A 61,896-nucleotide genomic window follows, 5' to 3' on the forward strand; every position below is an offset into this window, starting at 1 on the left:
GAACCAATTTCATTACTGACAAGTATACCGGATCCTATTTTTAAATACTGGTAAAGTTGGTGTTTACCAACAACAAAATCTTTGAGATAAACTAACCTGTAATGCCTCCCGAAACATTTCATAAACATTGCTGTAACCACGAGAGATTCATTGACGATATCTTTCCGAGATGGCGAGCTCTGATAAACATACAGCTGTGGTTTGTGGGGTTTTTTATGCTTTGGGGATATATTTCGTTGTTGGCTGGTTGAATTAAATGTTACATACATTGAACGTACATGTATTTCGGTATATAAGTGCACGTGTATTGCAATGGTCGGGGTTATTGCTATACATTATAAACTTTTATCTTTGGGGATTCTTAAGGTGACACCCTTATATTCCGAAGACATATTAGTCCGAAGGTCCAATAGTCCGAAGGCCCGATAGTCCGAAAATGGTTACGTATTTTTGTTTATTATTCAACTGTAAATGAAATAATAACGAAGTTGGAGAAAAAATAGTTAAGTTATAACAGAGATGTATATAACACATGTGTTATATACGTCTCTGGTTATAACAACAGAAATCTTTGTCAAAGGTTTTCGCACAAAAAAAAATCACGAGGAAAAAATGGCCCTATTCTTTTACTATAACAGTTAAGTGAAAGGCAACTTATATTTGCAAGCGACGGGAATGTTAACAGAAATGGTGCGAAAAAAATGTAGAAGAAATCATACACGGTGAACAGTACGGGGAATTCGACTTACATGAGCGGCGAAGATGGTGCGAAAATAAAAACTGAGAAAATTCTGCACGGTAAAAGTTTCATGGATTCCGACTTGCATGAGTGGCGCGAATAATGAGCAGAAAAGAAACAATTCAGTGCAAGTATTTGGATAGAAATTATGTAATATCATGTAAATATTTTAAGACAAATCGGACTAACGGGCCTTCAGACTATTGGGCCTTCGGAATAAAAGGCGGTCACCAGTTGAAGTGTTTTAGATCCCGTAGTGTAATTTATGCATGTATTTTCATCTTCCTCCTCATTTGCGACACTTCCAGAGAAAGTTATTGTTAACTATGCGTTCTCTTCTTTACATCGAAGAGTGTTTAAGGCAATCTTTTGTCTGCTTAGTTAGTGTTTCATTGTATGAAAAAGACGTACACTTGTATTTTTTTCCTAGCGTAATGGGTTTCCGTCATAACTGATGTGTACAAGTCATTGCATCTGCTCATAAGTTATAATCTGAAGCATGTTTTATTCTCGTTCTCGGTTTTATATAGCCTAAGGTGTGACTGTCCTATTAATAAAATCTATTTATGAATATCTAAATATAGAATATCTTACTTCTTTCCTTAAATAAATATGAGCTACTTTCATTTTTAAATTATGCGCATGCGTAGATTGCACATCCGTCTCATCTCATTATTTGCTAGTGAACAATATGTAGGCATCGAACTCTATATACGGGTCTAAAAAAATTAGTCAGAATGATTTGAATCAACTATGAAGAGAATTGCCGTTTTCCGCAACGGATCAGCTTCTGATGGAAAGGTTTGTTTATTGAAGTTAGAGCGTTGATTATTACATAGAAAAAATGTAAACATATTTTTGATTAGGCTTCATAACGTGTAGCACGGGTGTAACAGCGCATCACTGTAGTAGACATAGAAGCATGCACTAGACCCAAAAGACGTTTGAGGTTTACATCAAGACTCAAACTCATACTTGTCGTTCTCCTTTTGGTGGAACGATGTGAAAAATCATAATTCATAAGTATTGAGACATCCGAATGTTGCTGTTGGCACAATACAATCGGCCCACCAGTAACTGGCTATACTGTAATCAGTACTAGTACCAGGGACGTATAATACTGTATGCTAGTACATACGAGTATACTTTATATATATACTATTACAGTGTACTATAGCGTGTAATCTGTCCCAAGGATTATCTTGACTGCAAGCAGAATTTTGAAGTTAAATAATCAAGGAAATTTGGCAGATTTAATGCATGAATAGATTATACGAAAAATGTACATGTATCTTTCATGCTAGAATCCACGCACCTTAAGTTAAGCTCAACCAGTCTCCTTGAATTGAATATATGTTATGATATCATACTTATAACTGTACCACAAGAATTTTGGAGCTTTCCATGGGTTAAGAAAACGGAAGTCATTAATTCATTCCAGTTATTTTTTTGTTTCGATTGTTTGTCAAAAAGATTACTGATGATAAAAGGGTCACAAATAGCAGATGTGGAGGTGTGATGATGCACAAACCACAAATACACAAATATTTATGTACAATTAAGACTATGCCTTTACAAGTAGAACAAATTGTTTTGTATGTAGTAGACAACATTATATCTAAACATCTGGCATTGAGTACACCATGGAGATGCAAAATGAACAGAGTATCTTATCTATATATGTACATCTGGTAATGGATAGGGAAGTCAGAGGGTGCTGTATTCAGGATATGATGGATGTCTCCAGGTTACTCCCATAAGAAGATTTAACACTACTACCATCCAGGCAACAAGAATGATTTATTACATATGTTAATGAAAAACTTCTATACTTATCAGTTTGCTGTAAAATAAACAATAATTTGATGTTTCTTAACAACATCTTCCCGTTAAGCAAATGAGTTGAGTGTTGTAAGTGCCAGAATGGCGATTGTGTTGGATGATGGATTAATTCTCTCCCCTGACACTGACAAACAGTTGAAAGTGCAAGTCAAATAAAATATAAAACATTATAAGATAAGTATAACATACTACCATGTCCATTTCAGTGTGATGACACTACAAAACATCTTAGAGGCAGAGACTGGTTCCATTATTGTTGAATAGACTACAAATTGATTGTATTGCCTTTCATTGTCTTCATACCCTACATATAATAGACAGCAAACCGTTATACATGCCATACAAGTAAATGTAGTATAGACTGAACATAAAGTAATTGTTTTTTGTATTTTCAGCTCGTTGCTGTTACTGACAGTGCAACATTGCAGGACATTCTATTTGAAGCCAACAAAAAGCTTGGATCTGATGCCAAAGTGCTCTACACCCCACAGGGAGCAACCTTAGATGATGTTCTGTTGATAAGGTAAATTGATCTTTTAAAGTTTGACCTTGTAATTAGATTTAAAGAGTAAGTATGTCATCCTTGACAAATTCAGCTTGAAAAAGAGAAGCATTTCTGTGTGGTTTAGATGAAAACATTTTGTTTCAATTGGATTTTTAGAAATATTGAGCCCTTTGTGCCTTATATAATGTTATTAGGTAAGAACAGGTAAAATACTGAGTGTGTATATGGGCCCTTTGTGCCTTATATAATGTTATTAGGTACAAACAGGTAAAATACTGAGTGTGTATATGGGCCCTTTGTGCCTTATATAATGTTATTAGGTAAGAACAGGTAAAATACTGAGTGTGTATATGGGCCCTTTTTGCCTTATATAATGTTATTAGGTACAAACAGGTAAAAAGAAACAAAATCATATCATCTGTTATCAAATGTCACAAAATGTTGGTGTTTACAGAGATAGTGCATTACCATCAGGATGTTGCAAACATTTTGTGTAATAAAGTAAATTTTCACTTAATGTAAATTCACTCAAAGGATAAAAGACAAGGTTTGGAACATTTCTTGGAATAGATTATGATACTACTGTAATTTTGTAGGATTTCTTAGAGATCTATTGCATTTCCAAAATGTGGGGGAATACTGTCCCTTGTAAATATGTCTTTTGCTTTTGATTTGAGGTATAGAGACTTCCTTGCTGATGTATTGATGATTTTGATTGGAGGCATAGAGATTTCCTTGCTGATGTATTGATGATTTTGATTGGAGGCATAGAGATTTCCTTGCTGATGTATTGATGATTTTAATTGGAGGCATAGAGATTTCCTTGCTGATGTATTGATGATTTTAATTGGAGGAATAGAGATTTCCTTGCTGATGTATTGATGATTTTGATTGGAGGAATAGAGATTTCCTTGCTGATTTATTGATGATTTCTGTTTCAGAGATGATGATGTGTATTATATATCTGCTGGAGAACCGTTCAAGAGTAAGAGCTCATATCTTGGAATCTCATCAAGGCTGAGTGATCGGAATAAGACTTTTTTGATTAATTCTTTGTCAAAAGAAAACTTTGGGATTTATTAAACTTACATAAATAATGTTGCTTTAATAGCCCTATACTTAGCATATGTTTAACTGTAATAATTTACCATTATAACAATTTCCATACTAGATCAGATTGGGAATTTGCTTCTGTGAAAGTTCAGTCACATTTCAGTTTTGTAAGCAAAACATTTTGATAATCTTTTTTTTGATCATTCCAAGTATATACATAGAAGAATTATGTCAGGTATTAATTTTTAAAATTAAAATTATTTCCTGATGAATGTTTTTCTTACATTTGTTAGAACCAGGTTCAGTATCAGGATCTGAGCCTCATGTAGATGTTACCAAAAAATTTATCAAAGGCCATGAAAGGAAAATGTCTGGTACAACCTCTGCCTGCCATTCTTCAGAATGGGTGACACTAAATGTTGGTGGAAAAATCTTCACCACAACTCGGTAAGGTTATGGCGTTAAACTTATTTGGGTGTACTGGAATGTTACATCGGGTCAGTAGTGTAATTATGTAGTGAATTACAAAGGGTTATGTCCCTTGGGGTCTGCCATCAAACTTGAAAATTAATGAATATCTCCCCATATAATTGAAGTAAAGGATGCATGTTACCTTTATGTTACACATAACATAAATCATGTATGAGTTGTCTCCCTTTAAAACCTTGTTTCTTTCATTGCAGAAGTACTTTGACACAGCAAGACTCTGCGAGTATGTTAGCACGCATGTTTGGTGATGAAAAAAGTATGTCATGGTTCTTTGTCTCTTTTCATTAAACACAGTTTGCACACCAGATTGTATTTGATACCAGCACCATATTTCAATTCTAGCAACAAAGGATAGACCTTATGTAATTTTTCATCAAAGCCAGATTAGGGGTAACAGTGTTTTCTGATAAGATAAGATAATATTGATTATAAGGAAATGTACATTCGTAATTTGACTTGGTTTTGTATGTATTTGTGTATCAGTAATAGTATTTAACTATTATTTACAGCTGTCACCTGGCACAGCAGTGTTGATGAGAGTGGGGCCTACCTGATTGACCGCAGTCCACGATATTTTGAACCTATACTTAACTACCTCCGACACGGACAGCTAGTCCTTGATAAAGACATCAACCCACAAGGTAGTTAGGTTGATAGTGTAGCACATAAGTCCTTAGAATTTGATATTCAAGGGCACATAAGTCCTTAGAATTTTATACTTATGGGCACATAATTCCTTAGAATTTGATATTTAAGTGACATAAGTCCTTAGAATTTGATACTTAAGGGGACATAAGTTCTTAGAATTTGATATTCAAGGGCACGTAAGTCCTTAGAATTTGATACTTAAGGGCATTTATATCCAAAATTTGGGTTTTATGACATCAGCTAAGTTGATGTGGCAGTAAATTGTGTTACATGTAGACGTTCAATGTTATCTGACAACAATGTCCATTAGTATTTGCCTGGAATACTGCCTGATTATAGAATTGTTGATATTTGTCTAAAATCACCATTGCTCACCTACCCTGGTTTCTGTGCCCATGCCATTTTAAAGTAAGAGGCAAGGGCGGATATCTTATCCAGACCAGTCCGTGCCATTGCCATTGAGTGTCATATCTTGAGAACATCTCGATAGATTTGGTTCATAGTTACCTCAAAGTTACCTCATAGTAGCACATTATCAAGTTCTATGTCTGATCTTATTCTGGTTTACATAAGAGTGAGAACGTTCATTTCTGGAAACATTTCTAGCTACATAGATATTGAGGTAAAGTCACATTTTTCTGTCACAGGAGTTCTGGAGGAGGCACGTTTCTTTGGTTTAACATCGCTGATGGATACTCTTGAAGAAATCATTGAGGTGAGATATTCCCTGCTTTATGAATACAAAATTATTTACTCCTACATATATTTATTATTTCTTTAGTATGTATCAATGGTTGATACAAACTGTATACATATTACATATAACAAACTACAGCGTAAATTGAATTTTATTTGACAAATTATATCCTTAGGAGCTAGTGTTAATTAGAAGGGGTTATCTCTACAGCGAAAAACACACAGGACAAGACAGTTATCTATGAAAATGTGTTTTATGCATTTTTACATCAGTTTTCAATGAGATGGTTTTTCTTCAAACATATAAATTATCTGACAGAAACATCTGTGCAAGGAGAAATCAACAGATATGTTACATGTATCGTTACAATCTGAATACAAGATATTCAGTGTATTCAATATAACCCTGTAATGTTTTCGTTAATCTTCAGAAAAATCAGGTGCCAGATGACCGAACACCGATCACACGGAGAGAGTTGGTGCTTCGTCTCCTATCCACTCCCACCAACAAGGAACTCCGATGTCAGGTACAGTACAAACAAAATCACTTCTGAAATATATGGAAATTTCACACTGAGCCTTTTATGATGCTTTTATGATCAAGGATAAACGTAGTTGTACTATGCAGTAGTGTTACTTCTGGATTTGTAATATACCAGGTATGTCATGACGTGCAAGGTCATAGACATATGTATGTCAATTAAAACATTATAATGTAGGTTGAGAGTGAAGACAACACAAACAGCTCCTTCCCATTTCACGATTCATTCGTGCATCAAGTTGTTGACATGTTTCAGGTTCAAATGATCCGTTATCAGAACATCAATTAGAGATTAGTACGTCATCAATATGGGTTAAAACAACATAGATTGGTGAAGCCATGAACAGTGAATAGAAAGAATGACATAATCATTCGTCCTACAATAACAGAAATAGACCAAATTAATAGTGTATATAGAAAACAGAGTGGTTTATCCAGTGAATGATATTTCACTTTGATTGCTTTAAAGCATTAGGTATTTAGCATTTACTATAATTTTGGATACAGGTATGTATTATGTTTGCTTTTACAGTTTATATAAAAAAATTAAGTTCAATAGATTTTCTATGTAATGTAGCATTCTTGGTAAAATTATATTCTGGTAAATGTTATGTTCCTTGCTACTAGTCATGGATGATAGAGCAGATTTTGACAAAATTTGGTCAGAAATATTCTTGGATGAAGGAGAAACAGTTTTATATAAACGATGGGTTGGGGCTGAGGAATGGAGCCCATGGGAGATATAGAGCAAAGTCCTCAAAATTCTACTCCTCTTTCAGAAATAATTAGATTTGGTTAAAATTTGGTCTGCAGCATTCATTGGTGAAAGGGAATAAAGTTTGTAGAAATGTTTGGTCCTGACCTCCTGGGAAGGGAAGGGTGAGACCAAATAGAGAAAACAGAGCAAATTCTTTAAAAATCCTTTTTCTGTAGGAATGGCTGGATTCTATCCAAATTTTGCCTGAAGCATCCTCAGATAAAAAGAAATCAGTTTTGTATAAACAATGGTCTGGGCACCCTAGGATAGGAGGAACAGTGTCCAGCAGGAGTATTAGAGTGAATTATTTATAATCCATCTTTTGTAGGAATGCCTGGAATTTGTCTTAGCTTGGTCTGAGACATGTTTGTGTTCTGTAAACAGTGCATCATTTCTCCATAGGGCAAAGGGATGGGGCCTTATAGGGGAAATAGATACAAATCTTCTAAATGCTTTTTATTTCAGCGAACTAAACAAGGTGAACAATACAGGCCCTGTAGGCCTCTTGTTTACATAATGTCTCTGCTTATGTAATATTTCTGTTTAGGACTTGACTATGAAGCAATAAGTGGTTATTACAAAGAGAGTCCATTCTACAGTAAAACATGTCTAATTCGTCTTGTCTGTATATTACAGGGTATGAATTTCACCGGTGCCAACCTCTCCAAGTTAGATCTGCGATACATTAATTTTAAATATGCTATCCTAAAAGATGCCAACCTTGCTGGTGCGAACCTATCCTACTGTAACTTTGAGAGGGCAGACTTGAACAAGACAGTGCTGGATGTGAGTAGATTTAAATTTAGCTCTGTGGAAATGGCCAAATCACCTTCTTGCTTAGGGGTGATTTGGACAGGACATTCATTTTTCACCTAAACAGAACTTTATTTCCACAATCCTATGTGAAAACATTATTAATTACCAGGGCTAACACAGATTTAAAATTGTACAAAAAAATGTCCAAAGTGGTTTCAGTGAAATTTTGCAGTGCTTAACATTCTCTGGCCAAAGATGAATTGCAATAATGAGTTATATGGTCTCCACCAAGCCAGGATCTAGAGGGTTGGGGCCAAAAACAGTCAAATTGGCTTAAATTGTAAAAATCTTCTTAACGCCAAGATATGGTAGGTATAGGAAAATTGCATTTTTGAACATAAAGTTGTTTACTTTGGAAATAACTGTGTAAGAATTATTAGTAAAAATTGACAGTTTTGATGGTATGTATAGCTTGACAGTGGTTCAGAACTCGAAGGGCATATAACATTATGCCCCCGCCATTTATGGCCGGGGGCATATAGCGTTGCCCATGTCCGTCTGTCCCGTTCCGTCGCGTCTGAACGCAGAAATGCATCGATGGATATTTTTTTCACAGGCTTAATATTGCTTGGTGATTAAGTATCAAAAGTTTATGTTTGTATAATGGAAATTGGTACAAGCTACAAGCTCCACTAGTACAGTAGTAAGATCAACATGTCTGGACGGCTAAAAAACATTAAGTTTGAAAGTAATTTACTTGAGTTGGAATGGTTTATATTGATGTAGAAATATCAACTCTCTTCTCAAACTAATTAATGACTGTAAGAAAACAGACATGTCATGTCTCTAATTGTCAGTATTTTCACAGGCTCATACCAGAGGTAGTAATCAAACATCAATCCTGGATATTTCACAAGAATCCAAAACTCTTTGTACAACAAAAACGTCCTTGGACAAAGGATGGTGATTCTTTTAAATGACAATGTATTACGAATCAATAAAAAAATTGATTCATCCTGATAGGAAAAACAAAATGTTTTCAGTGATTATCAGGTGTTTGTATGTGACCTTTTGGTTTGTTTAATGTTATTTCCTTTTGGATCACTGTGTGTTTTACAGTATGATGGCCCTAATGACCTTTTATGTGTTGACGGGCCATTTAGAATGTAATAATAATAATTGTATTTGATCTCATGTTTGTTTTTTTTTTTACAAAATGACTGGTCCTATCATTGATTTTACATTGGTTATTTCCTTTGTGCAATATTACTTTCAGTCAGCAAATCTGTTGGGTGTGAAGATGTTATGTGCTAACCTGGAGGGAGCTTCTCTCAGGGGATGTAACTTTGAAGATCCTGCTGGTAGCCGAGCCAATCTAGAAGGTATATGATATTGTATTATTGATTTAAATGAAAATAGAAAAATGTCTCAATATGAAAAAAGGTATTTACACCTACGCTGAAAGGTGAAGTTTAAATCATCCTTTATAACAGTAGGGAGGATAAATAATTAAGTCAATGAGATTTTTCTTTGAATTTTTTTAGTTTTTCTATATTTGTTTTAAAATTAATAGATTAGGAAAGAGTTGTCAAACAAAACAGCATCAGAGTAGGTTGTTAAATTTAGCAATTTGTAGACTTGTTTTGCCTTTTAGCATATTTCTGTAGGATGAAAGATCAAAGTTTTTTATCAAATGAAGTACAAAATATTGAGGTGTAGCATTCTATGAAAAACAATATGAAATCCTGGTCTGGGCATTCATACAAGATCTCGTATACATGTACCGTTAATATGTGTGTATAGTGCACACATTTTTGTCTTGTCAACAAGGGGGTGTGTATTATATGCAGGACATGCCATTCTAAGGGTTATCATTTTCCAGTTCTCTGTCCAACATATTTGGTTACCTCCCTTCACATAAGTATATTTAGAGTTGTCGGTCATATATGATAGATTGAAGATGTAAACAACAAAGAATAAGATAAATTTTGAATGTTTTAATACAATTCATTATTTTCTATATAAATGTAAAACACCTTACGCCTGATAAATCTATAGAGCACTAAGTAGGAAGCAGTTCATAGCATTTTTATACAATCTGTCTCACCCTGAATTATATCTTATCTTCCATGTTATCTTTGATGGCTAGCGGTAATCAGTTAAATTTATAAACTGATACAAGATTTTATAAGATCCTCTTCGTCAGACTCAAATACATGACATAAAAATTAAAATGAAAGTGAATGCGATGTTACTTGTTCATGTTTCTGAGATACCTATCTACATACCAACTGATACATATAATAATACAGTATTGTCTGTATTTCTCTTACTGATGCTAACTCCTTTCAATAAATTGTCTCCATTGACTCAGACTTGTATTGTAGTTGTAATGTTTTGGTCTCTTATTACCTCCCTTTCTTCATGCTATGAGGTATTAGGTGTCGAAACCAATGACTCTGAGTTGTCATGAAGTTCCAGGTCTTCTTTAAATTTTGAAATTGCTTGGTCCAGGATTGGTCGAGGCTTCTCAGTCTGTCCTCCACTGAACTCTCTTCTTTCAATTTTGAAATAGCTTGGTCCAGGATTGGTCAAGGCTTCTCAATCTGCCCTCCACTGAACTCTCTTCTTTAAATTTTGAAATTGCTTGGTCCAGGATTGGTCAAGGCTTCTCAATCTGCCCTCCACTGAACTCTCTTCTTTAAATTTTGAAATTGCTTGGTCCAGGATTGGTCAAGGCTTGAAATTGCTTGGTCCAGGATTGGTCGAGGCTTGAAATTGCTTGGTCCAGGATTAGTCGAGGCTTGAAATTGCTTGGTCCAGGATTGGTCAAGGCTGGAAATTGCTTGGTTCAGGATTGGTCAAGGCTTGAAATTGCTTGGTCCAGGATTGGTTGAGGCTTCTCAGTCTGTCCTCAACCAATTACAATTAGTGTCCAGGAACAATCATGAACTTCACAAGGTCCAGCTGTTTCTTGGTTAAAGTTTCAAAAGGTTTTTCCCCCCAATAGGTTTCTGTAAAGGGTAAAGATTCTTGGATCTAAGTGAATACAAGCAAATGGTGTTGGCACTACTCAGTCATCTTTCAAAACTGATATATGAGAACAGGACAAATCCTATTGTTATACATTTACTAACTACAAAATCAAAATAAAAAGGATGATTATAATAATAATATTGATTTACCGTAAACACCTGCGTAATGTGCACAGTTTTTTTTTGAGAATATAAATGCCCAAATTTGGGGGTGCTCACATTACATAGCTATAGGATTTTCAAGGTTTTTTTCTTTGAGGACACCATCATTGATTGTCGGGAGTATCTGGTACTCAAAACGGACACAAAAAGGATTGGACAATTTATTTTTGAAATAATAAATAGTTACTGCATATATTAATGCATACAATTCGAGTCTATTTGAACTATTAAAAGTTAATATGTAAGATTAAATTATTATACCCCCCGCTACGAAGTTGGGGGGGTATACTGGAATCAGGTTGTCCGTCTGTCCAGGCGTCTAGGCGTCCGTCCGTCTGTCAGTAGACACATTTTGTCCGGCTAACTCCTCCTAAACCTGTGAACTGATTTTGATGAAACTTTACAGGAATATTAAGGATCATGTGTAGATATGCATGCCCCTTTCTTTTTTTGAAAATTTTGGTTGCCATGGTAACTTGTCACTATAAACAAGTTTTCTAATAAATGTCCATAACTCCTCAGTTATTTGACCGATTGTATTCAAACTTAGTAAAAAGATGTAATTCAGTAAGGCCAATAATTGGACATATTAGACGTTTCCCAAACTGTTACCGCGGAAACACAATCCTGGCCTCTGATTATCAACCGATTGCCAGATGAGTTTGAGATTGATGTAGTACCCACTTATTATAGTGACCATTTTTTTGTCTCTGTGGCCCTTCAGTGGAAAATATTACTTCAATAAAGATGTAAGTATTGCAAGACTCTCTTGATCATGAACAACATGTATTCCACCCCTTCTGACTTCCAGAAATGCAGGCACATGCAGAATATGTCAATTACTCTCAGAATAACACTTTAACTTATCCATTGACTCATTGCAGTGTGCAGGGGGTATTGGTCAGCCATCTAGGCGACAGTTCTAGTTCAAAATTGTGCTAGACTTCAGTCAGATATGTTTCATCATAATGTACCTGCCTGTGTTACTTTATTACTGACATCTACTGTGAACAGTTATGTATTGACCAGTGGCCAGAGGTATTCTGTCGTTGCTGATCTACTACACATGTTGATGTATTAGTTCGTTCCCTGATTATATAAGTCATTACCTGAAGTCTATCTAAGCAGTTTGTAGGAAGTTCAGTGTAACCTTACTGTTGTAAACAGCCGAATCTTATGTGATTTTATTTGTGCAAGACCATGTCAATAACTCGTGTATATTTCAATCCTTGTTTACCTGTTAGCTAATGTGTATTAGTACTTCATCAGTTAATTAACATGGCTAGTATAAATATGACCACCTTTCTAGCCAGTATGTATCGGTTCCTGAAGGCACGTGAGTGTTCCATCTCTCCATAGCCTACATCTCAATAAACCTTCAACACCCGAACAGTGTTGGGACTTCTTCATCTCCACTCATCACCACATGAAACAAACTATCATTTTAAATTTCATGTAAAATTAGAACGAAGTGTTTATAAATGTGATAGCAACTAGCAAGACAAAATGATTGGCAAGGACAGTGCTGTTTGGGACATTGAAAAATATGTTGATTATAATAAAATTATCTTTTTAAACACTTAAGTGTTCAACTGTGAAGAAATTGATAGGTTTCATTTTATTCTACTCAATATTCATTGCATAAATAGGGAGAGTTAATCACCACATGTGTCACTAGTAAGGATGATACTTAATTTGTATACTAAACTATTGATGTATAAGCATGATAAATTACAGTAGCAGTTTAATAGGCAGCCAATTTTATGTCTTGTTGAGATGAGAAAGTTAATAAGATAATTCTGTACTAGTCACAATATACCACTTGGCTAGGGAGAACTTCTCTTTAGCTCGATTGGTTGAGCATCAGACTAGTAAGCCAGGGGTCCTGGGTTCGATTCCTAGCGCAGGCATTGGAATAGATAATGACCTCTGTTACATTGGCGCCTATGTAGGGACCCGGGAATAGTACTTAGCCATGCCCCACCAGCGTTGCTGTGACTCCTGAAAACTTGAGGACAAGTTATCTCCTGGAGGGGGAGTATGTAACCCTGGTAAAATACTAGCTGCAAAATACCTCTCGGCTAGAGAGATCTTCTCTTTAACTTGATTGGTTGAGTGTCAGACTATTAAGCCAGGGGTCCCGGGTTCGATTCCTAGCAGAGGCATTGAAATAAATAATGACCTCTGTTACACTCAGTATTTGTATGGATACATATCTGTGTTTTTTTTTTTTGTTTTACTAGGAGCATTGATGAAGAATGTAAATTTAGAAGGTAGTCAGCTGGCTGGAGTAAACTTACGAGTAGCAACTTTAAAAAATGCTAACCTTCAGAACTGTGATCTTCGTGGGGCTGTGCTTGCAGGAGCTGACCTTGAAGTAAGGATAATATCTTATTTACTTAAATTACACAATTAATATCAACTAATTAATCTTAGCTGATAATATTTTATTTACTCATATTACACAAAGGGTAACTATTTAATCTGAACTACTAATTGTAAAAAGATATTTTCGTTTCTGTCATGTAGATGTGGAGAATCATTGTCAATAAGTGTTAGTAGGGACTGCAGAATTCCTTTTATATATCAGTTGTGCATGTTAATGTTTTGATCTTAAAAATATCCTGGTGTAGTTTATTGTGTTGCAGCCATATGACATAAAGACATTTTAAACATCTGTTTTTGCTGTCTTGTAGAATTAGGAGTTACTAATTTATGTTGTATGTCTTGTAGAACTGTGACCTTTCCGGCTGTGACTTACAGGAAGCTAATTTAAGGGGAGCTAACCTCAAGGGAGCTGCTTTTGAACTCATGTTAAATCCTCTACACATGGCACAAGCAGTTAGATAGGATATAATGGGTGGATTCTGTCTCAGTACAGTCGGGAGATATCACTGGATTCTTACTTGGTACAGTCAGAAGATATCACTGGATTCTTACTCAGTACAGTCAGAAGATATCACTGGATTCTTACTCAGTACAGTTAGGAGATATCACTGGATTCTTACTCAGTACAGTCAGGAGATATCACTTGATTCTTACTCAGTACAGTCAGGAGATATCACTGGATTCTTACTCAGTACAGTTAGGAGATATCACTGGATTCTTACTCAGTACAGTTAGGAGATATCACTGGATTCTTACTCAGTACAGTTAGGAGATATCACTGGATTCTTACTCAGTACAGTTAGGAGATGTCACTGGATTCTTACTCAGTACAGTTAGGAGATATCACTGGATTCTTACTCAGTACAGCCAGGAGATATCACTTGATTCTTACTCAGTACAGTCAGGAGATATCACTGGATTCTTACTCAGTACAGTTAGGAGATATCACTGGATTCTTACTCAGTACAGTCAGGAGATATCACTTGATTCTTACTCAGTACAGCCAGGAGATATCACTTGATTCTTACTCAATACAGTCAGGAGATATCACTGGATTCTTACTCGATACAGTCAGGAGATATCACTGGATTCTTACTCGATACAGTCAGGAGATATCACTGGATTCTTACTCAGTACAGACAGGAGATATCACTGGATTCTTAATCGGTACAGTCAGGAGATATCACTGGATTCTTACTCAGTACAGTTAGGAGATATCACTTGATTCTTACTCAGTACACAGTTAGGAGATATCACTGGATTCTTACTCAGTACAGTCAGGAGATATCACTGGATTCTTAATCGGTACAGTCAGGAGATATCACTGGATTCTTACTCAGTACAGTCAGGAGATATCACTGGATTCTTAATCGGTACAGTCAGGAGATATCACTGGATTCTTACTCAGTACAGTTAGGAGATATCACTGGATTCTTACTCAGTACAGTTAGGAGATATCACTTGATTCTTACTCAGTACAGCCAGGAGATATCACTGGATTCTTACTCAGTACAGTTAGGAGATATCACTGGATTCTTAATCGGTACAGTCAGGAGATATCACTGGATTCTTACAGTCAGGAGATATCAGTACAGGAGATATCATATCACTGGATTCTTAATCGGTACAGTCAGGAGATATCACTGGATTCTTACTCAGTACAGTTAGGAGATATCACTTGATTCTTACTCAGTACAGCCAGGAGATATCACTTGATTCTTACTCAGTACAGCCAGGAGATATCACTTGATTCTTACTCGATACAGTCAGGAGATATCACTGGATTCTTACTCAGTACAGTCAGGAGATATCACTGGATTCTTACTCAGTACAGTCAGGAGATATCACTGGATTCTTAATCGGTACAGTCAGGAGATATCACTGGATTCTTAATCGGTACAGTCAGGAGATATCACTGGATTCTTAATCGGTACAGTCAGGAGATATCACTGGATTCTTAATCAGTACAGTCAGGAGATATCACTGGATTCTTACTCAGTACAGTCAGGAGATATCACTTGATTCTTACTCAGTACAGCCAGGAGATATCACTTGATTCTTACTCGATACAGTCAGGAGATATCACTGGATTCTTACTCAGTACAGTCAGGAGATATCACTGGATTCTTAATCGGTACAGTCAGGAGATATCACTGGATTCTTACTCAGTACAGTCAGGAGATATCACTGGATTCTTACTCGATACAGTCAGGAGATATCACTGGATTCTTACTCAGTACAGTCAGGAGATATCACTGGATTCTTAATCGGTACAGTCAGGAGATATCACTGGATTCTTACTCGATACAGTCAGGAGATATCACTGGATTCTTACTCAGTACAGTCAGGAGATATCACTGGATTCTTAATCGGTACAGTCAGGAGATATCACTGGATTCTTAATCGGTACAGTCAGGAGATATCACTGGATTCTTACTCAGTACAGTCAGGAGATATCACTGGATTCTTAATCGGTACAGTCAGGAGATATCACTGGATTCTTAATCGGTTTTCAAATGGGAATCGGAATTAGGAATCGTTTCTGTCTCAATATGGATGTAGATATTGACTCCTTTACATTAGGAATCGTTTCTGTCTCAATATGGATGTAGATATTGACTCCTTTACATTAGGAATCGTTTCTGTCTAAATATGGATGTAGATATTGACTCCTTTACATATTATTCTAAATTATTGATGGAAGATTTTCTGATTAACTTTCTTTTGATTCAGAGAAAAAATATGTCAAAGCAAAACAACCCAAGCTGTTGGAAAAGGAGTGTGTCTCTGTTTGATAAAGGATGTGATCTCTGGGAACAACTGATCCGAGACAAACATATTTCCTCAGTTAGAACGGAAAAACCAATTCTGTACTAATGATGTTTGCAGGTCACCTTCAATAATTTTACAGTAAAACCTCTAGATAAAAGAACCTCTTCATACTGTCCTATATAAAGACCAACTGTTGTAGCATTTAAGGTACCTGCATTTAAATATGATTGATTCATATATGTAGTTTATTCCATTATTTTGATCTTAAATAGAATTATTTGAAAATTATGAAGAAATTTACAGACAATGAATGATGTATTCTGAAATATAGTAAGATATAGAGACCTAGTATCTGCCAGCTTTCATCATGTATTCTAAAATATAGTAAGATATAGAGACAAAGTATCTGCCAGCTTTCATCATGTATTCTAAAATATTGTGAGATTTGGATATAGAGACAAAGTATCTGCCAGCTTTCATCATGTATTCTAAAATATTGTGAGATTTGGATATAGAGACAAAGTATCTGCCAGCTTTCATCATGTATTCTAAAATATTGTGAGATTTGGATATAGAGACAAAGTATCTGCCAGCTTTCATCATGTATTCTAAAATATTGTGAGATTTGGATATAGAGACAAAGTATCTGTCAGCTTTCATCATGTATTCTAAAATATAGTGAGATATAGAGACAAAGTATCTGTCAGCTTTCATCATGTATTCTAAAATATTGTGAGATTTGGATATAGAGACAAAGTATCTGCCAGCTTTCATCATGTATTCTAAAATATAGTGAGATATAGAGACAAAGTATCTGTCAGCTTTCATCATGTATTCTAAAATATTGTGAGATTTGGATATAGAGACAAAGTATCTGCCAGCTTTCATCATGTATTCTAAAATATAGTGAGATATAGAGACAAAGTATCTGTCAGCTTTCATCATGTATTCTAAAATATTGTGAGATTTGGATATAGAGACAAAGTATCTGCCAGCTTTCATCATGTATTCTAAAATATAGTGAGATATAGAGACAAAGTATCTGTCAGCTTTCATCATGTATTCTAAAATATTGTGAGATTTGGATATAGAGACAAAGTATCTGCCAGCTTTCATCATGTATTCTAAAATATTGTGAGATTTGGATATAGAGACAAAGTATCTGCCAGCTTTCATCATGTATTCTAAAATATAGTGAGATTTGGATATAGAGACAAAGTATCTGCCAGCTTTCATCATGTATTCTAAAATATAGTGAGATATAGAGACAAAGTATCTGCCAGCTTTCATCATGTATTCTAAAATATAGTGATATTTGGATATAGAGACAAAGTATCTGCCAGCTTTCATCATGTATTCTAAAATATAGTGAGATTTGGATATAGAGACAAAGTATCTGTCAGCTTTCATCATGTATTCTAAAATATTGTGAGATTTGGATATAGAGACAAAGTATCTGCCAGCTTTCATCATGTATTCTAAAATATTGTGAGATTTGGATATAGAGACAAAGTATCTGCCAGCTTTCATCATGTATTCTAAAATATTGTGAGATTTGGATATAGAGACAAAGTATCTGCCAGCTTTCATCATGTATTCTAAAATATTGTGAGATTTGGATATAGAGACAAAGTATCTGCCAGCTTTCATCATGTATTCTAAAATATAGTGAGATATAGAGACAAAGTATCTGCCAGCTTTCATCATGTATTCTAAAATATAGTGAGATATAGAGACAAAGTATCTGCCAGCTTTCATCATGTATTCTAAAATATAGTGAGATATAGAGAACAAATATCTGCCAGCTTTCATCATGTATTCTAAAATATTGTGATATTTGGATATAGAGACAAAGTATCTGTCAGCTTTCATCATGTATTCTAAAATATTGTGATATTTGGATATAGAGACAAAGTATCTGCCAGCTTTCATCATGTATTCTGTTGTACTCCAGACAGTATTTTCATGCTCTCACAAACTGTTAGTAACTACAATTAATTCAATTTATTTATAAAAGATATTTGTTTATACATTTAGTTACTAGTATCTAAATTATACCTGGACAGAAACTCTCCATTAGAATATTCATTTGTCTATTTATTTTTTATTTAAAAAAAGTAGTGATTAACTGAAGCTTAAAATATTGTCTGTATGAAGTGTTAAATACATATTCTGTAAGTGAATTTTCAACATAGCTTCATACTTAGTGTTGAGATTTTAGAAAGGAAAAAAAACATAATTCCAGTTTTGCTAGTCCCACTACATTTCTCCATGTGTATAGTTGTTTTTACCAAATGATATTTTGTGAAGACAAAGTCATGCTCAAGTGTTTTTTTTATATGCGGAATAATGTGTATCGTTTATCTATCACAACAGCAAAATGTTGCAGTGATGTTGCAATAATACATTTCTCGTAAATACAATTTATTTATTACGTTTCATTTATTGAAGCAATATTCTTGGACATATGACAGTTGTGTTTTTGCTTAATTAGGGAAGCATGACTTGTTCAATCTCATCATAGATAAACAATGTGAAGGAGACACAAAAAAATAAAATTCTCAAAAAAAATATACAATTTGTAGTTGTTTTTGTGTCACCAGAATGCACAGCACGCATGGATCAGTTTGAAGTAATCACAGATATGTCAGTCACACAGATTTGTTTTTGTTTCATTCAGAGCTAACCAAATCTTTCCAGCTAACAAGGTTACTTTCACTTTTTCAACATAATTTCATATCTCCTTCACTAAGTGATGCTTTCTACCAAATTTGGTTGAAATCTGTCAAAGTTGAATTTTTGACCCTTTTGAGTGCCCCCTAGTGGGGCCGTTTTTGACCCGATTTTTTTTTCATTCGCAAACTTTGTAGACCTTGCCATAAGGACCCTAAATATCAAATATGAACTTAATCTGACTGTTAGTTCATGAGAAGAAGATTTTAAAAGATTTACCTAATTTTACCCCCTTTTCCCCCCTATTGGGGCCACGCCCTTTTTCTTCGCAAACTTGAAGCCGCTTCCCATGGGGATGCTTTGTGCCAAGTTTGGTCAAAATCCATTCAGTAGTTCTTGAGAAGAAGTCAAATATGTGAAAAGTTAACGACGCCTTCGGCTCGGGTGACCTAAAAAAACCATTACAGCAAACTATTTGTATATACCATCATACCTGATATAAAAAAAATTTCGAGTCAACAACATATCCTGACAGTCACACCTAATGACTTGTCTGGTTTTCAAACTAAACAAGAAATCTGAAATAACTGATTGTTTCTATACATTATACACAAAAAAATATTACTTGGATTTTATAAAAAAAAAAAAAAGGTAAGTAATAGCCAATTAAAGGTTACTGACCGACGGCACACATAAATGGAACAAACTGCCAAATATGGCCGCGATACTACTGTCATGGGGCTAAACACTTGATAAATAGTTTGTCTGTAGACATTTGGCTTTTTGATGGTCGGGGTTTCGTTTTGTTTTTCACTATCTTGAATAAATTGACAATTGTCAACTTTCAGTAGAGATATGAAGGTACGGTATGCATAATCTTGTCCTTGATTCAAAATGTAGACAATATTTCCCTGTACCATTAAAATATCTACAATAATCGTTATACTGATCAACACATTTTTCGCATGGGTCATGTTTACCTTTAATCATATCTATTTCAAAATAAGAAGACAATGTTTTGACTTCTTACAATAATCTTTGCATGGAGAGCAAACTTGTTATTCAAACAATCTGTTAAAATTTCAGTCCAGAGAACCAAATTTCAATAAAGTGAAATCCAGATTAAATAGGTTTAAATATAAACAAGAGGCCCATGGGCCTTAATGGTCATCTGACATAAAATACAAGATTTCAAATTTTGAACTTGAGAAGAAGTCAAAAATGTGTTTTCAAGATGGCAGCCATGTTGGATTTGGGACCAACCCAAAATTAACAAACTTTGGTCAGGATCATGTCACGATCATTTCAGGTAAGTGTCAGCATAACGAGACAGGTAGAACTTGAGAAGAAGTTGGAAATGTTTATGACGGACGATGCCAAACAAAAGGCGACCGCAATAGGTCATCAGACCCTTCAGTCAGATTACCTAATAAAAAAGGTGTTACCTTCAAGGCAATAACTAGTTATATTATATATGATTGCCTTTCATAGGAAGAAAGTACTAATGGTTGTACAATTTTACCAGGCTCATATTTCAAATTGTCATGATTTGGACTAGCTCACAGGAATTTCATTTCACACATGTCAATCAATTGGTATCCATGTACATAGAAAAAAAACCAGAAAACTGTTTAATGGGTACTTAATGTCACACTCTCTTTATTAAGCATAAACACAGCAAAATAATTCAGTATATGACACATTTTATTTTAAATTTAAAATGCAAATCATTCTTTATGTTAGTTTTAGTGTTGTTGTCAAGGCAGTAGTCCACTGTAACACCCTGTCATTGAAACATTTCAGTGCAGCTTGTTCTCATTAAGAATTTCATTTCATGAACAGAAAAACTATAACAAACATACATATATATACAGGTAGATAAAGTATATATCAAATACAGATGAGCTTCCATAGACTAGAATAATTATATCTTTACAAATATTAAATTAATTCTGACAATGAACTCCTGTAGTACAGGTTGTTAAATGTTGTAGCTGTATCAATGACCCCATGGAAGTAGAGGTGCTAAACAGGAACTTCTAGTATAACTCCTGTAGTACAGCTTGTTAAATGTTGTAGCTGTATCAATGACCCCATGGAAGTAGAGGTGCTAAACAGGAACTTCCAGTATAACTCCTGTAGTACAGCTTGTTAAATGTTGTAGCTGTATCAATGACCCCATGGAAGTAGAGGTGCTAAACAGGAACTTCCAGTATAACTCCTGTAGTACAGCTTGTTAAATGTTGTAGCTGTATCAATGACCCCATGGAAACAGAGGTGTTAGATAGGAACAACTTCCAGTATAACTCCTGTAGTACAGCTTGTTAAATGTTGTAGCTGTATCAATGACCCCATGGAAGAGTATAACTCCTGTAGTGTTGTAAACAGGAACTTCCAGTATAACTCCTGTAGTACAGCTTGTTAAATGTTGTAGCTGTATCAATGACCCCATGGAAGTAGAGGTGCTAAACAGGAACTTCTAGTATAACTCCTGTAGTACAGCTTGTTAAATGTTGTAGCTGTATCAATGACCCCATGGAAGTAGAGGTGCTAAACAGGAACTTCCAGTATAACTTGTATATACAGGTACTAAAAGTAATAAGTTTTATGTAAGACTCTTAATTTAAGTCTTTCGATTATATAAAATACATTTTTTTTGTTTTATTTCTAACTTGGACTATCATGGTATTTTCATATAAGCAAATATTACATTTGTACTATTACTACATGTAGGTAATGAAATCTGTTACCATGATCATCTGACAGAAGGAAAAATCAAAATGGTGTCTCCTTATCAAACATCTGCTGTTAAAATATCACACAGATACCAAGAGAGATAAATCATCCCGTTATAAAACACTAAATATGACATGCAACAGATCACACAGATACTGAGAGTTAGGATAAATCATCCCATTATAGAACACTAAATATGACATAGAAACACCTTTAATCTTTCATGAATCAGCTGCTCAGTCTTTTGACAAAAACCATGTATCTTATGACAGTGTACGACTCAGCTTAGTCTTTTGACAAAAACCATGTATCTTAAGACAGTGTAACATTGATAATGATATAGAAGTTTACAGAACATACACCAGTGTATGATAACAAGATGAGATCTTGGTGATGATTTGTCACTTCTTATCTCTGACTCAGCAACTGTAGAAATTCAACAACAGTCCTCGTAGGACGACCTACAACAAAGAAAAACATATTATCTAACTCACAGTCAAAGGATTCACACAAATCTAATTTCTTTGTATTCATTTTCTTTAATTAATGGTAAAATATACTAATATTCAATGCAAAATGTTAATGTCTTACAAAAATTGTATAATGTCATTTTTAATGAAATCTCATTAGAGTATTACCACATCAGAATAAGATATAGGTTTGGTGAATGCATGTAGTATCTTCTATCATACACACCTGGTATTATGTCTGGTAATACATCTATCCATATTTCTATTCAGTAAAACTAAATACTTTTCAATCATACTATAATAATCGCACCATATTACTTTTGGGTCAGAATTTGTATGTTTGTGCTTAGTAAAGGATAAATACAGTAACACAATAGTTTATCAAATAATATTGCCTTTAGATGTCTGTGTTTAATATCTACAATGATTCATAAGTCAATGTTACAAACCTGCCATGCCTTTACTAAGGTATGGTACATCAGACTTGTTCATCATAACACCGGCAATGTCTAAATGCATCCACTGTTTGTTAGTGACAAATTCCTGAAATAGATATGAAGGATTGTCATCATGTAACCTAGCTAGTTGATACACTTTAAAATTATGTTTTAAAATCAAACTTGGAATCACAATAATAACGGCAAACATAACATTTTTTCTAAAACTTTGTCCAAGATTAATTCAAATTAATTAAAACATATATACTTAGAAATACAAATCTCAATCTATATTAGTATGAAAAACAAAACCACACAGGTGACTTCAAAACTTCTTCCCTGGTCAATAGTCTACACTTTTCAATTCCAAAGCATTGGGGAGAAGTGACAAGCTCTTGATGAAAAGAAAACCTGAAACACTGCATTATGCTGTTGTTATAAACCAGAAGAAACAGGAAGACAAATAGGTAATAGTTCTTACTCTTAGAAAGGCTGCCGCTGTACAAGAGCCTCCAGATCGACCTCCCGACCCAATGTTGTTAATGTCAGCTAGATCTGATTTGGTCACTTGTTTTGTATAGTGGTTAAACAACGGCATTCTCCACATTCTGTCTCCTGTCGAACTTCCGGCCTAAAAATATTTACATAAACACAGCTATCTCACTACACAATGTAAACATAACATAATAATTATTTCATTCTAAATACTGGTATTATTAAAAAGCAACACAGTGGTGTATTTAAAGGATTACAGTTTTCAAATCAACATTTTTAATTTAACTATAACGTGTCTATAAATGAGCCAATTTCTAAGAAAACAAGAACCTTAACAATATGATATTATGGGGTAGTGTGAACCAAATGTGTTGTAATGTTCTGAAGGAAGGAAGGAAGGATGGACAGACAAATGGATGGATGGATGCTTCAATGGACGGACAGACAGACAGAGAGATCAACAGACACAGACCGACAGACAAATAGACAGACTATGGGTAAAACTACATGCTCTCCTCTTTCTCCCATCCACCTTCAAACACTTTAAAATGTTGACATGTAACATATAGACAGTGGCCTGATAAATTTCCTTTTGATCCACATAACTTCTATCCTAGCCAATAACGGTGACTATTACAGATTGGAATTTATTGTAAAATAGAAAAAAACACAATCATACAGTTTATAATATTATTTGGTGTAAAATATTTCACCATTATGGGTATGAAAGAATCTTCTGTCTTACCTTTTGCAGATACTCCCACATACTGAGAGAGTTTGTGTATACTCCTGTCGCACCAGCACCTAATGCAACATCTATTGCACCTATAAAATATACATGTAAACACTGTAAAGTTGCAAATGTCCGTTTTACAAGATCACACTATGATAATACTTCAAATGTCAGACAGGTCTTCAATAAACAGAGAAAAATCAGGAGTGCTCTTTTCCCTAAGTAACAGTTTTTTTCCCATTAGTGTACCCAACATACAGGTTCAGGTTAAGTTTGCTAGGAAAGTGAGTAATAAGGAGGAAAATTAGACTTTTGGTACTGAAATACAACATTCACTTTACGGGTTTATGAATGCCATAGCAACCTTACCTGTCAGGGTTGCCATGTCCAATATCAGCTCCGGGTTAAAAGTTTCAGCATAACACAAAGCATCGGCTAGAATAAGTCTCCCTTCAGCATCCGTATTATCTACCTGACAAGGAAAAATACATCAGAACATCTGTATTATCTATCTGCCAAGGAAAATACATCAGAACATCTGTATTATCTATCTGCCAAGGAAAATACATCAGAACATCTGTATTATCTATCTGCCAAGGAAAATACATCAGAACATCTGTATTATCTACCTGACAAGGAAAATACATCAGAACATCTGTATCATCTATCTGCCAAGGAAAATACATCAGAACATCTGTATTATCTACCTAACAAGGAAAAATACATCACAACATCTGTATTATCTACCTGACAAGGAAAAATACATCACAACATCTGTATTATCTACCTGACAAGGAAAAATACATCACAACATCTGTATTATCTACCTGACAAGGAAAATACATCAGAACATCTGTATTATCTACCTGACAAGGAAAAATACATCACAACATCTGTATTATCTACATGACAAGGAAAAATACATCACAACATCTGTATTATCTACCTGACAAGGAAAATACATCAGAACATCTGTATTATCTACCTGACAAGGAAAAATACATCACAACATCTGTATTATCTATCTGACAAGGAAAATACATCAGAACATCTGTATTATCTACCTGACAAGGAAAAATACATCACAACATCTGTATTATCTACCTGACAAGGAAAATACATCAGAACATCTGTATTATCTACCTGACAAGGAAAATACATCAGAACATCTGTATTATCTACCTGACAAGGAAAATACATCAGAACATCTGTATTATCTATCTGACAAGGAAAATACATCAGAACATCTGTATTATCTATCTGCCAAGGAAAATACATCAGAACATCTGTATTATCTACCTGACAAGGAAAATACATCAGAACATCTGTATTATCTATCTGCCAAGGAAAATACATCAGAACATCTGTATTATCTATCTGCCAAGGAAAATACATCAGAACATCTGTATTATCTATCTGCCAAGGAAAATACATCAGAACATCTGTATTATCTACCTGACAAGGAAAATACATCAGAACATCTGTATTATCTATCTGCCAAGGAAAATACATCAGAACATCTGTATTATCTACCTGACAAGGAAAATACATCAGAACATCTGTATTATCTACCTGACAAGGAAAATACATCAGGACATCTGTATTATCTACCTGACAAGTAAAAACACATCAGAACATCTGTATTATCTATCTGCCAAGGAAAATACATCAGAACATCTGTATTATCTACCTGACAAGGAAAATACATCAGAACATCTGTATTATCTACCTGACAAGGAAAATACATCAGGACATCTGTATTATCTACCTGACAAGTAAAAACACATCAGAACATCTGTATTATCTACCTGGCAAGGAAAAATACATCAGGACATCTGTATTATCTATCTGCCAAGGAAAATACATCAAAACTTTCATAATGACTATGACTTATCCTATATATCTCTCTCAAAATCTGTTCTGTCTCTGCTTTTGGGACAATGAAAACTGGCCTATGTATGTTTTAACCAGTTTATATAATTGACAGCAATTGAAACTTAAGAATATTTGAAATTATACAATGTTAAAGTAAAAACAAGTAAACCCCAAAGACATGTTGAAATATCTATTTTATAATAAGCAAACATGCTGTAAAAGCCCAACCATATCTATTACTGTTGAATGATATTTCTTTGTTATTAAGTCTTACAAAAACACTAATGTCTGACTTTGAGTCAGTCTGAGCTGTTTCCGAATAGTATCACAATCAAGTAAATCACATGGGTGAATTATAAATTAACACAAACAATATCAAGACTGTTTCCGATGGTGCACTTCACACATACTTGTATTGTTTTACCATTCATGGCTGTTACTACATCACCAGGTTTTGTTGAGCGGCCATCTACCATATTCTCACAGAGTGGAATAAACGCTGTAACCATAGAAACATAATGTACTATATAAATAGAGGTATACCACTCAAAGAGTGGGATAAATGCCGTAACCATAGAAACATAATGTACTGTATAGATACAGGTATACAACTCACAGAGTGGGATAAACACTGTAACCATAGATACATAATGTACTATATAGATACAGGTATACCAGTTTATCGCAGTTGTTAGTACCTACAAAAGACATTGTATTTTACTTAACAATAAATTTAGATGTGGAATACATTTAATTACCCACCATCCTTATTACCAACAAAGTACCTTGAATCGTTTATCTGAATTGAAGAAATTCCCTTTTAATACTTACTTGTAAATTTCAAACTGCAGGAAAAACACTGCTGCAGTTTTGCCAAAAACCATTTTGTTTGCAAAAAGATCACAAGTTATATATTACAACTGACTGGAATCATTTCAGATGTTGTGGTCAATTGTCGTAAGTCACTTTATAGTTTCAAATACTTTGTTGTAGTTTGCAGCAAAAGTGCAAGATTCTGTCATTTATCAGTTTATAACAAAACTTAACAAGAGATCATCACAAAATTTACCATACACAATTTCAGATCAGTTACTGACTAAGATGAAAGTTGTCTCACTCATAAGGAAATAAACTAGCTTTTTTTTCTGGCAATACACTTAAAATTTTTGTCACTGTCATTTGAAATTTAAAATATCCATTATGGAGTTAACATATCACTAAATGTTATATAGCAAACCATTCAAGAGATGATTTCTGATATGAAGAGGAATATCGAGGTTACCAAGAGTTAGAAGTCTTCCTGACATACATACTCACCTTTGACATGAAGAGGAATATCGAGGTTACCAAGAGTTAGAAGTCTTCCTGACATACATACTCACCTTTAACATGAAGAGGAATATTGAGGTTACCAAGAGCTAGTAGTGTTCCAGACACACATGCTGCCCCACCCATATCTGCTCTCATTTTGTCCATGTCTGCCGGTGGCTTCAGAGATATACCACCACTGAAAAAATAAGTGGTTACTGGGTAAATGAAATTGTCTTCTCTGACTCTTAAATTTTGCCTATGAATTTTCCAATGGACTCTTACAGGTTTTTTCACCGTATATTTCTCCAAAAAGCCCATGCCTTGATATAAGCCCCTCCCCCAGCCTTATATACATAAATTGTACATTTACTGTGTAGTTTCAGGAGAAATGCCAACTAATAATATCACTGTCCTGTAATAAGACTGAATCCTTTACTACTGTGTCGGCCTACATGGCTTATAGCAGAATTAATAAGATATATTCATTAATCAGTTGTTCTGTAGTAAATTTACATTTCATGAAAATGAAAATTGGAAATGCACCTTCATTTTATGTTGTTTCCAAGTCAGCAATCAACATAAGTTTTGTAGACCTTTCATTATAATGTTTCTAGGGGAACGAAATTAATGTTATTTTGGATGTTGGAGGAAAACCCAAAGAGGTAACCAATATACCACTGATGGGAAAACAACTCAACAGATGCAATCCTCCATCGCCAGTGTGTCTCAAATCCAGGATCTAGAGAAAATGGTCAAAAGCTCATGTTTGATTGCACACATCAGAATAGACTGTCTTTGCATTAGCGATCAGTTTTTGATGCATTAGTGATCACAGTTTTCGATGCATTAGCGATCACAGTTTTCGATGCATTAGCGAACACAGTTTTCGATGCATTAGCGATCACAGTTTTCGATGCATTAGCGATCGCAGTTTTCGATGCAATAGCGATCACAGTTTTCGATGCATTAGTGATCGCAGTTTTCGATGCAATAGCGATCACAGTTTATGATGCAATAGCGATCACAGTTTTAGATGCATTAGCGATCACAGTTTTAGATGCAATAGCGATCACAGTTTTAGATGCATTAGCGATCGAAGTTTTAGATGCAATAGCAACCACAGTTTACGATGCATTAGTGACCACAGTTTTCGATGAGACAAGCATCAAAAATGATATTACTACTCTCTTTTATTGAAACTGACTTTACTTTATGGTTTTCCTGTTCAATACATACGTGTCAAAAGTAATTCCTTTCCCCACCAAGGCCAGTGGATTCTGGTTGGAGGGATTGTCTCCCTTGTAATCCACCTCAAGGAGGAATGGCTCTTCTACTGATCCTTTGGCCACAGACAGAAATGATCCCATCTTTTGTGATTCAATCCACTTTCTGTCTCTGTAAAACAAAAGATGAGAAAATCTATAGTTACCATCCCAAAGTATGAGGATATCTGCAGGTTCTTAACTTCTGGACAAACACAGACCCTTAAGGATGTATGAGTGTCACATGAGCAGTGGCATAAAAGGAATAGACAACAGATTGTCCAAGGGCCTCTAGGTTACACAGATAAAATAGTGTTCTAGCAAGTACAAGTGGGGACTCAAGTTTACATAGGTAAAATAGTGTCCTACCAAGCACAGGTGGGGACTCAAGTTTACATAGGTAAAATAATGTCCTACCAAGTACAAGTGGGGACTCAACTTTACACAGGTAAAATAGTGTCCTACCAAGCACATGTAAGGACTCAAGTTTACACAGGTAAAATAGTGTCCTACCAAGTACAAGTAGGGACTCAAGTTTACACAGGTAAGTCCTAAAAAGTACAAAAAGGGACTCAAGGTTGTGGAAAACTTTCATCTGAAGCTCACCTGACAGTTACAGAACATCTGTTTGTATTGGTCAGTCTTGTATTGACAAGGTCCACAAAGTGACTTGGGGTCAGTTTATTTGCTGGCATCTCCATTAGGTGTCGAGCAAAGTTCTGGCCATCAGCCAGAATCTTACCTCTTTTCCATTGCTTGATGACTTTGTCTCTATCGTGTATAAAAAGTCATCATTTGTCAATGAAATGCCATATCATTTACTTTAAGTCAATAAATCATTTATTATGGTTTATGATAACAGAGATGTATGTGTTTATATCAAAAACATGAGATTGTATATCACAGTTTTGTTCTATCAAAACATACCTATTGGAGCTATAATCATTAAAGCATTCAAGATTGACATGGGCCTGATGTGATTTCTCAGCCTTTAGTTCCTGATAAACAAACAGTGCAAGATGGCCACCCTCTGCAGCAGCTGTTAAAAAAAAGAAACCATGATAGGTCAACATATAGAATCAGCAGAAAATTGGCTGTTATACTGGTATCTGCAATAATGTTCAATGTGTGATGGCATGTATTCTGAACACATGCATTGTTGTCTGCTGCTATTTAAGAAAGCATTGAGAAGTACATTATTCTATTTCTCTATGCACATCTGCAAAACTGAAGTACAGTTATAACGAGACCCAAACACCTCCTGATGTCTGACAGGTAACTTTTTAATGTGTCTTTTTGATTGCTTCACTCCTCGTATTATCATTTACTCACATTCATATTATAAGTAAAGAATTAATATTAGTGAAAAATTATAATGACCTAAAACCTTGATAAAATAACTCCTGATAAGTTTCTTACCTAAGACATGAATCTATGAAATATATATGAATGAAAAAAGTAGATACCTTCTGCATCCCCACATGGGTCCACTGACACCTCTGTTTCACCGATGTCTTGCAGCTGTCGAACACTTGCTGATCATAAATAAAAGGCAAATTCATGATGCATTCAAACTGTTTAACATCAGTTGATTTTATATCTGTAAATTTACTTGTTTTCCTGGCCAAAAATAAACCACTCAAATATTCTGTTTTAGTAATATGGAAAGCTTATTATAGGCAAAGAATTAGAGATATATCTAAAAGCATTAAACCTGTAATTTTCAAGTTTTGATCCAAGTCATAACCAAGATTTTATTTACTAATGTCTGTTTTCATTTTCTAAAAATATCAGCCACTGACATTCACACATGTTGGAGAAAACTTTTATGTTAAAAATGCAGTTAATCAAAGCAGAGGACAACTAAAAAAAAAATTACCAAGATTTTTGTAATGAAGATAAAGGTTATAACATGTACAAACACATAAAAGAAAATACCAAACATTTTAACCCGTCAATCTGATTTCTTGACATTTTATCAACATTTTTTGTTGGTCTGGAGTCAATGAACACTTCTGATATATAAACGTTGACAGAATGTTGGAATAGTTTGACACACCCCTTCTGCCCCTATAGATACACTACATGTATCAGACAGTTTCTTGCAATAAAACAACTTTCACTTACATGCAACAGCAGCTCGGATTTGGTCCCGTCCCATATCCATTCCCTCCACTTCATCATATGTTGCACTCTTTTTCCCCACACAAGTCACAGCCACACTCGAGTATTCAGGGTCAAGGTCATAAAATATTCTGGTCTGACCCTTCTTCAGGTTTTTTTTCAATCTGGAGATATTTGTTTAAATATAATGTTATTTCATTGTCAGCAGTATACTTAGAATGACGAATTGCCATTTTTATTGCAAGCTAATATTTTCTATTATATATGTAGTTCTGCTTATGAAGACTATCAATATAATATGAATTTTTTATGCAACATTTTTCAAACTGACAGATACAATCAAACATAAATGAAGGCCTAACATACAAATTACAGTCAGGAAACCAACAGTTCTGACTCGCCTTAGAAACTAAACATCATTAACATGTATAGCATAACAAGTACATACAGCTGAAGGTGATGTGTGACTTTCTGTTTCGTTTTATCATCAAAGTTCTGTGTCGCCCTTGTGAAAGATGGTGAGGCATTGTCATTTTCTTCTTCAGGCTCAAACAAACCTAAAACCAGGCCTTTATTCTGGAAAAAAAATTATTCACATATTTTTTTTTATTGATATAATTATATATTGACATGTGTATATGTATAGAATTGTAAGAATGTAGAATTCAATGAAATTGTGGATTCTGGAGCTTGAGGTCATTTCGTCAGTCTGTAAGAAGCTAAAGTCTATCTCATTTTCATAAAGTAATACTAATAAATTCAAGTGGATATCACAAAACGTACACAAGTCAATCAGAAAATTATTCTGAGTTTGAATGCCTTAAAGATAATTTCATTCATATTTTTGGCAGAAAGTGGTAAACAAGATAGTATTACAGATGTAAACAGATGAAACAAGAATTTTGTTTTACAAATAACAAAAGTTAACAGAATTAAAATGTCAAAAAAATCAAGTGCAATCAAATTGAAAACTATTACACTTTCTACTTATGTTTATTTTCAAAAGATTAACTACCTACTTAAAGAGAAAATAGCTTTTTAAAGACAGCAAGGATAGTAACTCAAATTCGATTGCTATGTAACATTACAAAGTGATATATCTGTTGGGCAGTTTCTTATCCCTCCGTATTATATAGCTCTAATTTGTCATATCAAATTTATTTTTTGATAAAATTCTATGCAATCAATACAAATATTTCCTGGAAAATGTCAACATTGATATTCTTGCTTATTTTGCTAGGTCTTGCTCAAGTCAATTTCAAATGAGAAGAGAATGTGTATGGAATAATTATCTCCCTTCCCAGCAAAAGAACCATAACTTCGCCATCAAAAACGGATAACTTTGTTCAATCTCTAGCTACTTTCTTATTCAAACACGGTAAGTGGAATGTGATAAGTAACTTCATATGAAGCAAACACAAATAAAGCAAAACTTTAACAGTAAAACACGTCTGCCTGACAGCCACAACCAGACAACTGTCAGTGATGTAAATACGAAAGTAGAAAGTCTCGACTATTGTGTGATGACAACCATAACGATGCGAGATGTGAAAAGTCTTAGATAGTTTACCCTTGTTGCACTGGTAGTAAAACATGCAGCATTGCAATCTCTTAACCCTCTCCATAACCGCGAAAGCCTATGCTTAGTCCCACGCATGTGTCGCAAAGACGCCGCCATGTTTTTGTCCTTGCATGTACAACTAAAACACGGACCATGAAACCGAACGGAAGGGTACGGAAACTTTAAAAATAACACTTCTACAGCATTCTGAAAACAAAGATTAATCGATGTACAACGCGGTTGAATTTGATGAAACATAATCTGATTAGAAAACTGTATAGTTTTTTTCTTTGTACGATTGAAATAATCGATACAATAATATGTTAGATGATCGAAAGATTTATACATGTAAGCATAATGTACACATATGTTACAAAATAGAGGTAGATTTAATTAATAACTAAAGAAATTTGCCCTACTCCAATTATTATTTTACTATCTATTGGAAACAGGTTAATGCATTCCAAATAAATTTACTCAAACATGTGAACTCTACAGAACTGAGTACTATAAATAGAAATGATAAATTCTCAATACCCCTTGATATGAAGTTATTGCTTGTGACACTGTGGTCCTAGACAACAGGTGGGGTAAGGCGAAGATATCGTCAACCGGATATTTTCAAAATTTCTTTCCCAGTGCGTTGTCTCAGAGACACCACATGTACCGAGGATGGTCGCGGAGAAGGTTTATCCGATTATGAACATATATATATATATCTTCATCACGTGGTCCTCCTCTGAATTCGTGGAAAATTCAAAGCATATCGAATTACTGTGCATATTTTCAAATTTGTACTGAAAAGGTGCGCTATTTATTCACTTGTGTGTCTTTTGTACAAATCTTCGAGATTGCTGGCAGTAGACACTGCTGGTGTACTTTTAATCTCCGAGGTTTGCTGTGACGTGCTGCGTCCCATATTTTAATTTATTCGAACAGTGACAAGGTTAAGAAAATACACATGTACTTTACATATATCTATATATTATGTTTATATTAATAATACATTGTATTGATGTGAATACAGAGGCAGAAATGCCTGCGTTCAATATTATCCTATTAAATCCTATTAAAAATTAAACTGATCTGCTATATGAAAATTACGACGTTCATTTCAATCACTTTGGATTTTCCTCAGTCGATTCCTAGGATTCAAAATGTAGGCCCCTAGCATCACTGATGGTTCCTAGAAGGACGAAACAGCTGCATGATGTAACATTACGGATGGGTCCTAGAAGGACGACATAGGTGTATGATGTAACATTACTGATGGGTCCTAGAAGGACGAAATAGGTGTATGATGTAACATTACTGATGGATGTAACATTCCTGAGAGTAGGACGACATAGGTGTATGATGTAACATTACTGATGGGTCCTAGAAGGACGACATAGGTGTATGATGTAACATTACTGATGGGTCCTAGTAGGACGACATAGGTGTATGATGTAACATTACTGATGGGTCCTAGAAGGACGAAATAGGTGTATGATGTAACATTACTGATGGGTCCTAGAAGGACGACATAGGTGTATGATGTAACATTACTGATGGGTCCTAGTAGGACGACATAGGTGTATGATGTAACATTACTGATGGGTCCTAGAAGGACGACATAGGTGTATGATGTAACATTACTGATGGGTCCTAGAAGGACGAAACAGCTGCATGATGTAACATTACTGATGGGTCCTAGAAGGACGAAATAGGTGTATGATGTAACATTACTGATGGGTCCTAGAAGGACGAAATAGGTGTATGATGCAGTTTAATTCATTGTTTGGTTCTACTGTATCTCATTGTACGTTTGTATTGAAAGGTGCCATTCACTTGTGTGGATTTTGTACAGTCTTTCATATGGTTCAGAAATGAATAAATTTGAATAATAACGACAAATAAGACTGCCAATTGTGTAGGTTGTACTTGCCCAATATTGAATATCAATGTCCGTTTACTTTTTTCTTTCTTTTTATATAAAACCATTTATCAAAATTGTAATAGCTCAGTGGCAGGAGTAATGGAATCAATATACAAATAATAAATTGCATTCAGTAACACCTATCATCGGTGAATGGTCTCCAGGTTAGAGAGACAACCACCGAGACGAAGTTGTCCTTGCCCGTCTTCGGATGGGTCATACATACCTCACACATCCGTACATGTTGGCGAAGATAATCCTCGGTGCATAGGATATGATGAACCATTCACCGTTAAACATTTTTATTGGACTGCATTGACCTTCTGTCTACTCGAGACTGTTTTTATCGTAGCATTACAGGTCTAAAAACCCTTTTGAAACTGTTGAGATTTGTAAAATTCTAGGTTATCTGGAAGATGTTGGTCTGTATTATAGACTATGCATTACAATTTTAATCGTCCGTGATAATATATCTATCTAAGATTTTTATCATTTGTCTTTTACCTTTTAGTTTGTTGGATGTTATTTCCTTATGGATCGCTGTGTGTTTTACAGTTTTATGGTCTTGATGACCTTTTATGTGTCGAGGGCTGTTAATGTTGTAATAATAATAACTTTTTATATAAAACTTAGCAAACATACGACGTTAAAACTAAATTAGAAGAACTAGGACACTATTTTAACATTAAATAACGATGCCAATATTGATGAAAGCAGCGTAATTAGAATAATTTTCGCTTAAAACCTATCTATAATAATAATAATACAAAATTAATTTCGAACTCATCAGATTTTTTATGTCGTCTGATATTTCGTAGTGTTCATGGTTTCACTACAATAACTCGTAAATATGTTGAATTCGTATTTTCCTGGAAAGAATTATAAGTTCACCAAAAGGATATATAACTTATTAGTGATATTAACACTACAATTTATTTCAGATGTAACGCAGATGAAAATGACCTCTTATACACAAGGTTATGTAATTTTAACGTTTTTCTTAGAATAAAAACGGCATCAAATTTTCCAGTTTTCTTTTTCCAGGACTTTTCAGTAAACACCATCACTCAAAAGGAGTAGAGATCCACATTGGAAGTGAGGACAATCGAAACCAGCTTCAGCAGTATGTTTAGTTATAGATAAAATACCGCCCTTATTATATCGACCCAATCAATATTATTAATTTTAGATATTTCTGGATTTTGAAAAGTCTTGATTGTAAATGAATAGATGCAACATATAAGATTTTAGACGTGGAAAATGAAAGATTACAATTACCTTTTGACAGAAGTCTGGGGAGATCAGAATATTGTGGCCCATCTCGCGGATCAACATGTCGGATTTTTTTCTCGAAACTAGCTTTTCATCTGATCATTAATTTGTATGTGTAAATACTGTAAAAGTAAGCACATATACGTCAACAGAATTTTAATTCAAATTTGATTAAACAAGGAGAAAATACTATTTCGCTTTACCCGCATACCCCCAAAGGATAATATTACTATCTTATTATCCAGACAAGGATAATAAGACCAGGCATTTCGAAATAGGAAGCGTCTTCTACTTCACCTACGACATCTGCCCCGTAGTCACTTTCCATGTCATATTGTTTTGTTAATTTTATTCAATAAAACACCGCCACTGTTTGTTGAGTAGAAATGTTGCACTCATCTAATACATGATTGTTATCCAATGAAAAGTAGTTATTTCACCAACTTGGCACGATACCAAATTTCTGTATGATATACATCACAAAACATTTTATTTCAACTCTAAAACTTATATCTTAAGCGTTATCCAGAATGGAGCCATGTATTTATCGTATATAACAGAAAAGAACACAACTGAGAGGATAAAACATTAAAATTTATTAAGGTTGCTCTGTTCATCACAAATTAGTTATAGTTATGAACATGTATGATAGACATGTTGATCTCCATTCTTGCTCAACACATATCAATGGCTTTCTTTGTGATGAAGCACCTAGACTGTAGAACCACTCACCATCAAATCTAGATGGCGCTACTTTCCTTTGTGATGAAGCCCCTCGCCAGCGGAATCACTCACCATCCAATCTAGATGGCGCTAATGACAATAACAAGACTATTCCCATATAGACCAATACAAAACAGTCTACAGGAAAAGCAGAAGCAGTGTTTGTACAGACGCTTTTCTGCTGCACTTCGTCAGTATCCGTTTTCACTTCGAAGTCACCACAGAAACCATTCAAGATTGGCTCAGCAGGAATTCCTCGCCTTCAATATGAACATTTAAATGCAACAAATAAGTATGAAAATCTGACAAGGCAGTTTCATTACAGCCGTGAAACAAATATACTATATGATTTGTAAATCCTGTAAGCTTCTAGAGTGCAGGCAATGATTTTCTTTTAAGTGACGTTGACCTAACAATCCTCAAATGCAGACTTGTTAATAATATTGTTGTGCTTTATAGGCTAGAGCGCCGTAAATGGTTTTCTAAAAATAGTAACACTAGTCTTTATTCAGCTCTCTTCCTCCCCCCCACAAAAAAAAATAACAAAGAACAAAAAACAAAAAACAAAAACAAAAAAGCACCAAAAAACCCACTGAAACTGACACCTGGTCAAGATATCATAGATGTTTATATGTGTGTGAGTTTGATCAAAATCACATAAGGAATGAAGCCAACATAGCGCTGATTCTCGTACATAGCCACCGGAATTAGAAAACCAGAACACGACAAGCTCTTCTACATCAGCCACTTATCTCGATCTTTTCCTACTACGAAACCAATGTGGACAGCTTTCCCATATAGCTGTTTGGTAAGGGTATATTGACCCACTCCCCCGCCATTTACACAAGACCATTCTCTTCTTGTCAAACTTACCTAAGCATCCTGCACCTGTGCTGGTCTAGCCTGAAAGAAGCATCATCTGGGTTCTTCATGTGTTCAGGACTCCACAATCTCTCAGCTACGGCGGACGCTCGAGGCCTGGTTTTGAATGTTATTTAATTGTTGTTGGTTATTTTATCTTTTAAAAGTGTTATATATTGTAATGAAAATAACTGACAATAAACAATAGAGGCCAAAACAGCCGATAACAAAAGTGACCGATCAACATAAAATAGGGAGACGACAAAAAGATTTAGACGGCAACAGAGCGTCAGCGAAATAAAAGTCAACATCAGCTTAATACAAATAACGTGAATAGAGTTAAAGACATGCTGCAGCAAAATGGATTAAAAAATCGAACGAAACAAAACAATTCAAATGATTATAAAACAGAAACGTTACATTGTGTCTAAGTGGTAGTATATCATACGTTACCAAAGTCTGGAGAGAAGATTGGTGCCATCCACGTACTCGGCCCACAAGCATGCCTCACCTCCTAAAACTCGTGACTTGTCCTGAGCCGTTCCTGCAACAAGACAAAGGTTTGTGAGTCAGTTTAATTCTTGTATCTTATAAATGAACACAATGTTGTTGTTTTTTGTGAAATAGAATGTTTGATTGTTTTATATCGGTAACCAATCTGCAACAGCATTATGTTTGTTTAAGGTTATGAATATCTAGGTAACCAATCAGCCATCTCTGACGAGTTCATTCCGACATATTAAAAGAAAGTATTATAAACGTGTTTTTAGCCCTACACACCAATATCTTACAAACAAGGACATAGTCATCAAGATCACCCGCCCATATTCATTTGTAAAATATATCCATTTAAAGTGAGCAACATGGAAAACTGGAAAAGATACCAGCTAATCAGTTCAAAGCAGCCTTATTAAATATGCACAGACTTCACCGATAATCAAACTAGAGCAAAAGGATAAGGTAACAAATCTACTAAGCAAAGTCTCATCATAATTCATTTGTTCTTTAAAAATATAACTTGCGGAAAGCATTCAGTTAGAGTGCCGAAAGATATCAGCAAATCAGGTCACATAAAATATGCATGAATTTGCGGAAACCGAATTTGCTGTTAATCAAACTTGGCTAAGGGATTATGGTTAATGTAACGAGTGTACCAACCAAGTTTTACCAACATCCAACCAGTCCTTTTAATGATATCATACGGAAAGCAGCATCTGGGAGGACGGAAGGAAGTAACGGAACCTATTTGAATATCCCCCGCTAACTTCGTTGGCCTGGGGATCAATATACCGTACCACTGAAGTTGTGTGGGTCACATTCGTAGTATTGACGCCACTGTTGTCCGTACTGGATATAGTTAAGATACCAACAAGAGGACAGAATCGCTGAATACCCTCTCTGTACCACGTTTAGCATATTGGAGCTCCATTTCTGTTTGTTTTTCCATACCTCGACCAAAACGTCCTTGTCTGCCTTTTATATGGAATGATAAAGTAAATCAGACGTGTATATCACCACGTGCCACAGCGTTGTCTAATATGGTAAAAAGAGTGTACAAAATACACCCAAATGAATAACACGTTTCAATACAAACTTGGAATGAGATACAACAAAGCCAAATAATGAATTAATATGCACCATACAGTTATTTTGTCCATCAACAACTCGTCAGTGATATTAAGAACCTTGATTTCGAAACCCAGTAAGCAACTGTTGAATATCAGAATTGACTGGAAGAAATATCAGTCTTTAGATGAAGAGATGTACTCGATTAATAATTAATACATTTCTCAGTTTTCATATATCTTATAACTTTAAAGGAACATCTAGTACATGTGTGTATTCTGAACCGTACCACTTTTCCACAATTTATAAAACCAATTCTTTTATTTTAATGACTTTAAGGCAATGAACAAGTTTTTTCCTCGAAGACCAACAAAGTTTAAGACCGAACTATTAATGGTTGTTCCGAAACCACAGTCGTCTAGAAACATGTTTTTTTCATAAAATAGCGGATTCTCAAAAATCATATTCATCAATCAGTATGATACGCCCAAATAAGCTCAACGATCTAATGTTACTCTGTATTAACATGTTTGCAAATTTTACTATAACGAATACATTTTCAATACTCTGCGATAAGATAGAAACATTACAGAAATTATGCTATTGATTAAACTGTCTTCAACATTACTTGTTCAATATATTGAAATAACACACGAGACAATCTTTATTCACAACACAGGGTTTCAAGAGTTGCAAGTTGACGAAAAGTATTAGGAAATATTTCTGTAGTCAGAATGCCTGGTACTTGCTTTGTATTTACCTTGTTATACATGTGGCTTATATTAAACAAATCTTATCTTAGGGAGAGACTTACCTCCAGTCCGACTTCAATGGGATCCTCCCAAATGATTGCCTTCTTTTGTGTGTTCGACACGATATCCAACGTGCGTCGAATGTAGTACTGCTCCATACCAGAAAAGTCAGAGGCATTTAAACCTAACTCCCTGGTCAGAAAGTCTGCCACGTCGGGGTTGGAAGCCCTGCAACAATTAAATGATGAATTTTGAATTTAACAATCTTGGTAGAAAGAATACGACGATATCAGGGTCGGAATTTACTATATGAGTTCAGATTTGGTTTGAATTTATATTAAAGTAATATCAACAGTTATGTTTATTCCCCAAATGTTGCAAGTAGAGCACGGTGCATGTAGTGAATGTGTGTATCTGTTCTGTTTTTGTTTGTGCGGAACAGAAGACTACTTTTCCACACTGAAGTATATTGCCGAAGGCCCCAACAAAACACCCGAACCGGACACATACTGACAACGGGCGACCTAGCCGTTATACATTTCCGCAAAAATGAGCGATCAGAACTTAAAAGTAAGTATCGTTTTATATAGACTCCGTATGTTTCAAACTCACATAGGTCAAACTTTCGATTAAGACCAAAATTGGGGGTAATGTTATAGGTGACAATAAGAAAACGGATTAGTCGATATGTTATTTATAATGAATAAAAATAACCAGTAAAACTAATTTCGAGATATCCGATGATGGAATTTGTCATTCCAACAAATACGACTGGAAATGAAACAATACTTGAGTCTTAAATTAAGAAACGTGTATAATAGACATTTTTGGTAAACAAGCCGCCTTCATTTTTGTGTCGAACTCCGTGTAACATTAATATATGTATCACTTAGCTATCAACTTTTTGATTTAAGTATTTAAACTATATATAAAAAACGCAGTTGCTATTATTGAAAAAAATGTTGTGGTTTGGATTGTTCTGTTTTATGCTGTTTAACCCTATTTAACAGCTATGGTCATTGAGAGGTCTTCAATCGATGCATCGAGTGATTGTAATATATTGTGAAATGTTTATCTATGCATCCTCTGAATAGTGTGGAACAGAAATTGAATTAATGGTGCAACAGCACTGTGGTACACTGTTGAGAACATCCCAGTAGGACATTCCAACTAGTCATCAATATCTTCCATAAATAGACAACTGAAACACACATAGAATTATTAATTTCAAATAATGCTTCTTTAAGCAAGAAGTGGAAAAGAATACGGCATAAATACATCATGCAGAAACAAAGACTTTAAAAATCAATGCACAAAAAATAACTGATACTTGTACTTTTTAATAAGTTTGGTAATACATATACAGTATTTTGAAATACTTCAATAATTAATTCTCATGTGGTATTAAAATCGACTAATCATAAACATTTGTAGAATACGGGTATCGACGATATCAAGGAAAAAAATAACAAATATGACAAAAAATTCACAATACTCTTGAGAAATATGTCACAGGATCCTATCCAAAATTAAGACAATTTTTTCAGTAATAGACATATGTTAAGAACACATATTTCACAATGCATGAATTTTACTGTTATTTTATTATTTTCTGAATAGGTATGGTATATGAAGACTGGCGTCACTATGGTGAGAACATGGATGAATGTACAAACAGTGTAGCTTACATGATTAAGCTTGAGTCTTGCCATATACATGTGTCAGGAGATAAACGAGAAATTTGATTTTCCGCACTCAGAGAAACGTTCTACATCTAAAACTCGGTATGTCAGAAGCGCTTTTCTCAACATGTACCTATAATGTTGTTCCTGACTTGGGGTACGTCAACTTCCATGACTTGGCACAGACGAGACGTCAGGCAGAGACGCTTTGACGATAAGGTTTGATACCAGCTTAGATATCAATAGCACATCAATCCAGTGCACTATCAGTGATGAACGGGTTGGAGGGGGTTGGGGGTTTCAATTCCAATACGTCCCCCCCAAACGTATAACAACGAATAGTAATGACTTGATGACTTTGCGTTAAGTAGAAGTTGGGCGATATCTTGCAGCGAACGTACCAACAATGGTGATATGCTTCATCCATTCCTAAGTGTATGTAATCATCTGGAAACACGGATGTCACCTCAGAGAACAGCTCCTCCAGAAATGCGAAGGTGGAGTTTAACATAGGATTCATTATCTCGTATTCGCCATGCCGCCCATATTTTGCCTTTCCCTTCTCCCCGTCATTCCAACATGGAGTTAGCAGATCTGCAAAAACAATACACCAGTTCTATTTATGAAGACTATTTTCCTATGAAAATGCCGAATGTATCTGAAAGCATTTACTTTCATTGAAATAAAAAAAAATATATGAAACATTTGATATTTAGTCGTAATTCTCAGGACAAGATAAAGGAACTTTGAATACTTAAATTTCCATCCTTGTAAAATAAAGTATTGTATCCTGTACAAGGAGAATAAAACCACGTATAAACCTTTGTGAATCCAAGTACATGCAAGTAATGTAACGTTTTGCAAATGAGAACAAGGAATACAATGTTGGAACCAACATGGAAACGAACGAACACAAAACACGTCCAGCTTTCTATCACACAGAGAAATAGAAGTTTTCTCAATGAGATCACTGTGATAACCATAAAACTTATCCATACTTTTCATCATCCTGCATCTTTTGAAACCCTGCGTTACGAGTTTGCCATTTCCCTGCTACTAAGTGTGAGCCTAACTTACTTTTATTTATCCTAGTAAAACGTCCCTATGTCTTGATGTGCCTTCGCATGTTGGTACCCTATCTAGTCGAACGTTCTTCATGACCTGTTATGCATTGGCGACTTGCTACTTACCCCGATTAAACTTCCCCCAGGACTGGGTATGCCCTGGCGTATCAAACTCGACAATGACTCGGATACCCCGCAATCTAGCATACTGCAACACTCTCTGTATGTCCTTTTGGCTATACACATGAACGGGACTGTATGCTCCCTAAAGAGAAAAAGGAATATCGGTCGGTAAGTAAATACGACATTTCGATCAACTTTAAACTCGATGACACGCGTGAAAAAAATAACAGAGAGAGCGGGGGTGCTTTTATTGATCACTGAAGTGAGACTCTTGTGAGTATGTAAAAGTACATCTTATTCTTAAATACATAACATCTACATAAAGGATATTGTATATCAAACGTACAATAACTTACCTTCTGTGATAGTCCGGGGAATTTGATACTCTGGTATGGGAAGGACTGATCATCAACAATGTGCCAATGGAATACGTTGAACTTGTTGTAAGACATAGCATCCTAAACCAATAAGGCATTATACAATACAATTGAGTAGCAATTTAAAAAAAAAAAAGACATTTGTATCGATTTTGAAATGCCAGATATCGTCTTTCGCTCTGTGTATGAAAATGAATTATAAAAGGTTATACTACACCTATTAACAACATTTTAAATGTGTATATAATGTTAGGTACATCAGTATATAATGAGGGAATTTACCGTAGATCTCTTATTTATAAACCAAATTCGTTATCCTGGTATTTGATGCTTTTGTATTTATATATATGATGTTTCTTTATCTTTGTGTGAGATTTACCGAATGTTTACAGATCCTACAATTGTTCTCTGTTCAGGATACATTTCTGTAACATGTACATTTTACTTACCAAATTCTGTAATAGGATAGGTACTGGTATGAAGTGACGGGCAGTATCCAGCATGATACCACGGTGTGGAAATCGGGGCTCGTCGAAGATTTCCGTCTTGTTTATTCTTACCTTCGATACATCAAAGAAGAGAAAGTAGATATTTGTTTACATTTTACTATCGGACGGTAATTAGCTGAAAACCTGGTTATAATTTGAAAGTATGGTTTTTCAATGTCGTTTGTACACTGGTCATATGGCCACTTTTTATTTGCAGGCATCTGCAAATATGATTACGATTGATTTATCAAATAAACTAAACCCAACTAATGTTTAATTGATGAGAACTGAAATAACAACAAATTAAAGTGAAACGTCCTGGATGAATTGATTCATAGATTTTAGAAACAATCTTTTTGACTGGTACGATAGAGGTTCATTCACTAGGAAGATATCACAGTATATTGATAATTTAAGAGTCATTTCCTTTCATGTATGAATTAATGGAATATGTTCACGACTGAATTACATGCTCATGAATGACAATGAATGTGCATTGTTTCGTTACCTGCCCTGTAGGGAAAGTATACAGCAACTGACTAAATGTCTCAAGACCTGAAAAGATAATACGCAAATTCCAATATATATTTATAACAAATTTAATTAAGATAAGATTGACGAATTGTCAGTTTCTGTACCAATACTTTCATACGTAAGATACAGCTATACTTTAACCGACAATTACGGCCATTAATGAAATCCAATTATAACGTGAAGCACATTCTGATAAAATGTTATTGATAACGAACCCCTTAATGCTCCCCATACAGTGTTGGCACGGAGGATGGAATGTCTGTCGACTTTCAGTGTATCTGGAACACAAAACCCACACACATACATAACCTTATATAGTATCCGGCCAGTTAATTTAAAACAACTTGTTCTTAAACAAAAATAAATTATCCAAATAATATCATACTAAGTTGTGATTAATATTAACATAATATTCTCATGTAAATCAGGTTGAATAAGTCAACTCTGATGTTATAATTATGCAAATGTACAAACAAATGTTATAAACCTATATTATAATTGAAATGTACATTTATTCCGTATATTTTTTCTCTATTTGGGGATATAAGGGATGTGTAAAGTTTAATTCCTGACTACGTCTAACATAGTGTACGTACACGATTCATTCATTCCCAGATAGGGATATCCTTGACAGGAACTGTTATCTACATGTATTTGTAGGTCTTCTGTTGTTTGAAGAGCGTCGTCTATAGATCCAACATCTAGGTTAGACCTGAACCGCGTTATCCCATTGTCAATGACGTCACAGCCTTTGATTGTAGATCTTATCTTAAAGCTCGATCTGTCAAGAGTAAGGGCTTCAGTTGTTAGTTTCATTTCCTTTGGGTGTGGCCATGGTGACCCTGGTGGTGACCTCTGACCCTTTGCAAACAGGAAAAAAAGGAGAAGCACTCAAACTTCGTTATATCAATAATTCGTAATAACAGTATAGCAAATTGACGAAAAGAACTAAAATAATCCAAAAAATAACTCACATGTCTGGGTAACAGGAACAACAGGAACAAGAAAATACCAACATGTCAAAATAGTCATAATCCAAGCTCAAACTTCTCATTCAAATCAATGTGAACATATTTATCTTTATGATGATTTAACATCATAAACGTAATCATGATATGTTGTTTTTATTTCAGAATACATAACCATATTTTCCTATAAACCTTCATAGGAAAACCTGAAAAGTTTATGAATAGATATAAACACATTTAATGCCTGGATATCATTAAGGACCTCATATAGGAACAATAGAATTTTACCCACGAACCAATTTAAACCAAACTGGGTGTTATTTGTAGCAACTTGAGAGACAAACCAGGAAATAAGTTTTTAAAAATCCAAAAGGCCCCAGGGGCCTGTGCTATAACTCATGTAATGTAGTGAACCATGGGTGTACACCAAGGTTCAGTTTTTGGTCCAAAAACCTATTAAATAGATATATTATTGCATCAATTGATACCGTATTGTAATTAGCATGTTTATCTTGACATTGTGATGTCAAATATGTAACAAAATTCTGAAAGATAAAAATGTTAAGCGATCTTGAATTTGAAAACATTAATTATTAGCATTTTTTAAAGATATGGCAATTTTTTGTGGAGGTGAAGTACGTACTTTTGGTTCTTGCACACCAAACATTTAAAAAAAATAATTGGGTCATTATACTATCCACCTATGGTGAAAATTTCAGAAAAATCGAGAACCGATAGAATTGTCCTTTTCAGGTCAAATTGCATCGTGGTCTATTTACCAAAAAATGCCAAAAACTAGAGGACTGTGTTTCTATTGGATTTTCATCAATCATTCTTCTTTTATATATTATTTATCACTTCTATTATGACAATTAATATAGCCTATGACTGATGCTTATCTCAACTCTATGTAAAGATATTGTTAATAACTATAATTATGTTGGCTTGTGTTCAACATTACGATCATGTGAAATATCTTCATTTCAACTCTTAGCTCTTCCTTTTGTTACAAAACATAGCAAGTGGAAGCCATATATTACATTCTTATATCTGTGACGTCGTCATTTTTAAATAGAAATCTGGTATTAGACGTAATCTATATTAAATTTATTTAACATGTAGCTCGGATGACACGATACCTGAGTAACCTTACACGTTACATAACAACAATCAGTATACAAGTTACTTACCTGTAAAGGTAGTCTGATGGCAATGTATGTGATATATCCACTGGCGAGTACCACCCAACACATCAAAACAATGACATTGGAGAAGATCAACTTAGTATCCATGTTCAGTATAATTGACAAAGAATACGTGTTCCCTTATTTTACCAGGCAGGAGTGTGATGTTTAAACTGTTAGTACACTATACTGAGGGATGTTTGGTGTTTAATGTCAAGTATTACACTTGTCACAGCCTCCTGTAGATTACGTGATTACGTTACTGCGGTTATAAATAACAGACATAATACAGTAACATAGTGACAGAAAGATGTCTGGTAGTAGTTGTAGGTAATTTGGTAATTTAACTAGACTGCTGTAGTTTTCGTGATGGGATATTAATATTGTTCTTAATAATATATTGCATAATACACAATGATGCACAAAGGTCATTATAATGCATTATCACTGTATAATAACCTTTTATTAGGTTGTTAGAATATCTAGAATTTATCTAAAATTATACCACAAATAGGACACGGGCATAAATATCAACAAGCCTATAGGCAGGTTTAAAGTTCCGTGTGTTAGTTACTGTCGTAGCTGCTAACTTATTCCAGACCTACAAACTGTAAGCGATATATATGTGTGTTTGGTTTTGATTTTGAGTTATCAGCTCGTGGACTTTCCAGTCCAAAGTAGAGGACTACATTAATCAGTATATACACATTATTTAGATTTTCATCTTCGGTTTCAATTGTTTGAGACCATAACGTAATCAGGGGGTGTCCTAAAAGGACGAAACAGAGGTATTATTCAGTTTAATTAATTGTTTGGCTTTAATGCATCAAATTTTTAATTTGTATTCAAAGGTGATATTCACATGGTTTAACTCTAATATCACAAAAATATGACCAATTAATTTCCCCGAAGAGAAAAACTTGTTATTTACAAATTCGTTCAGTTCTATCATTCTTTATCCTAACTATTTAGCACTCGTTAGAATTATTTACACTGATTTTTACTTGCAATGTAACACAGGTGAAGAGGACATCTTTTATATAATTTACATGTATTATTTAGAATAAAAATGGTACTATATCTTTCGGTTTTTACCTTCCAGCACTCTTCAGTAATCCAGTATTGAAGCGAGATTGGATTAGAAGATATGTGAAGCTCTATATAAAAGACCGCCCTTATTTAATATTTTTTTGATGTTTTCGATATTGTAAAATGTTAAGTGTAAAGTAATAGATGTAACGCCTCAAATTCAAGGCGTGGCATATAAATGATTACAGTGAACACTAGACAAAAGATCAAATAATTGTAAAACTGTATTCTCGGGCCATTGTTGATTAAATGAAACAAAGGGAAATAACTACAGACGTCTGGGAAGATCAGAATGTTGTGGCCCAACTCGCGGATCGCCATGTCGGATTTTCCCTCGAAACTAGCTTTGTTTTTCATTTCATCATGAATTTGTATGTATAAAAAAGTAAACACTGACACACCAATTAAACATTAATTCAAATTTGATACAAAACGATATAGATTTAAACGAATACCGCTGAATAAGTAAAATGATAATACGACCAGGCGTTATGGAATAGGAAGCCTCTTCTACATCATCTGCCCGGATATCACTTTGCAAGTCTATACATATTGTTTACATTTTAATTACATTTTATTGAATAAAATGGTAACACTGTTTATTTAGTAGAAATGTTGCACTCATCTGATGAATTGTTATCCAATCGAAAGACGTTATTTCACTTAATTTGTATGATACCAAATTTCTGTTTTATTTATATCATAGAAACTGTATATACAATCTGTAGATTTTTATTCATTTTAAACTACCATCATAATGCCATGCATTACTAAATGATCAAGTATACAACTTTTGCCAAAATTAACTCTAAAACACTAAATTAAGACTTTTCAACTACTATAGAGAATGGTTCAACTAGGAAATATATTTTACAGCGGCTCAATCAAAATAGCAAAACTATGACACGGGTTCGGTAGACTCGTAACAAATATCTTCATAATATCTCTAATTTATCTTGAATAGAGTTTTGCTTTCATCGTAAAGAACACAAATACAAGCAACTGAGTAAAGAATAAAGTAGAAATATCTTTCAAGTTGATATGCGCATCACATATTATGAACGTTCATAATTGGTGTGTTGCTCTCCCTTCTCGCTTACTACATATCGTTGATATTCTTTGTTGTGCAGTATCACCAAACAACCATAGATTTCGCTAATGACAATAACAAGACTATTCCCATATGGACCAATACAAAACAGTCTCCAGGAAAAGCAGAAGCAGTGTTTGTACAGACGCTTTTCTGCTGCACTTCGTCGGTATCCGTTTTCACTTCGAAGTCACCACAGAAACCATTCAAGATTGGCTCGGCAGGAATTCCACGCCTTTAATATATAACATTTTAGAGGAATTAATTCTTGTCTAAAAGCAGGGAAATTCAGATTTAGAGAAAACAAGAAGAAAAGATATGATATGATGGAAAGACATCTAAGTAATTGGATACAAAATGATACGCGGAATATTTTGACACCAGAAAGATGTACACTGTGAAAACCCACCAGGTAACTTTGTGCTGGATCAGTGACCTTATAAGTGAGGTGTAACGCTTCTAATTAGACCATATAAAATTTGATTTCGATAGTGATGTGAGATTTAAATGGTATTTTTATACTGAGAAACATACTCTGTATTACTATTAATTTGAAAACAAAAATGTTTGTAACGGTTTTGAATGTAACAATACAACAAATAAGTATTAAGTGACAATATAGTTCATAACCAATGTGAAATAAAAGTATTTGGTCATTTGTAAGTGCATACGAATTAAACAAAAACCTGTAAGGAATGAAGCAGCTATAGTGCTAAAAATGATTTTCAGAAACGTTACCTTGACTTTATACAAGTCATAACACAAGTTTCAAGATATGTAGGTTGATGAAAATAATGAAGAAATATAAATATCGTCATAGTGATTTCACTGAAAATATTCAATTTCTTGGTGCGATATGATGCTGGACGTATTTGATGCCCGTTAAACTGCCTGTTGGTTACGTTGTTGAATACCATATTCTCATTTGAAAACGTAGTATTACTTACATGGATGGACCAGCTTATTCTCCCGGAACACCTGATATTATTCTCTTTGTCTTCGTGTAAATACTTTTTTATATTGTTGCTTTAGTTTGTTTGGATCATGATTATGTTCACATGTTGTCATTTTTTTCAAAGCAGTAATAGTGATTTTGACCTTTATCCAACAACCCTGAAACTCCAGCTAGTCCAAAATATTTTGATGCTTTATAAGTGTGTTTAGTGTTAGGAGAATCCCCAAAGGGATGAAGCTGTGAGAGTGCTGACAATAATTTTCTGAAAAAAAAATGGTGAACTCGATACACCAATCCTGGGGGCCAAACATTTGAAATTTCATACGCATGCGAAATTTGATGAGAATCCCCCAAGGAATGAAAATACAAGGAAGCCGACAAACTGACAGAGAGGGAAACTATAGTTCATCTGGTTTCACTGGAAGAGGACTGATAAGCATAGATGTTTTAAGGAATTGCAGACATAAACATAAGCATTCTTTTAATTAATCTTTTAAATTGGATAAACTGGTTATATGTTACATAATCACCGCTTTTGCATTTTTTAAATTAAAGCCGACATTTTCAGACATAAGCAGATGATTGGGATAAGTTAAAATTAGCAATGTAACCACCTTATTTCTTAACGTTGGATTCCCCCACATCCACGAAAATACCAACATGGCAATATAATAACAGTTCAAACTCAAGTTCCAGAAAACTAAAGCAAAATATTAACAAAAAAAAAAAGGATTTACACGGAGACTCCCGAAAAAGTAGATGAAGGATAAGACAAGGTGTTAAGGAAAGGTAAGCGTCTTGTGCTCCATCGACGATACCAGCCAAGTAAGAAATGTCACATTCTCAAATGAAAACAAGGTAAACAGCAACGAAACCAAAAAGGCATTCCAACGAGTGTCAAAAACGCAGAACCAACAGGCAAACTAACGGGCATCAAATGCGTCCATCTTCATGTCAAACAAAGAAATAGAATATTTCTCAATGAAATCACAAGATGGTGACCCTAAAACTTCCCAATAATTTTCGGCAACTTGCATCTTTTGTACACTTGTGTTACGAGTTTGTCAGTCAGTTGACGACTTCTTGCGCGATAATGGAAACAGGCATTTGAATATCGAATCAACTGTGACATGTAAATATCATACGTTAGAGATGCAGAGAAAGTGCTATCCAGAAATAGAAAATTCACAATCGAGAAATTGAAATCATCAAATTTGTCATACAACGTAATGGAAAGCTGTTCATGTTGGTTTCGATGTAGGAAAAAAGTTGTCATAATTAAAAAAAGGAATATGACAATATTCTAATTGGCCGAAAGCGTGGAATTTTATTGGCCATCATTGATCTTATCCCGACCATTTGTTTTACCATTTTGGACATGATATGCAATATGCTGTTATCACAATGTTGTGATATCTGATATATTTTAATTGTTCATATTACATCATGTAATAGTAATAGTATGATATTGATCTCTCTCTCTGCCCATTCTGATATTTGGAGATAACAACAGGATGGGAAGATTATTATGATGGCAAATACAGCAAACACACTTGTCTAGCTGTGGAGAAAAAGCTTCACACGCCTTACCCACCACCGTGTCAACATATCTCATTCGATTTCCGTAAATTAATTCCTTAGATAGTTGAAATTTTGCAGTTTAACCAAACGTTTCGAACAAGGAGGGAGACGATGGTTCTCTTTACTAATTCTGTTATGTATATTTTCTTCATGCAAAATCATTCTCTACGCGGATTTTACAAGAAAATAGTGCACAAGTGGCATATCTGACTAGAAGTATGTCAAACTAACCTGAGCATCCTGCACCTGTGCTGGTCTAGCCTGAAAGAAGCATCATCCGGGTTCTTCATGTGTTCAGGACTCCACAATCTCTCAGCTACGGCGGACGCTCGAGGCCTGGTTTTGAATGTTATTTATTTGCTGTTGGTTATTTTATCTTTAAAAAGTGTTATACATTGTAATGAAGTTTTTTGAAGATGTGGAAAGAACTAACAACCAGCAATAGAGGCTAAAACATGGGATAACAAAAGTGACTGACAGACATTAAATAGGGAGACAACAAATCGATACAGTTAGCAACAGAGCGTCTGCGAGATAAAAGTCAACATCAGCTTAATACAAATAACATGAACATAGTTAAAGACATGCTGCAGCAAAAAGGATTAAAATTCGGACGAAACAAAACAATCCAAATGCTTATAAAACAGAAACGTTACATTGTGTCTAAGTGGTAGTATATCATACGTTACCAAAGTCTGGAGAGAAGATTGGTGCCATCCACGTACTCGCCCCACATACACGGCTCACCCCCTAAAACTCGTGACTTGTCCTGGATCGTTCCTACAATAGGACAAAAGGTTACATTGTTTAATTCTTGAATATTGTAATTGAATACAAATTGGTTTTAAACACATTGATGACAAAATGTTAAAACTGTTTTTTCTTATTATTATTATTTTTGTATCCAGACTATAACATGAATATGTTTGTTTACGGTTAATAAAAGCAGGGACATATCGTCCATGGGGAACCAACTAGCTATTTAGTTCCGACATATATGCATCGACTGTATCAAGCCCTGCACTTCTATACCTGTGCAAAAAAAATTGTACCATTGAAGTTATGTGGGTCACAATCGTAGTATTTTCGCCACTCCTGGCCGTAGTGGATAAAGTCAATATACCAACAAGAGGAAAGAATAGCTGAGTATCCTTTCTGAACCACGTTTAGCATGTTGGAGCTCCATTCCTGTTTGTTCTTCCACACCTCGACCAAAACGTCCTTGTCTGCCTTTCATATGTAATGATAAAGTAAATCTGATGCATTACCGCGTAAACCTCTATCTCGGCGTTGACAAACATGGTAAACGATTGTACAATATACACCCAAATGAATAACACGTTTCAATGCAAAGGAATTCTATACAATCTAGCTAAGTAATCAAACTGCATCATACATATGTTTTGTCTTTCCAGGACCCGTCAGTGGTATAAAGAGCCCCAATTTTGAAACCCAGTAGGAAACTGTTGCACTCGACTCATATGTCAATAAATTTCACAGTTTTCAAATATCTTATAACTTTAAAGGTCATCAAGTGCGTGTGTATATTCTGAACCGTACCACAAGGTTTTTCATAAGTTCCATGAAAACCGACAAGTGTTAAATCTGAGTATTTATGATTGTTCCGATACCAGAGTCGTCACAAAACCAATTCTTTGATAAATTGACGGATTCTCAATCTTAACGAGTAATTCATATTCACCACAGTGAGCACTCACAAATGAGCTGAACGTTCTACTGCTTCATTGTGTTGGCAGCTTTGTTCTTTTTTATTCTAATAAATAATAATAAATTCCAATGTATTTCTAAGAAAAGAAACATTATTGAAATTCTATTATTGTTTAAACAGTTCTCTACAAAACTGCACATGAATTATATTATTTAAGAAATAAATCGTCAACAGGTCTGGTGTTTCCGTTGCGATTTACCTAGTTCTCATTTAGGAAAGTGACATTACTTACCTGCTTTCATCTCTTTTATATACTTACATGTAGCTTATATAAAACAAATTTTATCTTGTCTTACTTTCAGTCCGATTTCAATGGGGTCCTCCCAGATGATTGCCTTCTTTTGTGTGTTCGACACGATATCCAAGATGCGTCGGATATAATACTGCTCCATACCAGAAAAGTCAGAGGCATTTAAACCTAGCACCCTGGTCAGAAAGTCTCCCACGTTGGGGTTGGAAGCCCTGCAACAATTAAAAAGATGCATTATAGTATTAGTGCGGAATTGAAATCGAATTTATGGTGCTACTTCACTGAGGCATATTGTCTAGAACATCCAGCAGGACGTCCCGAAACTTAACGCGTCATTTTTCCCGTTGGGGAACTCGATTAACTCCTGTTCATGCGAATTCGTATGCTCTTAGAGAGTATCGATGATATCAACAAAAAAAATAACCCCACGAATATTGATATCTTTGTGACGTTGATTTTAGTGGCCGTTGGCAGATTAATTGTAGAGAACGTACCAACATTGGTGATATGCTTCATCCATCCCTAAGTGTATGTAATCATCTGGAAACACGGATGTCACCTCAGAGAACAGCTCCTCCAGAAATGCGAAGGTGGAGTTTAACATAGGATTCATTATCTCGTATTCGCCATGCCGCCCATATTTTGCCTTTCCCTTCTCCCCATCATTCCAACATGGAGTTAGCAAATCTGCGAAAACAATACATCTACTGAACCATGTACTGGTACGAGAAAGTTCTTTTTTTGAAGACGATTTTTTCCACGTGTCAATATGTATAAGAATAACTAATGATGTCTAATGTCTACGTGACAAAATTTACTTTCATTGAAATAAACATGTGGCACAATTTTAACACTAATAGGTTTATCAGATACAGAACAGACGCACATTATTTGTAATGACGGATAAAGGAATGTTTAATCTTACAAACGATGTCGTTGGTTGTAGGATAAATGTTTAAACATCGTTATAACAAAGAAATGCATATAAAAACGAAACCAGACATCCTGTAGACTTATAACAATTTTCATCCTTGTATAATTGCGATGACTGGATGTGTTCTAAAGTTGCTACCAAACTTGGCCAGAATTATCTCAAGAATACATGTGTTTTGGCGCCTTGCTTCCTACCGGTACATATAAAAAGAACAAATTTCAGAAATAAATATATATATAAAGATGTACAATCAGCAGCAAAAGTTTGTCAATAGAAATATCAGTATGGAGGTATTTTAAACTTTGTAATTTATAAATATTATCATAATTAAGGAATTATTAAGGCATTTGATGGACATCAAAATTATATTGATATTCAATCAAAAGTGCTTAGGTCCCACTCAACCCTTGATCACTCCAACTAGAAAGGCTAGTGTTAACTGTTACCATGCGGGGAACGCTATGTTCGCCATTGATGGGATAGGGAGCCATTAGGCCCAGAAGCCGCTGTCCAAAAAGTATAACTCAATTTTTCGGATATTCTGACAGACTGTTCCGGAATGCAGGGCGCCCCCTCATTTCATCAGAAAACACTTACGTTCGTCGGTGAAACAAATCCTACTAGTCAAGGAGACAGAAAACCTGTAACCAACCAACCAAAGCTGCTACATACACCGATTAAATATCCCAAGGACTTGGTGTAGTCTGTCGTGTTTCTGCCAACCTCAGCCAAACTTCCATCTTAGTCTTATGTGTTGTTACCTAGAGCTGTCAAATTCCCCTACGTCTAGGTATAATAATGGCTTGTTAATATCTATTCCAGTTATTCTTCCTCATGACTTGGTTGGGGTGTTCCTATATGAACACGTCCAACATTCACCATGACCTAATGTGTATTGACGACTTGCTACTTACCCCGATTAAACTTCCCCCAGGACTGGGTATGCCCTGGCGTATCAAACTCGACAATGACTCGGATACCCCGCAATCTAGCAAACTGCAACACTCTCTGTATGTCCTTTTGGCTATACACATGAACGGGACTGTATGCGCCCTAACGAGAAAAGCTGATATCGGCATTCGACATTTTTATTAATTTTTAACTCGATGATACGTGTGAAAAAAATAACTGAAAGAGAGAGAGGGTGTTATAAATGATGAATGAATTCCAAGTGAGACTAATGTGAATATATAAAATTACATCTCATTTTTAAATACATAATATCTGTATAAATGATCCGGTATAACAAACGTATGACAAGTACGACAACCTACCTTCTGTGATAGTCCGGGGAATTTGATACTCTGGTATGGGAAGGACTGATCATCAACAATGTGCCAATGGAATACGTTGAACTTGTTATAAGACATAGCATCCTAAACCAATAAGGCATTATAAATTAAGTATTAGACATATGTATTGATTTTGAAATGCCAGATATAGTCTTTGACTCTGCCTATGATAACAGATTATACAAAATCTATTTATCATATTTTTTCCCAGTGGAATATAGATATATCTTTATAAAAGTGTTATTTTTCACTACGGAAAATTAGCACTTTCTTGTTATTATCTAGTGAAATATAACTTCAAAACGTAACAAATAATAATGCCTGGTACTGAAAAAACAACACAAAACCAGAAACCTGACGGCGTAGTTTACTAGCAACATTCAATTCCATGGTAAAATTTCACTTCCATGACAGTCAGCAAACAATGCTACACAAATTAACTTATAAAACATCAAACCCAATCCCAAAACAAACGTTTTGGACGTTTCAAGAGGATTCATGTCATTAACAGCGACAGTTGTAGGTTGCCGCCATATTTTCAGCCGCATAGTAACTTGTCAGAAGTTAAACTCTATGAAGGTTTTACATCACAATTTGTCTGTTATTGACATGTTATTAACATTTTCTTTGTGGATATATAAAGAAATATACATTGAAATGTTTTTTGTGTTAACATATTTTAAATAATTTTTTTTAAATGGTCTATATATTGTCACGCACTGCTAAGTTAGGAGTGAGTAATGTCCACACAAAACCATCTGTTCTGTATATGCCAGAAATTTGGTTTATTTTCATGTTTATCTTGTGCTGCGCACTCATGAAAGATAATAAAGTATTAGACACACTTATGAAATATATTTGTTATTACAGATTTACTTATATTTGCTATTTATTTGTTATGTGAGGTACATTATTGTATCACGAAGGAGCATCGCCATGAAATTTGCCGCAGATTCTGTTATTTATAAACATTTCGTCTTCATTTCTGATGCAGGCAGAAGAATATGTCATGCAATGACAGGTATTCAATGGCCATATCAAAGTCATGTAGTACATTTCCTTAAGTCAACAGAGTTGTGATGTAAATCAATGAAAATATGCATTAAGATTCCATCTTACTGGTACACATCACCATAAACTTTACCGTTTTGTACAACAAGATGTATAGTCACAACTTTGTATTGATGTGTGTTGTCCTCCGTTTGGATATATCCTTGGTGCTGGTATAAGAAGCTTTGGATTCATATATATGAACTGGCTTACACGCAGACCAGCCTCACGTTTTGTTTATATATGAGATTGGCGAAAGTGGTTCGCATGTTTACAGATCCTACAAATATTCTCAGTTTAGGATAAATTTCAGTAATACGTACATTTTACTTACCAAATTCTGTAATAGGATAGGTACTGGTATGAAGTGACGGGCAGTATCCAGCATGATACCACGGTGTGGAAATCGGGGCTCGTCAACGATTTCCGTCTTGTTTAATCTTACCTTCGATACATCAAAGGAAAGAAAGTAGATGTTTGTTTACATTTTACTATCGGACAATAATTAGCTGAAAACCTGTTTATAATCTGAAAGTATGACTATTTTCAAAGTTGTGGTATAGTTATTATTGACACCAGAAAAAGTAGTGATTTTAAACACGTGGTCACCTTTCATTTGCATTTCATTTCATTTTCGTTTCATTTTCATAATGCATATATAATTTTGATTTAGTTATCTAATAAACTAAAACCCAACAAATGTTCATAATCATAATGAACTGAAATAACAACAAATTAAAGTAAAAAAAGATTAACTGATCCATAGATTCAAGAATTGATCATGTTGGCTGACACGATAAAAAAAAAACCATTCACTTGAAATATATCACAGTAATATTGATAATTGAGAAATCAGTTTATGAATTAATGAATGAATGAATGAATGAATGAATGAATGAATGTACATTGTTTCGTTACCTGCCCTGTAGGGGAAGTATACAGCAGCTGACTAAATGTCTCAAGTCCTGTAAAGATAACACGGAAATTCCGACATATTGATAGAAGATTTATTCCAAGTCAGTGGAAGTTCCTGTCACTATTTATCTCGCCAAGTACTTTACAAATGACAAATACGACGTGAGGAACATTATTATATAAGCTGTACACATTGACGGACGTCATAAGATTTTGCTACATGAGTTTGAAATTAATAATTATGAAACGAACCCCTTAATGCTCCCCATACAGTGTTGGCACGTAGGATGGAATGTCTGTCGACTTTCAATGTATCTGGAACACAAAACCCACACACATACATAACCTCATATAGTATCCGGCCAGTTCTGTTCTTAAACAATAATGAATTATACAAATAATATCATACTAAGTAATGATTAATATTAATATAATATTCTTATGTAAATCCATGTGAATAATTTAACTCTGATGTTATAATTATGTGAAGGTACAAACAAAGCACATATTTGTTATAAACGTTTAATATCATATATATATATATATATTAACAGTTATTTCGTGTAATTTTGTTTCTATTTGGGGATGTAATTGATGTGTAAAGTTTAATTCCTGACTATTTAACATAGTGTACGTACACGATTCATTCATTCCCAGATAGGGATACCCTTGACAGGAACTGTTATCTACATGTATTTGTAGGTCTTCTGCTGTTTGCAGAGCGTCGTCTATAGATCCAACATCTAGGTTAGACGTGTACCGCGTTATCCCATTATCAATGACGTCACAGCCTTTGACTGTAGATCGTATTTTAAAGCTCAATCTGTCAAGAGTTAGGGCTTCGGTTGTTAGTTTCATTTCCTTTGGGTGTGGCCATGGTGACCCTGGTGGTGACCTTTGACCCTTTACGAAAGAGAAAACAAATATGAGTGCAATAAAATACGATTATAACGAATCCCAGGCGACTGTGTAAATCGCTTTTTTAGTTCAGTAATTCGCAATAGCGTTATAGCAAATTGACGGAAATTCGTACGAAAATGTTCCAAAAATAACTAAAATGTCTGGTCTACAAGAACACGAAAATACCAACATGTCAACATAGCCATAATCCAAGATCCAACTTCTGATTCAAATAAATCTATTTTCATGATGGTTTATAATAAACTTACTCATGATAATGTTGTTGTTTTTCTGGCATGCATTTTTATATTGTCTCTCTTTGAACATCATAACTGACTGCATCTCGTTTTTACCTAACATGTGGTGTTATAAAAATTATGTCTACTATAAATTTATAAAGTCGACAACATAATTAGTCTGATAAGTACTAAGCATGAGAAATAGATTGGTATTGTTTTTCCATGGCGGTAAACAATTACTTTGCAATAAGTAAAACATCGTTACGTTATATTTCGTTATAAATACTAGACAAAAGCTTTAATCAAATGTCAATGTAGACACTGAAATCTGCCTGAATTGCTGTATCATCTTGATTTGATCTCAGCAAAGCTGATTATGGAAGGAGAACAAATATTTGAGAATTTGCGATTACATAAGAAATAAAATAACAAATATAAAAAAACACATTGCCATTCTTCATCTTTTGATATTATTTCATTATCTCGTGATTAAATTACATCGATTCGTTGGAAATTGAACTTTAGTTTCTTTCGATCCAATGGAGGAAAGAATGACACTAGTAACATATGTTTAAAGCAGGTTTTAGTTAGGAAGTTAAGCGATACCTGTTTATAGTGATGTCATCTTTAATTATAATGTGGTATGATCGCCTGATGATGCCATAGAAGGTGTAAAGACACTGTGGATAGTATTGTTAGTCTTCCACAGCATTGCCTTGTTTATACAGTTAATTACATCCATGTAATATTTTTGTGTATTAGAGATGGCTAATCATCAACCGTTGTGACGTTTAGGTAGCGCTCTCTTGCGAACCACCTGGTCTTATTATCCTTGTACTTTTTTCAGGAATCTCCATGTAAATCGTTCTTTTGTTAATGTTTTGCCCTAGTTTTATTGAATTTGTGTTTGTATTATGATTATGTTGATATGTCGATACTAGAGATAGAGTCCAATTTTGATGCGAAAATGTCAGTTGTCTGCAATATTTGCATGAAGAATCGATCGCGTGATAAAAAGAAATGTAAGTGACTTCCCACATGTATATAGATTTATTTATTTTAGTTCGCTTTAAATACAAAATTCTTATACTCGTTTCAATCAAATTGAAACTCATGTAAGATCCTGTAGATAATGTACAGTTCAACCAAACATTTCCAGTTACTAGGCGAATGCATGGTTTACTTGTAACAATATAACATTGAAATTATTTTTTAGATATCTTCATTTTAACCCCAAGTTCTTTTATTTGTCACAAAACAATGCAAGTGGAAGCCTGTTACGCCATATATGATATTCTCCCATTTTCTCGACATTTCGAAATAGAAATTAGGCATGAGACGTGATCTATATGAAATGTATTTAACATCAAGCTCGGATGACACGATACCTGAGTATCCTGACATTGATACCTACACGTTACATAACAACAATCAGTATACAAGTTACTTACCTGTAAAGGTAGTCTGATGGCGATGTATGTAATATATCCACTGGCGAGTACCACCCAACACATCAAAACAATGACATTGGAGAAGATCAACTTAGTATCCATGTTCAGTATAAAAGGCAGGAGTGTGATACTGAAGCAAGCTTGGACACTGTAAGGAGGCTTTGATTGTGCAGTATTTAACATCGCCAAAGCTCTAGGTAGTAAACTTGAATACTGGGGAATGAAGAACAGAACTAATATGGTAACTTAGTAACAGAGAGATGTCTGGTAGTAGAAGGTAATTTTGTAATTTGACTAGACTGCAGTAGTTTTCGTGTAGGAATATTAATATATTTCTTAATAATATACTGCATAATACACAATGATACACACAGGTCATTATAATGCTTTTAATTAATTTAAAATAATGATTAACGGTTAATAATATATCTGGAAGTTATCTAAACTTATATCACAAATACGACACGGGCATAAACATTAATAAGCCCATAACAACAGGACACTTGTGAGGACGGTTAAAGCAACTTTTCTGTGTAAATGTTAGTTCATGTCGTATCTGTCATCTTTTGACATAAATTCAAACTCATTCAAGATCTACAAACTGTACACTATATTTATGTTTCTCTGCGTTTGCTTGTGAGGTATCAGCAAGTAATTTCTGGTCCAAAATTGAGGAGTACACTAACTAAAATTTACACATAATTGTATCTGAAATAATTCAATATTGAAAGTTAGGAATTTGTTGCATCCACATTTGGTTATTGACAATTATTTGGATCTGTTTGGATTTTCCTCTTCGATTTCAACAATTCAACGTCGTTACTTTGTCCTAGATGTATGAAACAGTTGTTTGATACAAGTATATTTAATGTTTGGGTCTACTGTATCTTATTCTTATTTTGTCTTGAAAGGTGATATTCGATTCAGTGCCCTGTGTATAGTTACTTGATTAAACATTAAAATTTTAGGAGAAACGTGCACAAAGATGTCCAACAGTGCTAATGCATCTTGTGATGACATTAAAATCATTTTGACACAGTAAAGAAAATACATAAAGGAAAGAAAACAAGTAATGTTATATGCAACGATATTTATTTCACCACACAACATAACACCAATAGTATAATAAATAACTGACGTAAAATCGTCTTCAGGTTTTCTTTGTACAAAAAACAATTTCTTTGCATTTTATTTACATAAGTATACTTGTACCGTAGAAATATTTCTAGTCAAGAATATATCGAATAAAATAGGTATTTTTGCTGCTGTATATACATCTCAAAGGATATCGCATGAGGTTCTCTGTTTATATTCCAGTTGAAGAAGTTCTGAAACACTTGGAAGGTCAGCAATGAAAATGTAAGACGAAAAAGTATGAAACTAAATAAAATAAACACCGGAAGGATAAAGATAGTAAAATATTTCTGTAGAGTGAGCACTTTATAGGTATCGTTGGTATATTGGTAATTACCTATCAGGTAATGCAAAATTGTTTAAGTACACCAACTATCAAGTGACAGAAAATACAGTGTTGTAATAAAAACAACTTTAATAACTTTAATTTTACAGTTAGAGTTGTCGTCCTTTGACCTTTCCTCGTTTTAGAAATCGTCAGTGTTAAGAAAATTATCATCAGGAGTATAGGAATGAAATATTTTTTTCAAAATTGGCATGATGTCGTGATCACGTACAAATATATACAGAAACAGTGTTAACGTGAATATAAATGAAAATTTACTATTTGCATTGGTAATAACCATACTTCCACCTACACAATCAACTATAGCAATACAGATTTCATATTACAGTTGGTGTGTTCAACACTTACATTTTCTAACATTGGCATTGACACATATGTGAACAATATGAATATCAGGAATGAGAATTAAATATAAAGGAATATCTACAATACTAAAATTTGTTATTATACAATTAACACGAGCTTCCATTGCTTTGAATGCTGAAGAAATATATAAATATTAAAGTATTTTTCCAACAGTGGGCCTCGTTATTTAAAATTGACATGCACTAACGAAGGAAAGTTAGCATCGAGATAAATATTATTGATAAAATATTCTCCATGCTAACATACATGAATCTTAATATAAACGAAACACTGTCTTATATATATTAATTGAATGAATTTACTTTTTTGTCGTTATGGTGATCTGAATTCATAAGGTATTATAGAACTTAATGAGGTATTGCAGAAAATCATAAGGTGTTACAGAAAGTCACTAGGTAATATTGAATGTCATATGATATTAAATAGCGTCAAAATGTACCTTGCAACTTAACAGGATATCAAAAAAGTCATAGTGTGTTATAGAACTGAACTTCATCAGTTATTATAGAAAGTAATAAGGTAGCACAGAACACCACAAGGTATTATAGGAGGTCTTAAGGTATTATAAAACGCCGTAAGATATTATATGACTTCACAATGTATCATAGATAATGTGTTATACATTTGTACTATAACTTCAACCATTAAAATATTTATATGAGATTGCATTGTCAAAAAGGCATTGTCAATATAGCAGCATAAAATTACCCGAAAACAAATAAAATGTTCCTATCTATAAATAACATGTCCCTATCTATAAATAGAATGTCCCGATCTTTTATGAAAAATGCCTCTATCTATAAATAAAATGTCCATATCAATGAACATTACACAGCCAAAGACACAAATTTAAACCAAACGCAACATCAGAGACTTTCGTCGATATAGACAGGGATCAAACATAAATATTTAAATGCATCGGTATCATATTGTTAGTTTCCGAATTACACAGGATGCAATTGGAAAAGTTAAACTGCAGTACCTGTATGACTGCCATTGCACA

At 34.5% G+C, this 61,896-nt stretch overlaps 4 protein-coding genes across 4 annotated transcripts; 1 reads left to right on the forward strand and 3 right to left on the reverse strand.

Annotated features, from left to right (window-relative positions):
- The first annotated feature begins 1,449 nt into the window (after positions 1 to 1,449).
- On the forward strand, positions 1,450 to 14,845 carry LOC132561751 (BTB/POZ domain-containing protein KCTD9-like). Its single transcript, XM_060226452.1, has 12 exons — positions 1,450 to 1,540; positions 2,977 to 3,104; positions 4,028 to 4,071; positions 4,433 to 4,586; positions 4,823 to 4,884; positions 5,138 to 5,269; positions 5,924 to 5,991; positions 6,404 to 6,499; positions 7,907 to 8,056; positions 9,303 to 9,408; positions 13,467 to 13,600; positions 13,957 to 14,845. Exons 1-12 carry the CDS (start codon positions 1,493 to 1,495, stop codon positions 14,071 to 14,073), a joined length of 1,239 nt encoding a protein of 412 aa, XP_060082435.1. The 5' UTR covers positions 1,450 to 1,492; the 3' UTR covers positions 14,074 to 14,845.
- A 6,598-nt stretch (positions 14,846 to 21,443) lies between these two features.
- On the reverse strand, positions 21,444 to 32,177 carry LOC132561738 (cytosol aminopeptidase-like). Its single transcript, XM_060226439.1, has 14 exons — positions 32,070 to 32,177; positions 30,948 to 31,075; positions 30,503 to 30,663; positions 29,842 to 29,910; positions 29,303 to 29,414; positions 28,982 to 29,146; positions 28,350 to 28,508; positions 27,185 to 27,309; positions 26,213 to 26,301; positions 24,297 to 24,399; positions 23,940 to 24,019; positions 23,181 to 23,330; positions 22,712 to 22,805; positions 21,444 to 22,253 (listed from the first exon to the last, which is right to left on the reverse strand). Exons 1-14 carry the CDS (start codon positions 32,175 to 32,177, stop codon positions 22,201 to 22,203), a joined length of 1,596 nt encoding a protein of 531 aa, XP_060082422.1. The 3' UTR covers positions 21,444 to 22,200.
- A 3,654-nt stretch (positions 32,178 to 35,831) lies between these two features.
- Positions 35,832 to 45,750, reverse strand: LOC132561741 (beta-hexosaminidase subunit beta-like). The gene is made up of 13 exons (XM_060226442.1): positions 45,579 to 45,750; positions 44,017 to 44,281; positions 43,636 to 43,698; positions 43,395 to 43,441; positions 42,848 to 42,958; positions 42,378 to 42,479; positions 42,025 to 42,163; positions 41,236 to 41,428; positions 39,215 to 39,380; positions 38,130 to 38,307; positions 37,288 to 37,378; positions 36,847 to 36,951; positions 35,832 to 36,233 (listed from the first exon to the last, which is right to left on the reverse strand). Exons 1-13 carry the CDS (start codon positions 45,678 to 45,680, stop codon positions 36,038 to 36,040), a joined length of 1,758 nt encoding a protein of 585 aa, XP_060082425.1. The 5' UTR covers positions 45,681 to 45,750; the 3' UTR covers positions 35,832 to 36,037.
- A 2,043-nt stretch (positions 45,751 to 47,793) lies between these two features.
- LOC132561743 (beta-hexosaminidase subunit beta-like) lies at positions 47,794 to 59,230 on the reverse strand. Its single transcript, XM_060226444.1, has 13 exons — positions 59,048 to 59,230; positions 57,096 to 57,360; positions 56,710 to 56,772; positions 56,461 to 56,507; positions 55,877 to 55,987; positions 54,475 to 54,576; positions 54,115 to 54,253; positions 52,761 to 52,953; positions 52,313 to 52,478; positions 51,340 to 51,517; positions 50,977 to 51,067; positions 50,519 to 50,623; positions 47,794 to 47,986 (listed from the first exon to the last, which is right to left on the reverse strand). The coding sequence occupies exons 1-13, from the start codon at positions 59,228 to 59,230 to the stop codon at positions 47,794 to 47,796; spliced, it is 1,836 nt and encodes a 611-aa protein (XP_060082427.1).
- Positions 59,231 to 61,896: the final 2,666 nt, after the last annotated feature.

Source organism: Ylistrum balloti, unplaced genomic scaffold, assembly GCF_031769215.1.
Source record: "Ylistrum balloti isolate Yb309-2 unplaced genomic scaffold, AGI_CSIRO_Ybal_v1 Utg371274, whole genome shotgun sequence".
Classification (NCBI taxonomy): Eukaryota; Metazoa; Mollusca; class Bivalvia; order Pectinida; family Pectinidae; genus Ylistrum; species Ylistrum balloti.

What these genes read in the sequence shown, in the direction of transcription:
- LOC132561751 (XM_060226452.1), top strand. Translation starts at nt 1,493, where the DNA reads ATGAAGAGAATTGCCGTTTTCCGCAACGGATCAGCTTCTGATGGAAAG. An exon ending in CATGTTTGGTGATGAAAAAA is followed by an intron (nt 4,885 to 5,137) that starts GTATGTCATGGT and finishes TATTATTTACAG; the next exon opens with CTGTCACCTGGCACAGCAGT. An exon ending in TAAAGACATCAACCCACAAG is followed by an intron (nt 5,270 to 5,923) that starts GTAGTTAGGTTG and finishes TTTCTGTCACAG; the next exon opens with GAGTTCTGGAGGAGGCACGT.
- LOC132561743 (XM_060226444.1), bottom strand. Translation starts at nt 59,230, where the DNA reads ATGTTAAATACTGCACAATCAAAGCCTCCTTACAGTGTCCAAGCTTGC. An exon ending in CCATCAGACTACCTTTACAG is followed by an intron (nt 57,361 to 59,047) that starts GTAAGTAACTTG and finishes TCTTTCGTAAAG; the next exon opens with GGTCAAAGGTCACCACCAGG. An exon ending in TGTATGGGGAGCATTAAGGG is followed by an intron (nt 56,508 to 56,709) that starts GTTCGTTTCATA and finishes TTATCTTTACAG; the next exon opens with GACTTGAGACATTTAGTCAG.
- LOC132561738 (XM_060226439.1), bottom strand. Translation starts at nt 32,177, where the DNA reads ATGGCGGCGTCTTTGCGACACATGCGTGGGACTAAGCATAGGCTTTCG. An exon ending in GTCACACATCACCTTCAGCT is followed by an intron (nt 30,664 to 30,947) that starts GTATGTACTTGT and finishes AAATATCTCCAG; the next exon opens with ATTGAAAAAAAACCTGAAGA. An exon ending in AATGATTATAGCTCCAATAG is followed by an intron (nt 29,147 to 29,302) that starts GTATGTTTTGAT and finishes TATACACGATAG; the next exon opens with AGACAAAGTCATCAAGCAAT.
- LOC132561741 (XM_060226442.1), bottom strand. Translation starts at nt 45,680, where the DNA reads ATGGATACTAAGTTGATCTTCTCCAATGTCATTGTTTTGATGTGTTGG. An exon ending in CCATTGAAGTCGGACTGGAG is followed by an intron (nt 38,308 to 39,214) that starts GTAAGTCTCTCC and finishes TCCATATAAAAG; the next exon opens with GCAGACAAGGACGTTTTGGT. An exon ending in AATCTTCTCTCCAGACTTTG is followed by an intron (nt 36,952 to 37,287) that starts GTAACGTATGAT and finishes ATTCAAAACCAG; the next exon opens with GCCTCGAGCGTCCGCCGTAG.